This window comes from Macrobrachium nipponense, chromosome 23 (genome assembly GCF_015104395.2).
Source record: "Macrobrachium nipponense isolate FS-2020 chromosome 23, ASM1510439v2, whole genome shotgun sequence".
Lineage (NCBI taxonomy): Eukaryota > Metazoa > Arthropoda > Malacostraca > Decapoda > Palaemonidae > Macrobrachium > Macrobrachium nipponense.
The window spans coordinates 37,762,379-37,834,467 of NC_061090.1; the positions used below are offsets into that span (position 1 = coordinate 37,762,379).

At 37.0% G+C, this 72,089-nt stretch overlaps 1 long non-coding RNA gene across 1 annotated transcript; it reads right to left on the reverse strand.

The window, feature by feature from the left end:
* Window positions 1–17,872: 17,872 nt before the first annotated feature.
* LOC135196419 (uncharacterized) lies at window positions 17,873–23,658 on the reverse strand. Its single transcript, XR_010310408.1, has 3 exons — window positions 23,528–23,658; window positions 18,680–18,800; window positions 17,873–18,352 (listed from the first exon to the last, which is right to left on the reverse strand). It is a non-coding gene; the product is annotated as an uncharacterized LOC135196419 (long non-coding RNA).
* Window positions 23,659–72,089: the final 48,431 nt, after the last annotated feature.

The window sequence follows — 72,089 nt, forward strand, 5'->3', positions numbered from 1 at the left end:
TATAGGAAGTTGCTGCAGGGTGGAAATAACAAGAAAAAGAAAGAATGTAGACTTAGTTAATGATTAAAAAAACTCGAAGACGACGTGAGATGATGATGATGAGATTTTTATAGAACTTATAAAAAACAAGAGCCTTTTCAAATTCCTAGTGGAAATTATCTAGAAATATCAGTAACCAGGAGAAATCTATTTAAAGATGAGTGACTGGAAATAGTGCTAAATAATGAAGAAAACCTAAAGCAGAATATCTCCTTTGGGCAGTGGGAATGCCACAACATAAACGCATCGGAGGACCCAGACCTATACTTGGACGAGAACTGTGATAAGTGGAGATTTGTGGAAGTGAAAGGATAGTGAACACACACACAACAGATTTTCACAAAAGCCACCTGGCGTTGGAGGCTGTCATGATGTTGATGTTTGGGGCATCCATGGGGTCCTCCATGCTAGGGGTAGGGGTAGCTTAGAATAAAGCCAGTCGCCACTAGATGGAGTGTGAAGAAACCAGAGTGTTCAGCAGCCTTCAACAGCTTTTAACCTTCAGCAACAACAGACCTGATTAATGTGAGTGTGGAAAGTATTCAGTGTGAAATATTATCATGGTTTCTCTGGAGATTGTATTCTTGTAGGATATAGTATTTTTTATTATTATCTTATTCCTTGATCAATGCATTTGATAGTAGTGGCCAGAGACTCAGGAACATTGAGCAAACTCTCTGAGAGGTAGCGCTAAAGGAAGGGAGAATTTCTTGTAAAGCGCAAGTTTTAAGTAGCTTGGGAGGTTGGTATAATAATAATAATAATAATAATAATAATAATAATAATAATAAAATGTGGCGCCGTGGAGGAGTGGGTTAGGTCGTCAATGGACTTAAGTCAAGTTAAGCAACATTGGGGCTGGTCAGTCGTTGGTTGGGTGACCGCTCTCCTCGGCGTTGATTCCTTGGGAAAGGATCTTTACCATAATTTCCTCAGTCTACTCAGCTGTAAATGAGTACCTATCCCTGATGGGGTAGGGTCCAGCTATGGGTTAAATAGCAAAACTCAGCAATGATGGAAAGAAATCAAGGAATAAACGACAACGACGTAAATGGAACCTCTGGCAACAGAGGAGCTTCGTCCGGCAACCAGGTATTCAACCCAATTTAAGGGGAAGACGGTCAGGTACTTGGAGGTCGTCATCCAGCAACTGATCACCACAACGACAATAATCAACAGCCTGAGATTGGAGCTACAGAAGCAAAAAGGATGAAAAGACAAGAGAAGAAAATAAAGAAATATGGAGATGCTACATCAGAAGCAACCCGATGGAGAGAGGATATAGAAGAAGATTGGTCAACATCTGGAATGAGAGGAATAACACCCCCCAAACGGAGCAAAGGCTGGCAGACCAAGTAAGGAACATAAAGAAAAAGAACTGGCTCTCCCCGACAGAAAGAGATGAACTGGAAAAGGAAATGAAACACGACAACGAATTACAAGAAGACCAACTGAGAGACGATGCCACAGAAGACGACAGGGATGATGAGGTATCAAACAACGACACACGAAGAAAAACCGACGAAGTAACAGAGAGGACGGAATGGGTAGAAAAGATTAGACAATGGATGGAGCCAGATACAGAGAGAACAAAAATCCCCTCCATGAAAGCCTACAACACCAAGAAATTAAGGGAGAAAACAAGTGAGGTCAATGAAATAATGAGACTAATACACACCACCAGTATCACAGAAACAAATAACTTGGCATATGCAGGAGTAAGATTAGTAGCAGAACTGATGGGGATTCGAACACCAACACCACCAGCACAACCAACCCAACAGAAACCAAAACAGCAACCTCCTTGGAAAAGGCGCCTGAAAAAGCAAATCATGGTGATGAGATCTGACTTGAGTAAACTGAAACAGATGACAGAAAAAAATGCTAAGAAGCAAGAAAACAAGGGAGGAACTCAACGAGAAATACAAAGTACAAGAGAGGGGACTAAACAACACAATAGAAGATGTAAAACAGAGGCTTAAGGCCAAAGCACATAAGATCCAACGGTACATGAACAGGAATAAGGGATACCAACAGAACAAACTATTCGGAACCAACGAAAAGACTATACAGCCAACTAAGAGGGAAGACAACCACCCGAAATTCCTGAAGCCGAACCAAGTAAGAGACTCTGGGAAAACATATGGAGCAATAAGGTATCACACAACAAACATGCAACATGGCTCCAGGAAGTCAAGGAAGAAGAAACAGGGAGAATGGAACAAAGATTCACAGAGATCACGACAGACACAGTCAGACACCAACTAAAGAAAATGCCAAACTGGAAAGCCCAAGGTCCCGATGAAGTCCATGGATACTGGCTCAAAAACTTCAAGGCACTACACCTACGAATAACAGAACAACTCCAGCATTGTATCTCAAATCACCATGCACCCAAATGGATGACCACAGGAAGAACATCCTTAGTACAAAAAGACAAGAGTAAGGGAAATATAGCCAGTAACTACAGGCCTATCACCTGCCTACCAATAATGTGGAAGTTACTAACAGGTATCATCAGTGAAAGGCTATACAACTACCTAGAGAGACAAAACACCATCCCCCACCAACAGAAAGGCTGCAGAGGAAATAATGTAGGGCACAAAATGACCAGCTCCTGATGACACAAAATGGAAATGAAGAACAGTAGGAGAAGGAAAACCAACCTAAGCATGGCATGGATAGACTATAAGAAAGCCTTCGACATGATACCACACACATGGCTAATAGAATGCCTGAAAATATATGGGGCAGAGGAAAACACCACCAGCTTCCTCAAAAATATAATGCGCAACTAGAATACAATACTTACAAGCTCTGGAATAAGACTAGCAGAGGTTAATATCAGGAGAGGGATCTTCCAGGGGGACTCACTGTCCCCACTACTCTTCGTAGTAGCCATGATCCCCATGACAAAAGTACTACAGAAGATGGATGCCGGGTACCAACTCAAGAAAAGAGGCAACAGAATCAACCATCTGATGTTCATGGACGACATCAATCTGTATGGTAAGAGCATCAAGGAAATATATACCCTAATCCAGACTGTAAGGATTGTATCTGGGGACATCAGGATGGAGTTTGGAATAGAAAAATGCGCCTTAGTCAACATACAAAAGGCAAAGTAACGAGAACTGAAAGAATAAAGCTACCAGATGGGAGCAACATCAAACACATAGATGAGACAGGATACAAATACCTGGGAATAATTGAAGGAGGGGATATAAAACACCAAGAGATGAAGGACACGATCAGGAAAGAATATATGCAGAGACTCAAGGCGATACTCAAGTCAAAACTCAACGCCGGAAATATGATAAAAGCCATAAACACATAGGCAGTGCCGGTAATCAGATACAGCGCAGCAATAGCGGAATGGACGAAGGCAGAACTCCGCAGCATAGATCAGAAAACCAGGAAACATATGACAATACACAAAGCACTACACCCAAGAGCAAATACGCTCAGACTATACATAACACGAAAGGAAGGAGGGAGAGGACTACTAAGCATAGAGGACTGCGTCAACATCGAGAACAGAGCACTGGGGCAATATCTGAAAACCAGTGAAGACACGAGTGCTACCAAAAGAGTGCATGGAAGAAGGACTAATAAAAGTAGACGAAGACCCAGAAATATAACAGAGACAGGAGAAGGACAGACAGAACAGAGGACTGGACACAACAAACCAATGCACGGACAATACATGAGAACAGACTAAAGAACTAGTCAGCGATGACACATGGCAATGGCTACAGAGGGGAGAGCTAAAGAAGGAAACTGAAGGAATGATAGCAGCGGCACAAGATCAGGCCCTAAGAACCAGATATGTTCAAAGAACGATAGACGGAAATAACATCTCTCCCATATGTAGGAAGTGCAATACGAAAAATGAAACCATAAACCACTTGCAAAGAACCAGTACAAAAAGAGGCATGATTCAGTGGCAAAAGCCCTCCACTGGAGCCTGTGCAAGAAACATCAGCTACCTTGCAGTAATAAGTGGTACGAGCACCAACCTGAGGGAGTGATAGAACACGATCAGGCAAAGATCCTCTGGGACTATGGTATCAGAACGGATAGGGTGATACGTGCAAATAGACCAGACGTGACGTTGATTGACAAAGTCAAGAAGAAAGTATCACTCATTGATGTTGCAATACCATGGGACACCAGAGTTGAAGAGAAAGAGAGGGAAAAAATGGATAAGTATCAAGATCTGAAAATGGAAATAAGAAGGATATGGGATATGCCAGTGGAAATCGTACCCATAATCATAGGAGCACTAGGCACGATCCCAAGATCCCTGAAAAGGAATCTAGAAAAACTAGAGGCTGAAGTAGCTCCAGGACTCATGCAGAAGAGTTTGATCCTAGAAACGGCACCCATAGTAAGAAAAGTGATGGACTCCTAAGGAGGCAGGATGCAACCCGGAACCCCACACTATAAATACCACCCAGTCGAATTGGAGGACTGTGATAGAGCAAAAAAAGAAAGAAAGAAAAAAAAATAATAATAATATTAGCAGAGTACGTAGACCCTCTCTGAACCAAGTCTTGTTAAATAGCATGGCTGCATCCTTTGAGTTAATTTTGAATAGTGTCTTTTCAGTCTTCCTTATAATTCTTTTCTCCCCCATGGCAATTGGCAATAACTGGAATGTGGTCATATTTTGGTAAAAATGAATATATCAGCAGCCTATTTACAGCAGCCTTTATTCTTTGCACGAGATGAGGTAGTGAAATTCAGTGTTATAATCATGATTATATTTATTTTGCAATGAAGAAGTTTCTGCAAGGTTTTAGTGAAGTGTGCATTGTAGACAGATTTTTTTTTATATTTCATTAACACTTATTATTGTTGGAGCTGAAATGAATTGCAGAAAGATATTCTTGATAAATTATGAAGATTTCAACAGCAGCAAAGGTTTCATTTCTGTACCTCTTGGTAATAAAGGCTCAGGTATAAGATCCTGGAGGCCTGACAACAGCTAATTAGTGTCATTGTTTTGATGCCTTGTGAGCAAAAAAAAAAAAAAAAAAAAAAAAAAAAAACTAACGTTTTCCTTGACTTAACTGTTACTCGCCCTTATCTACAACTCTCTTCTGTGACTTGTCACTAACTTTTTTCACGTCTTTTCAGGTGACTGTGCCCAGCTGAACAGACACCACATATGTTGCCTGCCCTGGAATTCCAGGAGAACCTGCTGTGCATCAAGAAGAGCTTATGCATCAAGAAAGGGTATACATCAAGAAGAGCGTATACGTCAAGAAGAGCTTATACATCAAGAAAATGCATCGTTCAGATTAAATCTGTGTACTAATTTGTTAAATATCATGGTTATTTGCTGATGTTGACTGTTGATAATGAAAGAGATGGATCAGGGAAAATGACTGAATATTCATTAATGTCTTAAATTATCATATTTTCGTATACAGAGAACATACATTTTCCTCTTATTTCATGACAAAACCTCGCACAGGTCAATGTTTTCAGTATTGTGAGTCTTGATTGGTTTCGCAACAGTTCCTGCTGACGCAAAATTGAGTCAGAGTAAAGTGTTGCTGGTTGCAACTTCATAATATTGTAAAAACTCGTGAATTCATACCATACGAGGTAGTTACGGTAAGTTAATATAAATTACGTATCAGTATCAGGAATTTGGTAGTTCAGTATGTTTCCAAATACATATTTTCACAATTTCTTGTCGGTTTAGTATCAGCTATTAGGTAGCTCATTATGAGTGGGCACGTAAATATATTTTTTTCATATTTTGCTTAAGTTTCTTGACAGTTTGTCAGTTATCACTCTGCTCAGTACAGTATATTCAAAGATGAATGGGCTTCACCTTGATTCTTTTAACCGTTTAGTATCATCTGTTTGTTAGCTTTTAGATATACTATTTGCCAGGTAGTTCAATGTGCTCCTTGGTGCATCGTTTTTAACTTACATTTCGTCCTTTGCAAGTAAAATATCTCGTCAGTTTAATTTCAACCGTCAGGTAGCTCAGTATGTTGGAGAACACACAACACTGTGCAGAGTTTTTTTTTATTTTTTTTTTATTTAGCAAAATTCTCATCAGTATGATTTCAACTGCCAGGTAGCTCAGAATGTTTGAGAGTACTGTTCTCAGAGTTTTTCTTTTTTAATTCTCATCAGTTTGAGTTTTTTAGTAAAATTCTCATTAGTTTATTTTCAAGTCAGGTAGCTCAGTATGTTTGAGAATACTGTGCAGAGTTTTTTTTTTATCAAAAATTCTCATCAGTTTTATTTCAACTGTCAGGAGTTCAGTAAGTTTCAGAATACTGTGCATAATTTTATCAAAACTCTCATCAGTTTAATTTCAACTGTCAGGTAGCTAAGTATGTTTGAGAATATTTTACATAGCATTTTCCTTTGAATAGATTTGTGTTTCAAAATATTTTGCATGGTTTTATACTGCAATTTCTTATCAGTTTGATATCAACCAACATTAGCTCAGTATGTCTCAGAATATTGTATATAGTTTTTTACTTGAATTTCTTGTCAATTTGATTTCAGCTGTCGTGTAGAAAATTTGCCGTGAAAATAATACTTTGTTTAAATAATTAATTACATGTAATCCTCAAAGGAGAGTAAATATACTGAAAATACTGCTGCTAATTTTGTCGGTAATTATCTTCATGACATATTTGCACATTTCAAGACACTGGTGGTGTTGCTGGATGGTCCAGAATTCCAGAATTTCAAGTAGCTGCAGTAAGGGGAGTATGATGTAGTTAACAGATAAGGTCGAAGTAAATGAACAAAGCAAAATCACTTACGAGAATGGTTCATTCTGTTTCATACTACTTTGATGCGTGTATAAGTTATTGAAGGATTGAACTAAAATTGTGAACAATTCGACAATTTTCCAGTAGCGCTAAATATCAAATTATTTTCCAGGATTTTGTTATGGAGAAGAAATTAACAGAATTTAAGTTGCTGCTCATTCATGAACTGTTATAAACATGTTGTATGAAACATTTTATCACGTTTACATTCTACTGTACGATTCCCAGGAGGGCTGTCCAAAAAAGTTGGACAGCTAAGTGGTAAGGACTCCAGGGAAATGATAGAAAGTCAAGGGGGGGAAGAGATTAAATGGTCAAACACTTCATTGTCGCATGTATCTCTCATGAGAATGACTCATTTGGAAGTTATATAAAGTACAATTTAAGATAGTTATCAGAAGGAAATCTTGAAACATGTAACAATAGCGAATCTTAGATTAGTCAAGTCACTTAAATAGTTCTCAGATATGTCATCTTTACTTGAAGAATTAGTTTGGTCAAACATTTCATTGCAGGTGTGTGTCGCATGAGGATGACTCATTACGAAGTAATATAAAGTAGCCATATAGAGTATAGAGAATAGAGATTTCAATGCCCCAGTAAAATTTGAGATAGATAGTTATCAGAAGGGACATCTAACGAGAGCATCTAAGATCAGTCAGTCACTCAAATATATAGTTCTCAGATATGACATCTTGACTTGAAAAGTTAATTTTAGCTCAGAAAGGGAAAAGTAAGTTCAGTCAAGGTTTGTTACTTAGTTAAAAAATAAATAGATAAATAATCGGATGCCTAAATTTCATCTCTGAATTATAGATATCTTAACCGTATAGCCACATAGAGTATAAAGAGACTTCAATGCCCTAGTAAAGTTTAAGATCGTTATCAGAAGGATGTAGCGAATCTTAGATCAGTCAAGTCACTTAAATAGTTCTCAGATGTGACTTCTTGACTTGAAGAGTTTGCTTCAGCTCAGAAAAAGTCAGTTCAGTCAAGGTTTAGGTTTGTTGCTTTGTTAAAAAAGGTAAATAAACGGGTGCCTAAATTTCATTTCTGAATTATAGATAACTTAACCATATAGCCATATAGAATATAGAGAAAGAGATTTCAATGCCCTAGTAAAATTTAAGATAGTGATCAGAAGGAAATCTAGAAACATCTAACAATAGAGAATCTTCGATGAGTCAAGTCACTTGACTTGAAGATTTAGTTTCAGCTTAGTTCAGTGAAGGCTTGTTGCATAGTTTAAAAAATATACGTCAGGTGTTTGTTGCTTCTTAGTGGCTTTTCTTTTAACGTAAATGGACTGAACAACTAAAATTTATCTGTCTTATTATTTCGTAACTGTTTATAGAATTCCCAGCACACCAACAGTGATTGTATGTTTTTTTTTTTTTTTTTTTTTTTTTTTTTTTTAAGTAAGACTTTATATGAAATTATTGTGAAAGTCCATACAATTTACATTGATTTTTTGTGATATGATCTAAGTGATATACAAATATTGTTATTGTAAGCACTGAACTGTTACATTTGTACAGTGGAAAAATTATGTAATGCAAAACTGAACATTGATATTTTTGTACAATGCAAAACTGAACATTTGACATCTTTTTGTACAAGGACTCTCTGGCATTTTCAAAAAGCTTTTGATGTCAAGTTGTTCATGAAAAGTTTCTCAAGGAACTCATTTGGCAAATATGGAATTTTTTATCTAAGGACCTTTTTTACTACTTAGCACAACAAAGAAGCCTTTAAAAACCTTTTGAATAAATGTTATAATAGGTTTTTTTTATTGCTTGAACTCATCTTTCTGTATTTCCCATTACATTCTTACACTTTTTTCAACTGAGAAACATATTCTTGGGAAGCTTGAATTTCTAGTCAATGGACCTTTGAATTTGCTCTGTATGAATAGGACTCATTGAATAATAATAATAATAATAAAATAATAATAATAATAATAAGGAAAATAATAATAAATAATAATAAACCAATAATATTTTTTTAAACAAGAATTAATATAATAACAATATAATAATAATAATAATAATTAATGCATCGTGACAAATTGTAAAGTATCCGGTTGAGAATAATAATAATAAAAAACTAATTTTTAATAATAAGTATTATTATTATTATTATTTATTATTTTTTTTTTTTTTTTTTTTTTTTTTTTTGGCTTTTTTTTTTTCTATTCACAGTCCTCCAATTCGACTTCTGGTATTTATAGTGTGGGGTTCGGGTTGCCCATCCTGCCTCCTTAGGAGTCCATCACTCTTCTTACTATGTGTGCCGTTTCTCGGATTTTTTCACAACTCTTCTGCATGAGACCGGAGCTAAACTTCAGCCTCTAGTTTTTCTTAGGGATTCCTTTTCAAGGGATCTTGGGAATCGTTTGCCTAGTGCTTCCTATGATTATGGTACGATTCCAATGGCATATCCCATCCTTCTTAACCATTTCAGAATGTTTGATACTTATCCATTTTTCCCTCTCTTTCTCTTCAACTCTGGTGTCCATGGTAATTGAGGACATCAATTGAAAGTGAATGACTTTCTTCTTGAACTTTGTCAATCAAACGTCCACGTCGGGGTCTGTTTGCAACGTAATCACCTATCCGTTCTGATCCATTAGTCCCAGAGGATATTTGGCCTTGATCGTTTTCTATCACTAACCTAAAAAGGTTGGTGTCCCGAATACCAATCATTAGTGCAAGGTAAGCTGATGTTTCTTGCACAAGGCTCAAGTGGAAGGGCTTTGGCCCAATTGAATTCATGCCTTCTTTTTGTTACTGGTTCTGCTTGCAAGTTGCGAGGCATTCACCTTGCTATGTGGTTTATGGTTCATTTTCGTTATTGCACCTTCCTTACATTTATTGGAGAGTGTTAATTTCCGTCTATTTTTTTTTTTTTTTTTTTTTTTTTTTTTCGTTCTTTGAACATATCTGGTCTTAGGGCCTGATCTTGTGCCGCGTTATCAGTCCTTCAAGTTTCCTTCTTTAGCTCTCCCCACTGGTAGGCCATTTGCAATTGTTTCAATCGCTGGCTAGGGGTTCTTTAGTCTGTCTCATTGTTACGGGTTCCGGCATGGTTTGTTGTGCCAGTTCCTCGTTAAGGTATTATTATTATTATTATTATTAATATTTTTATTTATTTATTTTTTTTTTTTTTGCTCCTATCACGACCTTTTTCCAATTCGACTGGTTGATATTTATAGTGTGGGGTTTCGGGTGCATCCTGCCTTCTTAGGAGGTCCATTCACCCTTTCTTACTTGTGCGCCGTTTATAGGATTACACTCTTCCTGGAATGCTACTTCCTATAGCCTACTTAAGCCTCTTTTTAGTTTTTCTAAATTCCTTTTCAGGGGATCTTGGGGGTCGTGCCTAGTCGCCTATGATTATGGGTAACCGATTTCCACTGACATAATCCCATCACCCTCTTATTTATATTTTCAGATTTTGAACACTTATCCATTTTTTCCTCTCTTTCTCTTCAACTATGGTGTCCCATAGTATTGCGCGGACATCAATGAGTGATACTTTCTTATTGACTTTGTCAATCAACGTCCATGTATGGTCTATTTGCACCGTAATCTACCCTATCCGTTCTGATACCTTTATAAGTTCCCCCCAGAGGAATCTTTGCCTGATTCGTTTTCTATCACTCCCTCAGGTTGGGTGCTCGTAACCACTTATTACCGCAAGGTAACTGATGTTTCTTGCACAAGGCTCCAGTGGAGGGCTTTTGCCACTGAATCATGCCTCTTTTTTGTACTGGTTTTGTGCAAGTGACGGCATTCGCTTGCTATGTGGTTTATGGTTTTTCATTTTTCGTATTGCAACTTCCTACATATGCGGGAGAGATGTTTGATTTCCGTCAATCGTTACTTTGAACATATCTGGTTCTTAGGTGGGCCTGATCTTGTGCCGCTGTTAATCATTTGCCTTCAGTTTCCTTCTTTAGCTCTCCCCCTGCTGGTCAGCCATTGCCATGTCGTCATCGCTGGCTAGTTTCTTTAGTCTGTCTCCATGTATTGTCCGTGGGCAATTGGTTTGTTTGTGCCACTCCTCTATTCTGTCTGTCCATTCTCCTGTCTGTATATTTCTGTGGTCTTTTCGTCTACTTTATTAGTCCTTCTTCCCATGCGACCCTCTTTAGCCACTCGTTCTTCACTGGTTCCAAGATATTCTTGCCCCAGTGCTCTGGTTTCTCGATGTTGGACGCAGATCCTCTACGGCTTAGTAGTCCTCCTTCCCTCCTTCCTTTGCGTGTTATGTTATGAAGTCTGTCAGATTTGCCTCTTGGGTGTTAATGCTTTGTGTATTGTCATATGTTTCCTCGTTCTCATTGATCTATGCTGCGGAGTTCTGCCTTTCGTCCATTACCACTATTCCTGCGCTGTATACTGGATTACTGGCACTTGTCCCCATGTTGGTATTTATGATTTTTTATCATATTTCCGGCGTTGAGATTTTTGACTTGAGTATCGCCTTGGTTCTCTGCACCATATTCTTTTCCTGAGCGTGTCCTTCCATCTCTTGGTGTTTTATTTTAATCCCCACGTTCCATTATTCCCAGTTATTTCTTTATCCCTGTCTCATCTATGTCTTTTGAATGTGCTCCCATCCTGGTAGCTTTATCCCTTCAGTTCTCGTTACTTTGCCTTTTTGTATTGTTGACGAAGGGCGCATTATTATTATTATTATAATTATTATTATTATTATTATTTTATCTTATTATTATTATTATTATTTTTATTATTCTGTCTTCGCACTTAAAGTCTAGAATAAGGAAATTGTAAAATCGGAGGACTTCCACCCAACCGTGCAAATTTTCCCCTATTAACAAAAGTCTGCAAAGCTCTTCATTCCTTTTATTTATACCTCTGTTTCATGTTCTTCTTCTTCTTTCCATCTCATTTACTCCCGACAACCAACCACCACCCCCCCCCCCCCCCCCCCCCCCCCCCCCCCCCCTCCCCCCCCCCCCCCCCGCCCCAAAAAAACCCTCCCTCCAACCCTAACCACCATCGGTTTCACATGTGCAACCTGCTTTGAGGTTTACTCCTGTTACACCTTTCAAACCTTTTCACCTTCAATTTCCCTTTCAGCGCTGAATGACTTCATAGGTCCCAGTGCTTGGCTGTTGTAGTATATGCTGTATCCTAATTCCTATTCCTTCTTTTTATTCCTACTTTTTATTCGAACTTTTCCATTCTTATTGTTCTTCCTTCTCTTTTGAATTTGGAAGCACTCGCGCACTACATATTCAAGGGCAGTTCTTCAGTCTTCTGTAAACGCTAACTCAAAAATACCTTGTGAAACTCCCTAAGATTTCTTGGAGGTCTTCAAAATTGCGCGCATTTTCTTGCACTGTACAAGAAGCTTGGTTCTCTTTCTAACAATTGGCAGCAGAAATCCTGCATGGTTGGCAACCATGTAATATAGTCCGCATGGTTTGTTTATTAATGTCTCACTCTCTCTCTCTCACTCTCTCTCTCTCTCTCTCTCTCTCTCTCTCTCTCCTCTCGGTCTGTGGGTTTGTGTGTGTGGGGTGTGTGTGGTAATGGAGTGGAAACATTCTCTGCAGTAAAATTTCTCTCTTCTCCTCTCTCTCTTCATCTCTCTTCTCTTCTCTCTGAACCACAGATATTCTCTTAGACCACAAGATTGAAATTATTGGAAAATCTTTAGTGGTAAAGATATTTTAGTTCGTTGCCAATAGTTTTTTTTATGATAATTTTTAACAATTTGTCACAAAATTCGGTCAATTAAGGTTTCGTAACGTTTCCGGGAGTAGAGACTTCGTGATTTTAGGTGTTGAGAACTAGGTGAGAACTGGAGCAGTTGCTTTTAAAAGTTTTATCATATAAACCCAGACAGTTTAAAGGAAATTTAGTTTTCATTATTATTAAACTGGAGTTGAAGTACAGAGGTCCCGGTCTTTATATATGTGTGTGTATATGCATAAATGTACCGAGTAGATAGAAAAAATCGGGAAATAAACACAATAAAAAAACGCCCTGAGGTCAGCACTGCAATGGCCCGGGGTGAGGGAGTGCCTCCAGCGGAAGGTATTCAGTCAGTGACTAGCTTCGGGACTTGTTCAGAGCCGTTTTTTTGAGCTGACAGCTGATTGACGAGATAGGAAAAAGGCCCTACTTGCCTTCCATGAGCTCTTTCTGACGCGTTCCCATTTTTTGTAAGAGACGATTTTGCACTGGGAGACCAAGGAACTTTTGGGGGAAGGTTACTGCCTAGACTAAACTAAATTTACGTTCTCTCTTATGAGTGTGATTTCGTCCTTGTTTAAAAGTTAGTTTGACATGGTGTATCTTGTATGATGTTAAGTGCACAAACTGTAGAATTTAACACTCCAAACTACGTTCATATTAATCTTGATGGACACAAAATCATGCTCAATATATCTATGAACAGCACGCGTGAAACCCTAAGTATGTTAGCACGCATTTCTACATTATATCATCATTCTTTGAGTTTCCCACGGGACTCTGTAGATGGCCATGACTATTCTTTCCTTGTTTTTGGAGTTCTTATAGAAAAGACTGGCATATTTTTGCTATGGGAACCGATTAAGATTACTTGGTACAATTAAATATAGTTGCAATCAATATCCATGACTTCAGATTTTATTATTGTCTTTTAGAATGAATATTATCTTTTTTGGGAAATCCACTTTATATTTGAAGTTGCTAGTTTGACTTTCAAGTTCGTTGTAAGATTTTCTTTTTGTAAATTTTTTTAACCTTATAATAAATTCATGTACATTTGGTTACGTTAATATGAAAAAATATTCCAACTTGCAGAGAACAACATTTACTAAGATAAAGAAAATACTCTTTGCTTTCCTTGAAGAAGAAATTTTGATATTTTTATGCTAACGTTAAATTAGATCGACTTATCACATACTGATTTGCACTGTAATTTACATGACATTTTTTTGCGAAATTTCTTTTAGTATGAAATGTAGCAGTAAACCATAAAAATCCTAGTAGCGCTATGTCTTCAGGAGTGGTTGGAAATCTTAGAGCCGAAAGTTAATCTCCTATGGTTTCCGATATAACAACACTTTTAATTACATATATGACACGACAGTCGTGTTTCAAAAGGTGGTCGGTAACCAGCTCGGGCTCTACGCCTTCCTTTCGTATTAAAACCTGACATTTCATTCGGTTGGGTACCTGAAATAAAGATATGAGGTAAATCACTACGATGGCCATGTGTTGAAAAAACTCTTACAAAATCATAAACATCGTAAACTAATTAGACTTAAGCGAGTGTGTCCTTTTCAATCGTGGAGGAAATCTATGATTTTCTGGTTTAGGCCTCACGAGAATGAATTTTGGCTGTTTTAGGGTCCAAAGATGAGTGAAGTTTCAACTTTTGACTGTTTTTAAAGGGCTTAGATTGGACAGGAACGCCAAATTATTGGTTTCTCTCTGGCTTTATGTTATTAATTTTCAATTTATATCGGGTGGCAATGGGGGCCCTAGTCCCCTTGGGGTCTATTAGTGGGTTGCACCTTTATTTTATTCCACGAGCCTTTATTATCCAAGGGGGGGGGGGGGCTAATTTTCAAGTCGTTTACATTACCTTTGAGACCCCGGGCAGCAATACAGCCACCTCATTTATGCTTGAGCAACTTGGTATTGCCTGATGATATTTTACATTTTTCAAGGTTTGTCTTTATTTAAATCCTATTGCCCCTACAACCAACCAAGTTGTTATTTCAATACTTCCCTTCAGTTCCTATTGTTCTTTTCAAAGGGTCATTCGTTTAGGTCTTGGTATTTTTTTTAGATGCCTTTCAGCTCTAATTGAGAGATTGAGAACCGAAATTCTCTGGGTATTTGTCACATCTAATAATCTTTTGCTGTTTTTTTCCTCCTGGGTTCCAGATCACAATTATCAGGTTTATATCACCTTTATTATTCTTCCCAGTAGGAACTTTCCTTGGTCATAAAAGAATGTAACGCACTAATGGAGGATGACTGGATCTGCGGTTCATGCTCCCGCCAACAGCTTTTTAACTTTTCACTTTAATTGTGTATTCTTTTCAGTAGTGAATTAGGGTAATGTGACTGCAAAGTAGCTGTCAGATATTCTGGAAAAGTTTTTTTTTTTTTTTTTTTTTTGTTTTTTTTTTTGTTTTTTTGTGCCTATTAAGAAGAGATAAACCTTTAACCACAGAACTTCACCTTGAAGAATTGAACAGAGGGTTGATTGAAAAACCGTTCCTCTGGTTACCTTTCTCACTGAAGGCTAAAATAATACAAAATAACTCCTTCGAAAATGTTGGTCAAATCTGGATGGATGAAACCAGGAGCTATAGAGGAGTGAGTTGTCCTCTCCCTCCTTAAAAAAAAGAAAGGTGACACAAATTCCTAATTTCCAAGATGGCTGCTTCTGCTGAAAATGGTTACTTGATTCTAGATATTTGGAGCTTCATCTGAGACTGTGAAAATTGTTCTTTGAACTTTGTATCGGCCCTTAAAAGTGGAAATATTTGGTAACCATGATGGTGGTACCTATTAGTTTTTTGTCCATTTAGAGTAGCCTACAGAGTGTGATTGAAGATTTCATTTGTGTTGCTTTGAATTTTGTATTTGGATGCAAAACTTTTAAAGTTGTTTCATTAGTAAAGGTGATCTAGGAGTCATCTCCACTGTAGGGTAGCATTCGAATTCACTGGAATGGCAAACATATGTTTCAGTTGATAAACTGATCTCCGATAACTTTATTTAAGGAAGGGGTCTTGGCACAGATTACGAACTTCATTAGGGGCCAGAGGAACTCTCCAAGCACCCTTTGATATTGCTTACAGCGCACCATGTGAACTGATAGCACTACCCCACCACGAAGTAAGTGAGTTTATGATGATATCAACGATTTGAGTTCCTTTGGAGCACGTGGCTTTTTTATATGTAAACTGATATTCAGCTTTGTCGCACTGCTGTTCGATAGTTAATTTGAACTACTGGACTGGCGTGTCAATGCCACAATATCAGAATTTGGGAGTCCATTGTTGCTCTTGAATAATGATTTTAGCAGCATGACTTGAAGTTAACAGTGCGCGATGTGTCAGTTGGTGTTTGAAATTAGTCTGGGACTTTATAAACGTTTGTGATCAGTTTAGATTCGGTTATTCTTTTTCTTGCTAGATTTTGGTTTCAAAAGTCTGACCACAAGTGACATTTTTCTAATTTGCAAAGTGGAACTCCTGTGATACTTTCACATTTCAGATTTGAGGACAATTCGTTCAATATTATGCATTCAGGGAGTTTAACACTTTTGCAATCAAGTTTATGTTGTGACACTTTTGAAGTTTGTAGTGAAACTTTTCCCTTCAGGGGCTTTTGGATTCAAGGAGTAAGTTGTGACTTTTTTCATACCAGGGATTATTTGTGACACTTGAATTCCAAGGGTTTGTGTTGCATGTTATAAAACTAAAATTTGTGAGGTTTATGATACCTGTTGTGACACTATGATTTGTGGGGTTTATGTTGTCTGTTGCGACAATGAATTCGTGGGGTTAGTATTGTATGTTGGGACACTTTTGAATTAGTGGGGTTATTCTTCTATGTTGAGCACTTTTGAATTCTTGGAGTTTGTGTTGCATGTTGCGGCTTTTATAAATACATGGGGTTTGTGTTGTATGTTGTGACACTTTTGAATTCTCGAAGTTTGTGACTTATGTAATTTTAATTACAGTTACAGATACATATATCATATTTGTTGCAGTCTCATTTCCTACGCCTGTTCCCATGGTAAAGACAAACAAAATGCAGATCGTTGAAAAACGAAAAACGAAAGACGACGGAATTTTGGTTTCCTTTTAAAATAAATTTGTGCAACAACTGTCATTATTCATTTCATAAAAAGGTGACTCATTACAATTAAAGATTGTTACTTTATTTTAAAAGAATAATTGCAGTTACAATTACCAATCCAAATAAAATGAGATAATTACAAACAATTACCTAATGTGTTAATTAATTACATTTCGATTAAGAGGTTACAATTACGATAAGCCTGTTGTTTTTAATTAACAGGGTTTGTGTTGGTAAGTTTATGACTCTCATCTTGCAATCCAAGGTTTGAAGGTTTTGTTTAAAGTTATCTCTTGAATTCGTAGAGTTTGCGTTGGAAGTTATCTCTTGAATTCGTAGGGTTTGTGTTGTAAGTTATGACACTTTTGAAATCTTGGGGTTTGTGTTGTATGTTTATGACTTTGAATTTCTTTTAGGGTTTGGTGGTTGTATGTTTTATGACACTCGTTGAATTGTTTTAAGTTTGGTTTGTTGTTAAGTTATGACTTGAATTCATAGGATTATACGTTGTGACAATTGAATTCACAGGGTTTGTGTAGTAAGTTATCCCTTGAATTCGTAGGGTTTGTGTTGTATGTTATGACTCTCTGTAAGTTATCTCTTAATTCTTAAGATTTGTAATTGGGGGGGGGGGGGAGAGGGGGGGGGGGAAAAGGGGGGGGGGGGGGGGGGAGGGGGGGGGGGGGGGGGGGGGGGGGGGGGGGGGGGGGGGGGGGGGGGGGGGGGGGGGGGGGGGGGGGGGGGGGGGGGAAAAAAAGGAGGGGGGGGGGGGGGGGGGGGGGGGGAGAGGGAAGGGGGGGGGGGGGGGTATTAGTTAGATCTCTTGAATTCGTAGGGTTTGTTTTGTGTGTTATGACACTTTTGGAATGGACTGGAATAGAGTATAGAGTTTAGGACAAAAGCCAAGCACTGGAACCTATAAGATCATTCAGCACTGGAACTGAAATTGACAGTAAGAAGGTAAGAAGACTTGCAAGGTGTAATAGGATGAAAACTTTGCAGTTGCACTATGAAATAATAGCTAGGAGAAGGTGGATAGCAAGATGGAAGAAAGAGAATATGAATGAGGTACAGTAAAATGAATGGATTTAGTTGAGCTAGGGAGAAGGACGGCTGCAAGGAATTTTACTTTTTTAATTCCTACAGTGAAGACCCGGTGCAGGTGCACTGAGGGTGCCACCCCCCTACGTAGGTGACACTTTTGAATGCATATGGTTTATGTTGCATGTTGTGACACTTTTGAATTCATAGAGTTTGTGTTGTAGGTTGTGATACTTTTAGATTCATTGTTTGGGCTGGATGTTGTGACACACGTGAATTCGTAGGTTTTGTGTTGCGTGTTATGACACTTTTGAATACGTAAATTTAGTGGTGTATCTTTTTGACACTGAAATGACATCCATTTTCGTAGTCTCGTCAAATTTGGAAGGTAAAAAAATTAGATTAAAAAAAAAAATTAGAAATCAGCACTTGAAAACATCCAAAGTACTGTTGAAATCTGATGCTGGGCACTTCTCTCTAATTACATATCCACTAGTCCTGGGGCATATCCACTAGTCCTGGGGCATATCTACTAGTCTAAAGGAGCATATCAACTAGCCCAAGGGAGACTATCGCTAAAAACGTGAACACTCCCATAGTCAGAAATCACACCTGCAACAAAGCAGCGGATACAGAACACTGGGGAGACATTCAAGGAAAAAATTCAAAATAACCTACTTTGTAGGTTAGCAAAGATATAGCAGACACTGATCACAGGTAAAATAGACAAAATGAAGGATCTCGCATCAGGACAACAAAGATTTGCCATGTCCTAATCACTAAGTGGCAAAACAGTAGTTAAATAAAGACCTATTCACTGCTACTAAATAATGTTATACATCTACTAAAACCATGCACTTTCCTTGGATTAACTTCTGTATCTTTTCCAAGAGACCTTATTTACTGCAAAAGCTTACTTAGCTAATGCAGAATACTTACTCAGTTCTGGGAAGGGGGCAGATCCACTATTCCAGGGGATACTTTGAATGAAGGCATAACTGTTCCCTTCCACGACACCATCACAGTCTTCAATCCAAATATCAGCATCAAGATATAAGACCTGAAGAAACAAAGTAGTGGATACTGATCACTGGGAAGGCTACAGCAAATAAAATAAATAAAACCAGAATCAATCTGATATTTTAGCAAAGACATAGCTGAGAAGGATATTGAGATGAAAAAAAAATAATAAAAAAAGTTTCCAAGTTGTAACAGCAGGAAAACCTTGTAGCTGCATTATTAAATTCTTAAAGTTTAGAAGCAAAGCTCATTACACTGAAATTGGAACTAGACTATCAGAATTAGGCCAAAGGCCATTCAGCGCTGATAGAGAAATTGAGAGAAAAAAGGTTTGAAAGATGTAACTGAAGAAAAACCAATGGAAGTTGTACTACGAAACAATTGTTAGGAGAGGGAGGAAAGAAAGATGGAGGTAGAATATGAGAGGAGGAACAGTAAAAGGAGTGAAAGGGGTTGTAGCTATGGGTCAAAGGGATGCTGCAAAGAACCTCAAGTAATAGGTACAGCGCTGTGTGAGGTGCATTGATGGCACTAACCCCCATGCAGGGCAGTGCACTGAAATGTCCATCAGTATTTTAAAATAAGAGCAGAACCATGAATAAGTATACAGTTTAGAACACAAGGATGAAAACAAATGTTAAAAAGAGGTAAAATATAAAAGCAACTCTAGGAAAGGAGTACCTAAAACCCTTGGATCCCTACTGTTCTCCCTCAACAACTGTAGGACATATGGAGGGTTTGGCTTCCTCTAAACTACTCATTCAAAAACAAATCAACACATAAGAAAATTTATATTATTTTGTTTTTAACCATTACCGCAACTTAAAACATTTCTGAAATTCGTTTGATTTGCAAAAAGAGTACTTGTACAGCTACCAGTGGAACCCACTTTTATATCCTAAAGTTTGGTGGACCACAGTGGGAAATTTAAAGTTTTTGGATATCCAACATTTCAGGGGACCACAATGGGAAAGGGGGATCATGGGGGTTGGGGGGGAACACAAAACCTAAATGAACCTTAATTTCAAGTTATAGCTCTCATTCAGTATAAGGTCAGTTTTTGGAATGTTTTCATACTAAAATCATGCACTAGGGTAAGGTACTGGTACCCTAGTAGGTTAGGTTAGGTTAGGTTTGGTGAGATTGGTTAGGTTTTATTTTAAAGATGGAATGAGCAAGTTGCAGCAGTCAATGACACCAGAGAGAGAGAGAGAGAGAGAGGAGAGAGAGAGAGAGAGAGAGAGAGAGAGAAGAGAAATTACTATTTGGAGGCAACTTTCAAGAGTATGTTGATAGAACAGTTATACACTTACCAATTTACAGGTTCTAGAGCCACCATTGGGTTATTGAATGAACAACCTTTCGATGTTATCAGTGTCATAGCCAAGCAGCGACTAATATCATCCGAGTATGTGGTACAATGATGTCATGTATTATCTATGGTCCCAGGGGAAGGGGGAATGAGTGTTATATTTTTAAAATATGTCAGCTATAGAACTTCTTACTCAGGCCATTTCCTTTGTTCTCAAGCAATTATTACTTTTGTTATTTGGCTAGCATAAAGGTAGACCATTCTCTAAAACAACACTGCAGCCATTCATAAGGTCAGTCAGTATGAATAGGCTTACTTGCGCGCTTAGCCTGGCATAGCCTAGGGTAGGTCAGGTAGGACTTGCTGATTATAATGGGTTAGGTTAGGATATGATAGGCTTCTGTCCAGTTAAAGTCAGAGAAAGGTTATTTTTAGGAAGATTTCCAGCCACCTGCCACATAATTTATATATTTCTGGGTAAAACTCATAAAAATTACAAATTCCTTCTCAAATCATGGCCTGCACAAATGCTTAATATCAGAGAGAATTATAATCAAATTAAAACTCATAAGGCAAGACAATACTGCCTCCCTCTAGTTAATACGGCAAAATTATAGCCAGTAAACTGGTCTTTTTTCACAAATATACCACCTGCTTCTGTTTGCAGATGCCCCAAAATGAAATTGAAAATTAATAAAATTTAAAATAAACACACAAGGGTATAGCCCACCGCATCCTAGACATATTGACGGGCCTGAAATAGCTTTTGTCTCGTAAGCCTAATCTGTATAGGATACCTAGGCCTACGTTTTGAAAAATTAACTACCCTATGAAAACTTGACCTATAAAAAAAAAATAAAACCGTTGCTTTCTTTACCCAAAAATGCATCTTTTTCCAGCAAGGATACTATTAACGAACTTTCGATACTTACCGAAGTTTTATCAAAGCCAAAACCAGAGTAGACATCCATCGACTTAGGAAACATACATAGACCTACACCTTCGAATCAGTGTTGCCACTGGATCCGCATATGAATTCCGTCTGGTTCCGACTGGTGGTAACGAAAACGGCCTTTAAAACGGGTAGTTGTGTAAACTTGACTTTCATTTCATGGATACTAAAGAAAATTAGAGCAGCTATTAAATTGCATCCCATTCATATTAAATGGAGCTGACAAATGTCACCCATGAAAATAAATGTAATTTTTCATCATTAACATTCATCCATCTAACGAAGATGATTTTATATTTTATATATATTTTTTTTAACAAAATACATTAGAGAAATAAACCATATGGTATATATATATATATATATATCTATAGTATATATATATATTTATATATATATATACATATATATATAATATATATATATATATATATATATATATTATATATATATATATATATATATATATATGGTGTGTGTGTGTGTATACAACAGTATATGAACGAGATAAAAAAAATTGACATAACAAAATAGATACAGCCACCCCCCCTCTCTCTACGGTTTCTGACACAATTGCTAAAGCTGCTTGTTTGAGGTTGGAAAGCCTGTTTCCTAGTTTTGGTTTTTATCAAATCTCTTCGAAAATATTTTTCTTTCGGCAATCTGCATTTTGACGTGGTTGGGGACAAACAATATTCAGAGTAAATGTAGGCAAAAGGTTTTGAATTCTGGTTGACCATTTTCATTCTTCAATTGCAAGATAAAGGAAAATGCCTCCGCCCATTATTTGATGCTTTTGTATCCTCTGGGATGTCTACATTAGGTATATGTCTCCCATTCATAAAACAATTTCTGAACATCACCAAATGAATAGATTTAGTGGGACCTCCATGACAAACTTGGAACCATGTTTAGCATACTTAGTAGGGCGTCATTTCTTATACAATTTGGGGGAAAGACAGATAGTGTACTGCATACGCACCTTTCGAGTTTAAAGAAAATCTCTCCTTTATTTGAACAAAAGCTGTTTTCCTGAAACTGTCGACACCTGCTTTCATATCAGCAATCATTGTCTCATTTGCAGCTATATTTCGGTTCTTGGAATATTTGTGAATATTAAACACCTAAGAACACTTGATTCAAGGGAATAATAAAGTTTGTTTCATCACTAGGGTCAATAACATTGAGCTGGGACTATCAGTAACTTTACTAGATATAATAAAACCTTAAAATATCGAGTACAAAATCCTAGCTTTATTTGAAATTGTTAAAAATATGGCAATATAAAATCTAAAAATTGAAAATATATAAGAAAATATGAGTCTTGCAAGGGCATTATATATGATTGTGAAGATGTCAATCTGTCTTCTAAATGCTTATTTGAGAAATACAAGGTGATGGGGTCGCCATTGCCTCCCAGTACACATTTTCTTTGGAAGTGTCTTCGCTGCGTTTGAGGCACAAAGGTGAATTGAGTGACAGGCGCATTTAAAAAATTGTGATACCTGGTGCTCTTTTCTTCAATCTACTAATTAATTAATTAATGTTGGCCCATAATGTTACTGGCGCCAAGTGTCGCAAATCCAATCAAATTTTCTATTGGGATTTCATGGCCTGAAAGCAAGTTCATAATCAAATAAAAGAGATGTCGTCCTGTCGATCCTCATCTTATGGCTAGATTGTATGAATGGGGCATTAGAGCCTTAAAACAAAGTTAGCTAATTCTATCATATAATATCTATATTTATTGTTAAAATTTTTTTAAGGAAAATTATGTCGGACAATTCATTACAGAAATACATGATCCCTATGATATTCAAATTAATCGATATTTTTTAACAGAGGCAGGTTATGGAAGACCCTGCTAATTCATATTGGGTTTAACTTGATACAGAAATGCAAGTTTTAAGGGCTATGCACTTCAAGCATCAAAGATTAGATAACATTAAGATTCATAGTACTCACAAAATAGCTGCAGCAAATACAATTGTAACAATGGTAATGGTGCGTTATTAGGTACCAACCACACATAATGTGGGATAAGTCAAGGCAAATACGGTATAGACTGCGTGTAAACAAGAGAGGTATAACGGATAATTTTTTTCCGACAAAGTCTGGTTCCGACAACAACACAAGTATTCAGCCAAAACTTTCTAAATTAGTTACCAATTTTCATACTTTATTTTGTTATTTTAGTTGTAAATACAATTCAGTTCAACAGATATTGAAACATACATTTTATATCATAAAATAAAAAGATATAAAACAAAAACAAAAAAAATATTTGTTTAGCCTTATGAAAATAACCCCCCCCTATGCGAAATTTTTTTCCGTTCCAGACAGAGTAAGACGGAATCGGAAAATGAAATGATGGTGCTCGCACCGTGGATTTATTTTTCCGTCATAACTTCAAGAATTCCGCATTTTGGCAACGCTGCTTCGAATACTCCCCGAGACTTGGCTGTCAACGAACTTAAATATAGTACCTATTTGCAATATTTACCAGGTCAGAAATGAAGCCGAAATGATGCTGAACTAGAAATCAATAGCAGAAGCCGAAGAATTTATTGGTTTCACGTCTTAGTTACGAGTCAACCGTTTAAAATCATCATGGCCGACTTCCCTTCCTCCTCCCCGTCCCCATTCGCAAACATGGACGGTGAAAGAATATTACCGGATAGTTTTTTATTCTCAATATATTTTCCTCCAAGGGTCTCCGTATATCTATTTGAGCGCGACGTTAATTAGACATATATAAAAGCTATGTTGAATATATCTATTGTGTACCCTTTCGCAAGTATCATTATGATTTGATTTTAAGTTCTAGCGAATTATTAAATGCCTGTTGGCAACTGCCGGCAGGAGTACACGAATGACTTGTCAGTCAAGAGTAAACGTAATTAAAACTTTATATAATTCGAGACGTTTTATTTTACGGTGAATAAAAGCTATAGTCGGTTAAAAAAGTAAGCAAATAAGCAACTTGCATAAGTAAAATGAAGATTCCTTTACCAAGCCATCCCGATGACGTGATTTAACCGCTAAGATCACCATACGACCTCCAACCCGAGTCTGTCTTGCCTCTCACCTTGGCCAAGTAACTCAGATGTCCTTAATAGTCCCGAGATACGATTATTTCATTTGCTCTGAATATATTCACCCTCAAGTTATACATAGCACAAACATCGGAATAAAATACGAAGAATATTGCACAAAATTGGACGAATTTAACGTTGACTGCCAATCTAAGAGGAGGCGTAGGCCATCAGTGGATTGACTCCACCCAAGGATCGCTTCAACCTATAGATTGGTTTAATTATCGTGATTTTCTGTGTCTATCGGCCGCCATCTTTGTTGGTAATACACCTTACTAAGACTTTCAGACTTCGTTATTATTGTATTAATCTTTACACTTTGGTCTGACATTATGATGGCGAATAGAGCAAAATGGCATGTACCCATATCAATTGAAAATACCCCAGTTTACGTGATATTCGACACTTTTAGACTGTTACAATTCTATATTCACAATACCAACAAAAACAAAACATCACATTTCATCCCTAGTAATAATACCATTAATAAAAAATCTGTTCTGCTCTCCACAATTAATCCCTGTGCCAGCCATTTGGTTAATATCTTAATAGATAAAATACTTTAGGTTTTTCCTAATCACCTTAATATCCTGGAGACCTGGGAATTCTGTCCACTAATGGTGTTAGTGGCTACGACCAATAATTTAGTCCTCTTTAGTGTTGGGCTGTAATTTTACGAATTTGGCCTTTATTTGTATATGTATTAGAGATAGTGTTTGCGTGTGTTTGTGTAGGTTTGGGATGATAATAATGATAATAATAGGTTGAATTATTTCAGCTTCCGAACCTTTGAAGATTTTGTGGAAATAATAATAATAATAACAATAATAATAAAATAATAATAATAATAATAATAATATAATAATAATAATATAATAATAATAATAATAATTTCAGTTTCAAAACAGAACAGTAATTTTTTTTTTTTTTTTTAATTTTGTACTGACTTTACAATCAAAAACAGCCAAACAAAAATTAAAAATAAAAAAATATTTATGTGAAAATAATAAAATTCGGAAAACCGAAAAAACGAAAAAAAATAATTTCTTTATCTCTGCACCATCGTCTTCAAGTGAAGAAACTTAAAAAAAGCTTCATCAGTGAGAGACTTTCTAGGAAATATCTATTTCCATATAATCTAGAGGCGGATAATAGGGGGATTCCAGATCCCTTAAAAAACTGGGAATTCGTTGAATTTAGAGAAAGACACGTTCCCAGGATTGATGGGAGATTAGTTTTTCTGATTCAGGGCGGTTTGTTGGAAACATCTAGGAATGGACACATAACATATAGCTACATTGAACAGAAGGGTTTATATATAGGAGAGAACAAAAATATCAATAATAGAATTATATAAATCTATAAAAAATTATCACTAAGCAAAATCGCTCATAAGAAGTTCAGATGAAAAATTGGAAAAAAAAATCAGCTACAATATTTTATAAAACATCTACAGAATGCCATCATACAATTTCGTCAAAATGTTCACTAGGGAAATGTAATGGTGGATTAATTTGTCCAATAAAATGACGTCAGCATAGAAAGATTCTAAAATTGGTAAAAATAGACTTCCAATGCATTACAGAGATATGACAGTATATATATGTATATATATATATATATAAATATATATATATATATATATATATATATATATATATATATATATATATATATATATATATATATATATATATGCATATATATATATATATATATATGCCATATATATATATATATATATATATATATATATATATATATATATATATATATATATATATATATCCGTTAATGGTAGTAATACTAAATTATGCATAAACTTCGAGAGAGAGAGAGAGAGAGAGAGCGAGAGAGAGAGAGAGAAGCCACTGGGGCCCGGCCCACTCGACATTTCTAGTCGTCTTCCTGTTCATTTTCACACAACATATATATATATATATATATATATATATATATCTATATATATATATATATATATATATATATATATATATATATATATATATATATATATATATATATATATCCGTTAATGGTAGTAATACTAAATTATGCATAAACTGAGAGAGAGAGAGAGAGAGAGAGAGAGAGAGAGAGAGAGAGAAGCCACTAGGGTCCACTCGACATTTCAGTCGTCTTCCTGTTCATTTTCATAATCGGCGCACGTGAGATCATTTACATATATACCAAAACTACCAGCATACTACCCTCCACCACTCATCTCCCTCCCCTCTCTCTCTCTCTCTCTCTCCTTCCTCCTCCCCCACACACCCTCCTCCTCCTTCAAAAGAAAGAAAAAAGTTGAGAAAAGGCAAAAAAATATAAAGAACGTGATGACATGGCTGTAATACGTTTTCTGCTCTTCGCCTTCAGGAACGAAGCTGCTGGTTATGGCTGGGGATATTTCACAGACATTAGAGTTTTCTTCAGTTTTTGTTTTTTCCTTTTATTTTTATATAATTTGTAGTTCGTGCTTCCTCTTCCTTTATGCTTTGACTCTCTTCTGCGAATTGTTCTTTTTCAGCAGAGATTCGTTCTTCAAGCTTTCTTTATTTTTTTTTTTTTATTTTATATTCTTTATTTTCGATTTTTTTCCCCTTGAACTCTGGAATCAAGTTCCCAAATTTGCTAAATTAAAAAAAAAAATTATTTTCAAAGTAGAGGAAAAGACCCCCTATAGACTCCACTTTTCTAGCCCCAGCCCCCCGCCCCCTACCCCCCAAGGGGCAAGGGGCTGGCTACCCCCCTCCCCCCTCCTGATTGGCTCATGTAACTTACGTGAGCCTAAAAATGGGGCGGGGAAAACCCCCAAAACCCCCAAAAGGGGCGTGGCCACCCAGACCCCATATAGGCTCCACTTATCTAGGGGGCGTGGCCACCCTGACCCACCCCATATAGACTTCACTATTCTGGGGGGCGTGGCCACCCCTGACCCCCAATTGACTCCATTTGTATTATAAGCTCATGTACGTACATGAGCTCATAATTGACTCCATATGTATGATAAGTTCATGTACGTACATGAGCTCATAATTGACTCCATTTGTCTTACAAGCTCATGTACGTACATGAGCTCATATTAGGGGGGCGTGCCTCCCCTACCCCAAATCGACTCCACTTTTCTACACCCCTGTGACGTCACATAACTATAAGGAATAAAACCATCCTTTCAACCCTCCACTATTCTGGGGGGGCGTGGCCACCCCTGACCCCAAATTGACTCCATTTGTATTATAAGCTCATGTACGTACATGAGCTCATAATTGACTCCATTGTAGGAAACGTTCATGTACATACATGAGCTCATAATTGACTCCATTTGTCTAACAAGCTCATGTACATACATGAGCTCATATTAGGAGGGCGTGGCATCCCCTAACCCCAAATCGACTCCACCTTTCCTACCCCTGTGACGTCACGTAACTCTAAGGGAATAAAACCATTCTTTCACCCCTGACCCCAAATTGACTCCACCTTTCCTACCCCTGTGACGTCACGTAACTCTCCGGGAATAAAAACCAACATTTCAAGTCCCTCACCCAAATTGACTCCACCTTTCCTACCCCCTACCCCCTGACGTCACATAACTCTCTGGGAATAAAACCATTCTTTCAACCCCTGACCCCAAATTGACTCCACCTTTCCTACCCCTGTGACGTCACGTAACTCTCCGGGAATGAAAACTAATATTTCAACCCCTCACCCCAAATTGACTCACTATTCTACCCTGTGACGTCACATAACTCTCTGGGAATAAAACCATTCTTTCAACCCTTGACCCCAAATTGACTCCATCATCTTTCCTACCCCCTGTGACGTCACGTAACTCTCCGGGAATAAAAACCAAAACATTTCACCCCCACCCCAAATTGACTCCACTTTTCTACCCCTGTGATGTCACGTAACTCTAACGGGAATAAAACTTTGCGACTCATGTCCCTTTAATTGTTTTTCAAAGTAAACGGGAGCTTTACCTCATCCTCCTCCTATAAAATCTCTAAATTTATATATGAACATTGCTTGCGAATATACTCTCTCTCTCTCTCTCTCCCTCCCCCTCCCTCCCTCTCCCTCTCTCTCAGCCGTTACATTTTGTTTTATATATATATATATATATATATATATATATATATATATATATATATATATATATATATATATACACAGTTTGCTTAGATATTCAGAGTATAATGATAAAAGGATATTTGGCGACTGACTTCATCCACATGTATATCTCCCCCAATAACCATATCAGAGTCAATGTTATCTGATGATGAATCACGCACACACACACACACACACACACCGAATCCGAATCAGGACAAAGGTACACATTTCAATTTTGTTTATTTATTATAACCGAGTTGAAAGAGGTTGAAAAATCAAATTACAGACGGAATTGTTATTTTATATTTATAACCAATCCTAAATACAGGGGAATGAATTAATATTCCATACAAATACATATAATAGAAAAAAACTGTACAAACACGAACGCAATAATATACGCATTCGCTTTTTCAAAAACAATACTTCAATGAAACATACGGCTACTATATATTTTCTAACCTGTTCCTTCACATCACAGCCCTTAGTATATACCACAAACATCTTCTCCAGCAATTTCGCAACCGTGTATCAAAGACGACAACGTTTCATCTAACACCTCAAAGCTTTTAAATTTAGCTAACAGTTTTTCACTACTTGCACGAGGAGGTTGATGAAGCCATGGCGAGAGTTCACGTCTTGATGTGACAATCCTTCAAGAGATAATGAGCTACGAAAGACCCGCTACCCGAGAACTCTCTATCACAATCACTGATTACAAACCAGTTGTGACGAAGCATCAAGTCTTATCATTCCCTCACGCCAAAGGTCATCCACACATGACTCATTTTATCAAAATCAGTATCACGTGACTAAACAGCTCCGATATCATTGTTCCTAAAATGTTAATAAGCCACCAACACACTCACCATCTTGTTTTTCGCATGTCCCGCCCTCACCACCCTTCCCCCTCCTCCTCCTCCTCCTCTCCTCACCTCCTCCCTTTTTCCCCATATTTCGCCACGTTTCAATTTGTTTTTTTAATGGCTTATATTCCTTAACATCCAATCTTAACACACCGCCATTTCAATGAAGTAGCAATAATTCGAAATATTATCAACGTGGGTTTTTCTATTCCCTTGTTGAAATTCTCGAGCTATATCTAAAATATTATAACCTGCGAGCGGATGAGTTAAATCTCCTTCTTCATTCCATTCAACCGTGTAGAATCTTGTAAGTGCTTAACAAAAGCCGTAACGTATGACTTTTGAGGTTCTTTTAAAATATATTGGAATAATATGTGTTAAATCGGATTGCTCTTTTTGCGAGTCATGTCCCCTTTAATTGTTTTCAATGTAATGTGGGCGTTTTACCACCTCCCCTCCCCAGTCCATCTGCACCTACATTTTCTATAGGATGGGAGGAGGAGGTCCCGTGAGTGATATAGCCAGCATAGGTGGTTTTTGGATATTAAGGGAGACTGTCCGCTACTACTAACAGCTGCCGTATCCAACTTGCCAGTACCCTTCAGGCTATTAGTATCACCATCACAAACCTCTTTTCTATTCATTAACCTCTCGTAGTAATAGCAGGGATAACGTAAAACTCCTTCATTTTCAATTAAAAAGACTCCCTACCAAACTCGCAGCAATAGGCAATAAAAAACCGATAGAATAGTCCACCCCCCTTTACGACTTTTCAGTATATTTTTCTTCTTAGATATGGACGTTGTTTTCAAGGACACAAGATGAATTTCTCGTCTACAATTTCTTAAGTGTTTAATAAACTTCTTATCTTGAGTTAGATTACCACAAAGAAAATTTCTAAAAATTTCCGAGAGAGTAGACACCAAACCACTTCTTTCACTGGGTGATAAACCAGAGATGAATAAAATAAAGTTTTTATTTTTACGTATTAAAAGGTTGCTTACGGTTCATATCCGTACAATTTGAGATTCATCAACCCAGGAATTGAATTGACTCGGATAACCTTTCAATGAATGTAATATTGAGTTTTTATTATCTTTCCTCCTCCTTCCCAGAATAGTGATATCATACGTTTCTGGTAGATTTGTGCGAATTAATTCTTCACGATAAAATACGCCCTTTATTTCTTCACCCGCTAAATCTTCCAAGAAGTATACGACCGGATTTTGCCTTGTATCCACTTTTCGGATTTTAAAAATTTCAAGAGTATTTTGAATTGTATATACCCTCATAAAAATTGCGTTGCGACGCTCATCGGCAATACGTACAACGTCTCCAACATTCAAGAGCGAAGTCGCGGGAGGATTAACGAGAACGGCCTTTTTATACATACTCGAGAATTGACGCTCAATGTCATCTCTATCCGTTAATGCGTGAACCTCTTGCGGGGTGCGACCCAAACTTCTATGGGGGGTATGATTATAACTCTGAACAATGTCGCGCAAGACGTTAATGTACAAGGTATTCTTATGTGTGAGATATCTATATATCCGACCCTAATAGTCCTTATGACTCTTTCAGCTATAGAGGATTTGGTTTCTCTCGAATAAACACTATATAATTTTATATTTTTACTATCTAGATATTCTCTGACATGTTTGTTATAATATTCCCTACCCTCATCGCTATTCAAACGTGAAATTCCCAAAAATTCGGTAGATTCGATAACCTTCTTCAAAGCGCGACGCATAGTAACACCATCCTTCTTTTTCAAGGGAACAATTTGTAGATATCTGGAAAACACGTCAATAGAGACTAGCAAATATTTAAACCCATTATTATACCGAGCTAATTTGAACATATCAGCTAAATCGGTGCTCGCTATTACTCTCGGTTTAGGTGACATGATTTTTCTTCTGGGGAATTTTTTTCGAGTGACTTTATGCAGTGTGTAAGACTTTTGCCCACGTAAGAATTCTTTAACATTTTCATGAGTAATTTGGCTATTCAGATTTTTCGCTACTCTGAATAAAGAGTCCACCCCGCTGAAACTACCCACACCCCGTGCATCTCCGTACAAAGTTTTTAGCAGTTTTATCCGTTCTTTATCCATATTGGTAAGCTATTTGATATTCCGTTTCACCCAGAATATTAGTTTGGAGCTGTAACAGTTCAGGTGTTGACTGAGCGAAGTCTACTAACAAATAACCGTAGCGGTTACGTGATAGGGCCTTTTTATATATGTCCAAAAAGGCTGAAGCTTTTTGACGGCCAAATAACTGCTGACCTAAAGTTTCAATTTGACTAAAATCACGATTTTTCACTAGAATATAATGTGAGCAATTCAAGCTTATACTTCTACTAAACTTTCCCGAATGAAACATATTCTGCGTTATGAATATAACTGAAATAGATGAATGACATCCCGCTGTGAAGGCGTTAGTCACAAATTTATTATCACTAGCCTCGAGGAAGCAATCATCGAGTATGAATAATAGACCTTTATTAACCTCCGTCTCCCCCTTTTCAGCGTAATCAAAGGGATTTAAAATTTCTTTGGATACTTTAAATTTGGGACCTATTGAGGGATGCGTTTCGAGGGGGTGTTCAGATACCCCGCAATATAAAATGTATTGGAAACGCGTTTCATAGAGTTCAATGATTTTTTGACATAGGACGGACTTGCCACTGTTACTAAACCCCGCGATGATAATACAAGAGGGATTAGCGAACGGGTCTAACAACTGCCCAGGGAAGGGACCTGTCGCGGCCATGATGTTAGCGCGTTTAAGACTATAGTTGTGTACTTTACGCGCTCCTTTTTATATACAAGCCTTAATAATAATTAGGATGAATGGAAGTTGACGGCAATAATATTTGTTTAATTTCCATAATGAAATACATACAGGTTTTTCCTACAATATAAAAATAGAACGTACAGTAAAAATGCAAAGTATAATAAAAAATACATTATAATAATTAAAAAATATAAAAAAACTAACTGTGTATATGATTATATAGTAAAAATACATTATATACAATATAATATATTAAAATATATGAATATAAGATAAAATATATAGTAAAATATATAAACTATGACAACCCGATCAAGGTGTGATACGACCCCGTTTAACTGGAGGAGAGGGTGGAACCATTTCCCGTTTGAGAAGTCAAAGACGTCGAAGAGAGAGAGGAATTAACATTGTATATTTACTATTCTCTCTTCGACGTTTTGAACACCTCCTTTCACCCGTGTAAATGATGTGATGGATGTAGGGTCGGAGGAATAGCAGGAGTAGGAATTCTCGAGGTGCTAGGAACGGGAATATTTAAAATTGGAGAGATTGGTGCTACTACCGGCGCCACCACTACCCTCTCTAGCTCCTCCTCCTCCCCATCCCCCTCCCCCTCCTCCTCCTCCGCTATACCCTCCTCCACCCCATTGTCTGGATGTCCATACGCCAACGATTTATAAGGTGTCACATAATATCTCTTGTCCTCTAAAGGACAGAGAGATACCTTTCGCTGGCTCGTATGACACATCGTGCCTCCTACTCATTGCAAATTGTGCACACGAGTATAAGTAATCTCATTCTTTTCGATTACAGCTCGATACTGGCCATGTGGAATGTTCTTTTGCCGGCACCTTTGTACACCTTTCAAGTGTTACTACGACTAGTTTCCGTCAGATACGAATAAACTTTAGGTTTAACGCCGATGAATTCCCTCATGAGTTCAGCCCCCGTAACCTTCACTAACCCGAGTTCCCCCTTACGTGACTCATCATACAATTCGTGAGTTTTGGGGAAATTACTTAAATCCATGTAGGGTTTGAGCGCACCCTTCAGTTCCCGATTGAGGTTATCAGTCACCAGGGAAAAGATCAAGCTGTCAGTGCCGGTATAAAGGAGTTGAACTCGGTGTCCATACTGCTTTCAAAGAACGTCGTAATAGAACCGATACATCATATCCTTCGCCATGTCTAGTATACTGAAACCGATATAAATCGGGGATTCAGCCATAACAGACTCTTTGCAATGGTTTACAATGTACCTGTCGTTACCAGTTTTTCCAAAGACTTGTACGCGTGTTTGGACACATTCCTGAGGAGAGAGGCTTCACCGGTGGTGACGACAGTTCGGGTAGAATAATTCAATGAATTTTTAATAGTGACACCGAAAAGACCATTCATTATGATTTTGATGGTGTTCCTCTTGTCCGGATCGGTCTCTTTAGCACGCCTTTCGGCATTCTCCAGAATATATTCCCTCAAATAAAAATCCTGTTTGAATTTTGTACATTTTCCTTATTACATCACTTCGAGACCGAGCCTTATCAACGTTTGTAATAAGGGAAGACAGATAAAGTGATTACACATGGGTAAATGCGTACCCGTCAACTTAACATTTTTCTTGGGTAGCTTCACCTTGAACTTATTCATTAGGTGTTTACTATAGGGCGATAGATCCTGGTGAGTCACATTCATGTGATGAATGGCGAGAGGGAGATCATCTGTCTGTAAAGCAACATCCCGTCTAACTGGTTTGGTATCGAGCAGTATGAAATAACCGTACTCACACTGTGAATCAATGGCGGTAATATTGCTAGCGACAAAACTTTCTAATTTGACAGGGGAAAGTTCAGTTATTTCACCCAAGGGCATTTTGTATTTACTCATAACTGTGGGATACAAACTGGTGAAATCAACGTATATATATACGATTGAGGATCACCCACCCTAAAACTGGGATTTAACTCTGGATTATTAGCTACGCATTGCCTTCGAACTAGACTACAAAAAACCGACCGCGGATGTTTTTACAAATTAATTGATAGAGTTCACTCCATTCGAATGAGGGGAGACGAATTTTAGAGGAATATAGGAAAGCATCGAGTGAGAGAGAGGTAGAAGTCAGGTAACGGCGGTCTAGTCCGAATTGGGCCATGGCAGCCTTCCTCCAAGCTAAATAAACGTCGGCTAGATAATCCCACATCCATGAACAACAAATACAAAATGGTTGTAATCTAGAAGATTGTGCAATTACGGCGTTCCAAACCTTGACCACGTGTGCATAGCCCCCGCTGGAAATGGGGTTTTCTCCCGTAAGTTCCGATCGAAACACTCTCGAGAAGTGGGATGCCGGGCTTTCGCAGGATATTGAAACCCGTCACATAATCATAAGGGTAGTACTGTTTTACCCGTACCCAAAACTAAATCGAGACAATCCACCCCGAGAATACTGGGTTAACAACTGACGTGCGATTTCGAGGGAACCTTTCTGTTTGATATGACTCGAGGCGAGACTAGAAAGGGTCCCCCTAATCACGTTTGTTGCTATCCACGAATCTCAGATTGCCCGATCTGTCCAAGTAAAATTTACTACCCTCTGCGTTTCAGAATTTCAAATCATGCTGAGCCCCGCCTCTTTCAAGACCAGGGCGATGTCATATCACAAATTGTGTACAAACACTGTTAAAGTTGGCTCCTTAAGTTGCATATTCAAATTACACTGTTGACACAGTGCACACACAAAGTTGTCCCGTGGCACAAAATGAGCGTGATGTCACATTTTCGTGACTCCAGCCTTGAATTCGACGTTACATCCTTCGCAATGAGTGCTCTCTTCAAACTTATGGGTGGATTCAGGAGTCATATGTAAAGGATACGCACGCATTCGTTCACGCAATAACGCCCAGTCCCGGTTCATGTTCTGCAAACAATCATCAACGCATTTCTCTCCGTGACTTAGTCTATGGGTACAATATTCCCCCGTTCTACCGTCAACGATCACATAGCAGTAAGCGAAAGCTTTCTGCCGAGATACTATTCTCGGATCGTCTTCTCCGGTCTTCGGTTGAATATTATACGCCTCGAAATCCAGGAAAGCCATGTGCGAGATTGGCAGCAGAGCTTTAACTTTAGTAAACTGTTTAAATTGGCCGGGTTCTGGGTATTCGACAGTGGTTCGAGCAGTACAGGCCTGTGTGTGTGCCTCACGGATGGTGGAACTATTAAACAAAGTCAAACAATTGTAACACATACCACCCGCGTGCTCAATCCCCCGCCCCCTGCTTGAATCCGTGTCGGAACTTCTTCACGAATGCCAACATATCCTTAATCAACGCAACGTGGTCGTCAGTGATTAATAACAACGTGACCAAATGAGGGCTTTGGGGGTTACCACCTTTCCTCGCCAGATGTACCGTCCAATGTTTTTTCCGCTGTTTCCCCATGACTAATTCACATAATTTATACAGATATATGTTTGAGGTTATTCCCCTTTTCTAATGTTTTGAAAGAGTCATGGTCCAACGGCATATCTGGCGAATGTTTGATATTAATTGTCCCCCTCCCATCCTCCTCATTAAGACAACGAGGGAGGTTGTTGATACATGTGGGAGGGTTTATCCCGGAGTACAACGTACACTTCTAACGCTGTAACGACACAGTTGTACCCGGACTGAATATTGATAACCTGATCACTACCGCGGACTTCCCTTGGGATACACCTTTGAAGTTATTAATATTCCCTAACTCACGCCACGTGATATGAAGTTCAACCCTATCCAGCGAGGTCATACACCAACCCGAACCTTCAGTACGGTTGAGTCTCTCTTCCAAGTTATTAGCTATAAACTCAATAGCCTCCTCCAGGGAGTCGCACAAGTATTTCATAGCCAAGCGAATACCTCTTTCAAGGAAGTTACTGTGCACATCTTCGCGTAATCAGGCTATGCTACTACTTAACTTCATTGTCACGTCAATGTGTGACCCTACTGCAGCCGCATATGAATGGTACTCACTACCTTATTACCCTCCGTTCTTTCCCCTCGTGAGTGAAGATCCCCTTCTGGTTCCTACACCTCCACCAACGTGCGATGCTTCATTATTATTATTACTCCCCATCAAATCTTCATCTAATGGAAGTCTTCAGCGAAGGGATCTGTAAAGATCATTTTTAAATAAGCACCGGAGTGAACGTGTATAATAATAATAATAATAATAATAATAATAATAATAATAATAATAATAATAATAATAATAATAATAATAATAATAAATGCAAAAACCGCAATGATAATAATAATCATAACAATAATAATAATAATAATAATAATAATAATAATAATAATAATAATAATAATAATAATAATAATAATAATATTTTACCTGGATCGGAGGGTGGTGAGGATGATTCATCATGGCGGTTAGAGGCTTGGACATTTTCTTTAATGACGTGACAATCTGTGTGATAACAAATTCATGAATATGGTGTACATAACATGAACATGGAGGTTTTTATGTATATATATTATAAACCCGATGCCCATTGTTAGTCATACAGTCTACATTCAACATGTGTAGCGATCACATCTTATACGTGAATACCAATGCCTGTATAGGTACATTTCCAGAAAATCGGGCGTGTAATTTACCAAATTTACCAATAGGTTAGCCGTCTCTATATCATTACGAAAGGAGTGGAATATGAAGTGGGGCTAGTGGGAGTCATTCTCCCGAAATTATATTACGCTATTAAACCAGGAGACTTTGATTTTACTATTCATTTAACGCGATCTATAACGAGTCAGATGGGAAACGCGTTTATACGTATATTTATAAGTCCATTTCGGGTTTGTTGGGTGGTGATATGAATGTCATGACTAAAGCGTTTAATATGGAAATTATTGAACAATTATCTGAATTTTACGGAGAACATATTCGCGGAGCTATCCGCAGGATGGTTTTATTCTCATGGAATGATGACACGAAGAGAATGAGCATTCCACATATCGATGCAGGAGCGGCCAAAGTTGATATGATTGATTCAATTACGATTAACTCAGTGCTAGAGCAGCTAATATGTTTGGTTTCAATGAAAAAGTCAGGTATTTATATACAGTTCGTTTCGGGTGCGTTGAACCTCATCACGGTAGAAATATATTCCATCAAGGTGTTGAATACGTTTACCTGTATTCGGGTATCGTTCAACCTACCATCTTGGGTGATAAAATGGTTAATCTCTTAGACTGCTTCACGTTAGGATGTGCATGTGGTAAAGGTCCGCATAATGCCATTTATAAACCTTTAAATACCATTGACGTATTGGATTACATTACTATCGATGTCTCGGATCAGAACGGTGAAGAAATAATGTTTACTGAAAATGGGGTTCTATCATGCAGTCTGCATATAAGACCTAGATAAAACGCTATCGAACTTTTCTTATAAATACATACGTGACATATACCCGTCATAGTATTTAACCGACATGGCTGGTGAACACACCATATATTTGAGCAGTCTCGGCTGTTTTAGACACGTATACCAAAATACACCTTCGAAATTTGCCAATAGATTACCTACACCTATATTATTACCTAATGGGGTGAATATGAAGTAGGTTTAGCTTCGATCATGTTCCTGGGGAGTTATTACGCTATATTATCCAAAGATGATTTATTCACTCTCGAATTTATTACAGAGCGTCATAAACGTGATAGGATACATATTTGTATAGACCGAGAATAGCAATGTTAGCGGGGGATATGAAGAGACTCGTGAGAGCTCTTAATAAGGACGTGTATGATTATTTGAAAGTTTATTACGGTGATAATTTCATAAATTATTTTAATAGTAACGTATATTTCATTGGGATGAAGATTTAAGGAGAATTACTATACCACGTATCAAGAGAAGGAAATTGAGAACGGGGGACGTTAAAAGTATATACGTCAATTTAGCGGAAAAGCCGCAAAATTATTAGGTTTTCATATTAATACCGATTATGAAATATATGGCGGGCGTGAACTGAACTGAAAACACATTTCCCTTGATTTCGCTACCTGATAATGCTTGTGGGGTAGAAGTTATATATATGTTTGTATACGGATATATAGTTCAACCGACCGATTTTTGGTGGGAGACCTAGTTAAATAATATTTTGGACTGTTTTATTTTTACTTTAGGCAAGTGGTAGAGGGGAAAAGGAATACATAATACAGTCTAAACAAATTGTTGAACACGAACATCTTGGATCAGATTTCTATTCTTATCACGGATCAAAATGGTCACCTTTTTTACATTTCACTAAAGACTCGAGTGTTACTTGCCTGCTCCGTATAAAACCTAGAGGAAAATTAAGATTGAATAGGTGCGTATATAATTCAATGTTCACCCTTGGCATTCCTTATTCGTGATCGTAACACCCTCGAGCGAACTAGAACTTGCGAATCAAGTCCACCTCTTCAAATTGTTTGGGAATAGTATAAACAGTAAAATGAGTGTTATTCGCGCCTCCTTCAGAGGCAGAATTTAAAAAACTATTTTTATCAGACCTTTATTAAGGAGAGGAGCGGGATTTGAGGATATTTCCGTTCTATCCCGGCCGCAGAAGGGAAAGCGGTTTTTTTCGGCCATAGTGGCATTGCACGTAAAGTGCTTCCTTTTCTATTTAATGCCGCGAAACCTTCAGTTAATGAATTTGGTAGATCGTGGTTATCTGATATGGTAAACAGCGGTTTACCTTTAAAGAATCCATAAATCGAAATGGTATAAGGGCCTCAAAACTACTGGACAACGAATTTTAAGCGGTACTGGAAGGAGAAGGAGAACGAGACGGAAGAAAACAGTGAACGATTAGTTAGACGGTCGAGTGTGGGAGGAAAGAAAAAACGGAGGAAGAGGAAGGGCACACGAGTTAAATCTAGGAAGTAAATATATTAATAAGGACGTTTACGATCTTTTGTAACTCATTCATAAATGACATTCGGCGGGTACGCACTCGTTCTACTCTTCATCTAAAATTATATAAACACAAAACATGGCTAGCGTAGTTCCTAACATACCCGAACTGGTAATCAAGTTCCTGTTTCATCGTATATTGCGGGTATATCAGAATTGTTCCCGAATGTTAATAGACGGAGAATTATTGAAACTTCAATTAATTAAAAGGAAAGACTGGATTTTACACCTTGTAATATTTCCATAAATCAAGTTCTATCTGATAAATATATAGAATTTCGCGTTAATGGGTGGCAGGTTCTTTCTTAGATTTGTCAAGTATAGCTTTAGAATTATATACACAATAGATAGGGACAACACGCAATTAGCGGATGATGTCCATGCGTCTGTCGTTAATGGTATTAGTAATACATTATTTAAATCCGCTTCCGTTTTCTTGAATGAAAAGTTGGTGGAATCCTGTCGGTATTTAACTAAAATCATATATCAAAATGTTGAAAATGATAAAACCCTCGGCATTACCTACCACAGGCTGGGCGGGATTTTTATACGATGACTATCATGTAACCCCAACACGGGGTAACTCGGCAATATACTCGCAATACCTTCGGTCAAACCAGTAGGTGGGAGACGAAAGTTCGGGGTGACATTTAAAACGAGGGGCGTGCATACATATTTTCCACTTCTTTTGGATATAGCGACTATAGACATGTATTTACTGGATTCGGTTGATTGAGACTTAGACTCGAATTAGCGAATAATAATTGGGTTATGCGCCCACACAGACGGACATTTAAATGTGCTGAATGTAGAAAAGGCTAAATTATGGATCGATAGAGTTACCCCACATTATAACGCAATGCCGGCTTTAAATGAAGCGATAGCAGTTAATCCTGTACAATATATATTTGATAAGACTTTATACAAGACATACGTTATGGGCAAATGAAAATTCGATTTTAATTGATCAGCCTTTTAACAGTTGTATACCTGAAAAAATCACATTGGCCATGATTGATATGGAAACATTTTCAGGTGATTATGCGACCAATAGTCTATATTTTCAATCTTTCGATTTAAATAATATACATATTACCGTTAATGGGAATACTGTATATAATATTCAATGTAGTTTCCCTAATACCATCATGCAATTATATCAAGAGACGCAGAAAAGTATAGGGGGTGGCGGTGATAATCTGATAAACTTATGATAGTTTAAAACAATGCGGTAGAGCTATTACTTTTGCTTTAATTTTGTTGGCTGGAAGATGTTGAAGATTGCCAATGCCAGTGGAAATTTCGGCAAACCTGCGAATATCGATCAGGCTGGGTACGACTACGCCTAACCCTTGCAATATTTTACTTTTCGGGGATACCAAGGGTATTTTAACGGTGGATGTGGATAGGGTTATTCAGTGTGATGTTAGGGGTTAAATGGAATGGATACAAAAGAAATTGAAATAAGTTTAAAAGGTTCACTCGGTGACCGGGTTAATTAGGTGTGTTCGCTTCGGATGAAGTAGGATTATTGACATTGCCAGAAAGTAGAATTAAACCTTTAGTTTTTATATCTAATACATTATCTTCGTCTACTGATATTAATATTGTTGGTCATTGGGTGGGTATGTTTTTACGTGGAAAAATCACCTAGAAATATAATTTTCTTTTTTGATATTTACGGTATAAATCCAAAAGTTTATGCGAATGACTTCTCTAAATTTATATATGCGCATCCCGAATATAACCTCTATCGACTAATAAAACAAATACAACCTGATAAATCGTACAAGTGCGGTCTTTACGTTAGTTTTTTTGTTCATTGCGTGAGTCACCCAGGTGTGAAAGCGGTATTATCCTTAATACAAAATGTATTCTCATTCACTCGTTTGGGAGGTAATGATAATGGATAACGGGATATTATTTTAAATATTTGAAAAAGTTTAAATGTTCACATTGGAGGTCGGGGGCTCAACGTGCTATTACGTACAAGGAATGTCTCCGCATCTTGAACAACTAAGGTAAATGCATATTTTTCTTTGATTTTTATATTACTCCATTTACATTTATTAAGGATATATTTTATATATGTATCATACACCTTCAATCACATTACTTTTTACTTATTTCAGGATGAGCTGTGAGAATCATTCACCCATGAAACGTCGGTGATAAACTGCTAAGACGTCTAGTCGTTTCCTCTTAAACGTTTTTTGGCATATTCAGGTTAAAATAAGGATACACATGGAAGTTATATTGGGATGCGTGCTGAGACGGTCCGACAGTGATTAGTGTATTGAATTTGTAAACTGTCTTTATGTGGTCAATAAATCCTTATGAATAATTATATAGGTGTTTTTACTATGCCCACAATGCATTTGAACGGTAAAACAGGGAAACGGAGAAAAAGAGTGTGTGTTTCTATGGAATCAGAAACTATTATTAAATAAATATATAACACATCGGTTTTACATACCTTCACCGGGTTGCTCGTTTCCTTCAGTAGTGGGTTGGTGGCGAAGTTGGTCGGGGGGTGCACTGTTGTGGGCTGCCAGTGGTAGTTGTTGCATCTCCTGCTACTTCTTCTTCTCTCCTGCTTCATGGTCATGAACCCGTTTTCACCTTCCTAATAAATGAGTTTGGGGCTCCAACACCATAATAGTAATGGTGTCTGACTTGAGTGGCTACTTCGTCGGCTGACAGTTCAACTACTAGAGTTTTTTCCCATATCTGAAAGGGAGGAATAATGACTGTTTTATATATTCCGCTTCTTTCAACGGGTACATTATTTTATAAGAATATCTATTCCATATACAGATGAATCTTATTGCTGTTTTTAATATTTACTATACTATATGTTCAAGTAAATGGAAAGTGTTTTATATGCTACTTACTGAATAGTGACGGAGGGAAATGACGTTTCGGTCAAGAGAAATACTTGTAGGGACGGAGGGTCAGTGTGTTGCACTTACTCTTATACACTTTGGGTAAGGAATAACATCAATTTTCCCTTGTCGGTTGTATTTATGGTGTTCAGTTGGGCGGAAGTAAATAATACAGGTGTGACATATGGTGTTTCGATGAAGTATTGTGTTCCCAAAGATGAAGTTCACGCCTTGTAGCGATAGAATTTATCCCCATTGGAGGAAAGATGTGTGGAAGTTTTATATATGAGTCATATGTGTGTGTGTGTGTGTGTGTGTGTGTGTGTGGACGGCCTTTGTCGTGAGGAAATGATAAGACTTGTTTATTCGTGTCTGCGAATCATGGCTGGAGTGATACTGATTTTGATAAAATGAGTCATGTGTGGATGAACCTTTGGCGTGAGGGAATGTTATTAGACTTGTTTATTCAATGTTAGTCTGAATCATTGCTGGGAGAGGCTTGATGCTTCGTCACAACAGGTTTGTAATCAGTGATTGTGATAAAGGGGTCTTGGGTAGGGCATGGGGGCTTTCGTAGTTCATTATCTCTTGAAGGATTGTCACATCAAGACATGAACTCTCGCCATGGCTTCATCAACCTCCTCGTGCAAGTTAGTTTTCGGGAACTTGTCCGAAAATAAGTTCCGGAAGAGAAATACGTGTTTAGTAGTGGCCACTAATTGTGTGACATGCAGGAATTACGGTGTGGTGGCGGACGTCATTCGAGCTTATCCGTATGCCGAATTGGCAGGTTTTCGATATTCTCGCACTGGTGCATCATATGCCTGTCTTCGTGATAGGGGTATTGAAGGGTCCGCCATTGTGAAAAGACCTGAAAATATCACATCTTTGGGAAGGCGACGAAGAAGTTGATCTACCCACCATAGCTACCTTATTAACCCAATACGGTATCGGCACTCCAATTGAAGATAATGAATACGCGCAAAAGAGCGTGGCTTATTCCAAAGATGAAGATCACGCAGATCGTTTGGGCAGAGATACCAAACAGATGAGGTTCAATCACTTTTTTTCTTCGGTCAAGAAATTGAAGGAAAAATTATTTAAATCATCGTATGACTATGTCAAATATGTTATCTTTCCCGCTGGCATTGGTCAAAGCGGACTAGTTAATACGACTTGGTTGAATCAGTATTTACCTGTGTTAGCTACATTCAGTGATGAAATGAGCAAAATTGGGAAAATACGTTGCGTGGCTATACAGAAAAAGAATTTATCCCTGTTGGAGGAAAGGTGTGTGGAAGATTTATATATGAAAAACTTGTTAGCTAAATTTAAAAGCTTTGAGGTGTTAGATGAAACGTCGTCGTCTTTGATACACGGTCGGGAAAGTGCTGGAGAAGAAGTTTGTGGTATATACTAAGGGTTGTGATGTGAAGGAACAGGTTAGAAAATATATAGTAGCCATATGTTTCGTTGAAGTATTGTTTTTGAAAAAGGGAATGCGTATATTATCGCGTTCGTGTTTGTACAGTTTTTTTCTAATGTATGTATTTGTATGGAATATTAATTCATTCCCCTGTATTTAGGATTGGTTATAAATATAAAATAACAATTCCGTCTGTAATTTGATTTTTCAACCTCTTTCAAACTCGGTATAATAAATAAACAAAATTGAAATGTGTACCTTTGTCCTCGTATTCGGATGTGTGTGTGTGTGTGTGTGCGTGATTCATCATCAGATAACATTGACTCTGATATGGTTTATTTGGTGGGGGAGATACACATGTGGAATGAAGTCAGTCGCCAAATATCCTTTTATCATTATACTCTGAATATCTAAGCAACTGTGTATATATATATATATATATATATATATATATATATATATATATATATAATATATATATATTATTATATATATATAATATATATAAACAAAATGTAACGGCTGAGAGAGAGGGAGAGGGAGAGAGGGAGGGAGAGAGAGAGAGAGAGGATATTCGCAATGTGTATATATAAATTTAGAGATTTTATAGGGGGGAGGATGAGGTAAAGGTCCCGGTTACTTTGAAAACAATTAAAGGGGACATGAGTCGCAAAAAACAGTGAACTGAGTCTATTTGGGGTCGGGGTGGGTAAGTTTTATTCCCGATAGAGTTACGTGACATCACAGGGTAGACAAAAGGTGGTAGTCTTAATTTGGGGTGGGGGTTGAAATGTTGGTTTTTATTCCCGGAGAGTTACGTGACGTCATCAGGGGTATGGAGGTGGAGTCAATTTGGGGTCAGGGGTTGAAAGAATGGTTTTATTTCCCAGAGAGTTATGTGACGTCTCAGGGGTAGAATAGTGGAGTCAATTGGGTAGGGGTGATTTGTTGTTTTTTATTCCGGAGAGTTACGTGACGTCACAGGGGGTAGGAAAGGTGGAGTCAATTTGGGGTCAGGGGTTGAAAGAATCTTTTATTCCCAGAGAGTTATGTGACATCACAGGGGTAGAACAGTGGGAGTCAATTTGGGGGTGAGGGGAAATTGAAATTTTGGTTTTTTTTCCGGAGAGTTACGTGACGTCACAGTGGGGTAGGAAAGGTGTAGTCAATTTGGGGTCAGGGGTTGAAAGAATGGTTTTATTCCCAAGAGAGTTACGTGACGTCACAGGAGTAGGAAATGGTGAGTCAATTTGGGGTGAGGGGCTTGAAATGTTGGTTTTTTATTCCGTAGAGTTACATGACGTCACAGGGGGTTGGGGGTAGGAAAGGTGGAGTCAATTTGGGGTCAGGGGTTGAAAGAATGGTTTTTATTCCCTTAGAGTTACGTGACGTCACAGGGGGTAGGAAAGGTGGAGTCGATTTGGGGATAGGGGAGGCCACGCCCCCTAATATGAGCTCATGTACGTACATGAGCTTGGTTAGACAAATGGAGTCAGTTATGAGCTCATGTATGTACATGAACGTTTTTCTACAAATGGAGTCAATTATGAGCTCAGATGTAAGTACATGAGCATATAATACAAATGGAGTCAATTTGGGGTCAGGGGGTGGCCACGCCCCCCAGAATAGCGAGGGTTGAAAGGATGGTTTTATTCCCTTATAGTTATGTGACGTCACAGGGGTAGAAAAGTGGAGTCGATTGGGGTTAGGGGAGGCCACGCCCCCCTAATATGAGCTCATGTACGTACATGAGATTGTAAGACAAATGGAGTCAATTATGAGCTCATGTACGTACATGAACTTATCATACATATGGAGTCAATATGAGCTCATGTACGTGCATGAGCTTATTAATACAAATGGAGTCAATTTGGGGTCAGGGGTGGCCACGCCCCCAGAATAGTGGAGGGTTGAAAGGATGGAGGTTATTCGTATAGTTATGTGGGACGATCGTATCTATAAGTAGGGGTACGTCACAGTAGGAGTGGAGTCGATTTGTTGGAGGGGAGGCAAGCCCCCCCCCCCTAATATGAGCTCATGTGGGGACGTACAGGGGTAAAAGTGAGCTTGTAAGAGCAAATGGAGTCAATTATGAGCTCATGTACGTACATGAAATTATCATACATATGGAGCCAATTATGAGCTCATGTACGTATATTGAGCTTATAATACAAATGGAGTCAATTTGGGGTCAGGGGTGGCCACGCCCCCAGAATAGTGGAGTCTATATGGGGTCAGGGTGGCCACGCCCCTTTTGGGGGGTTTTGGGGGTTGCCCCGCCCCTTTTTAGTCCTCACGTACGTAAATGAGCCAATCAGGAGGGGGAGGGGGGGTAGCCACGCCCCCTTGGGGGGTGGGGGGCGGGGGGCGGGGGGCGGGGCTAGAAAAGTGGAGTCTATATGGGGTCTTTTCCTCTACTTTTAAATTCTTTATTTATTCTCTAGTTTTTTTCCTTGAACTCTGGAATCACAAGTTCCCAACTTTCTTAAATAAAAAAAAAAAAATTCTCATTTTAAATTCTCTGTCTTTTCGTTTTTTTTCTTTAAACTCTGGAATCAAGTTCCCAACTTTCTATTTCATTTCGAAAGTTGTATTTCCGGATTTCTTCGCCATTGTTGTTTCTTTTTCTGTTGCCGAGACTTGATTTTTCTTTCGTTCCTTTTTTTTTTTCACAAAACTGTTATGGTGTAAGACCAGAGCGAAATCTCTGTTTTTGTCACTGTTGTTCAGGATATAAATGCTTCGCTCGATCTGGTTTTGCACCTTTGCAAATATTCCAACATTTGCAGTTTTCATTCTTTTGTTATTTATTTTTTCCAGATGTTGGTTGTTGAGTAAACAGAAAGTTGTTTTTCTATAGATAAATGGATTTCTTCACTGTGGAAGTTGGCAGCACAATTGTCCATAAACATAGGTTATTATCTTCATTTTCAGTTTGCATTTCTTTGCTTCATTACTGCAGAGAATATATATATATATATATATATAATATATATATATATATATATATATATATATATATATATATATATATATATATATATATATATATATATATATATATATATATATATATACTATATATATATATATATGTGCGTGTGTGTGTGTGGGTGTGTGTGTCGGTCTGTCCTCGTCTGTCTGTCTGTCTGTCTATTACTTTCATTTATTCTAATTATTGGCAATCTTTAAAAATCTCCAATTGTTTCTTTCCCCTTTAGGGTCACTTTTTAATGTCGTCTTTTTTCTTTTTTTTTTTCTTTTATCGCGGCACTGGCAGAGTTCGCGAAATTCTGTTGGTGACTTTTTCCTATTTTTTTTCTTTTTTTAGCTTCTTTTTTGTCATGCTTTCACTTTTGTTTCTTCCTTTTTTTTTTTTTTTTTTTTTTTTTTTTTTTTTTTTTTTTTTTTTTTTTTGTCAATTTAATCTCGGATCGTGAGGTTCTAACACCCAACTATTTTTTTTTCTTTGTTACTGTTGGGTCACCTGGACGTCTGTTGACAATAAATAAATAAAAGTGAATAAATAAAAGGAATGAGCGATTTAATAAGTTAATAAAGAGGTAAACAATAATTAAATTAAATTATTAATATAATAATAGATCAATATACAAGATAAATAAATAAATCAGTCAATGAAGATAAAAATAAATGAATCAAGGAATGTATAAAAAATATATATAAGGGATGTATGTTAAAGAAGGAATAAATCAACAAATAAATAGATAAATGAAATAAAATTTATTAATGAAACAATAGAAGGAATAAATAAGTAAAAAATGTAATAATTAATGAATCAATAAATAAATGATAGTGAAGGAATAAATCAACAAATAAATAGGTAAATGAAATAAATTTTTTTAATGAAATGAACGAATGAATAAATAAATAAAAAATGTATTTATTAGATGAATCAATAAATAAATGAGATAAAAGATTTTGGTAAAAGGAGAAGAATAGCCTCCTTTAAATAACTTCGCAAAAAGAAATAAAATATTCCGGAGGACAAAAATAAAGAAATATATAAAAAAAAACACTAAAAGATCCGATTGATAAAATGCTTAGACCATGCAAAATACAAACTCTAAAGGAAATCAAAGCATTTGGTCTTAAAATAAACAGAAAATGTAAAGATACTCATAAAAAAACCTAAATAAAATATATTTTATTCCTGTCCGTCCGACCAGCCACCAGCAGCCTGGTGCACAAAAGAATTTTTTTATTTCTTATTTTTTTTCTAGCATTAAAATTGGCGAACGAAATATTTTTGATTCAGAAAACTGGCGCGAAAAATCTTCACGGGGAAAAATTGAACGAATGGGAAATGGGAGTAATATATTTGGAGATTTTGTTATTCTCACTATCTTTAATGTAAAAATTTGAGTAAAAAGGGAAGTAGGAATAAAAGAGATTTATTTTTTTTTTTTTATTCATTTTTCCTTTGGTGTTTTATATAAACATTGATTCGAAAATTTTGAATAAAACGATGCTCATGTTTTTGGCCCATGAATGAACCGGGGTTATTATTATTATTATTATTATTATTATTATTATTATTATTATTTTATTATTATTATTATTATTATTATTATTATTATTATTGTCATAAAAATGAAGACATAAAGCAAAAAATTAAGAATAAAGTAGTCCATAAAACTATATATTTTCACGCCAATAAATAAATGCCAGTTTATGCCTGGAGTAATGAAAGCAATAAGAAATTTATTGTACATAAGTGTTAAAAATATAACTGATTAATATATATTTGCCTGAACAGAAATAAGATGCAGAGCAAAAACAGTTGTCATCTACGTTTTATTTTTTCTCCTAAACTTCACATTATGTGAGTCACCCAGCAACCAGTACCTGGTTTTCCCAGGTCCTGACGTGGGTGGAGAGGAGATTTGGGTAGTGCTCATATTATGCATACATCTCTTGCCTCTGCTGTTTATGAATGACTTATAAATGGTATATGCTATTTTAAAATATGATATTAAAAACAGAGAATATTAAATTAGTGATAGTAGAACTAATTCTACAAAAAACTAAGTGGAAACATAACATTTGAAACTACCCCAAAAAATTCCTTGAAAACACACCTTTTATATATATATATATATATATATATATATATATATATATATATATATATATATATATAATATATATATATCATCAGAAATGTATCAGAAATGTATCACATTCGAAGCTTTGAATAAGCAGATGATATTTCGGGATATTGCCGAGAGAGAGAGAGAGAGAGAGAGAGAGAGAGAGAGAGTGAGAGAGAGAGAGCATGGAAGGCCCACCGTCGTCAACCTTCAGGCAATATCGAATTTAATTAAATTCTCAGGAGAGGCGAAAAATTAAAGATGGCTTCGTTGTCCTTGTAGTTTTAATTGTATTTGTTACGTTCTATTGTGCATTATATTCATTTTATTCTGCTCTTTCTATTATTTGTAGCCTAATTCATTGTTGACTGATTTTCCATAAAATAATAATAATAATAATAATAATAATAATAATAATAATAATAATAATAATAATAATAATAATAATAATAATAATAATAATAATAATAATAATAATAATAATAATAGTTTAGTTTTTATTTGTCATATTAATACAATTCTCCACACAGTTCTAGTAAAGCCGCCGAAGCTGTAGTAGCTTATATGGCAGGCTACATAAAAACGTTAATACAATAAAATCAGCATAAAGCACAGACATTAATACATACGAACTTGAACAACATTTAGAACAGCGAGATCAAGACAAAAATACACACACCAATACATAAAGTTAGGCAATGTTTAAAAACAATGGAATCCGTGTAATAGCACAAATTCGACAAAATTACAGCATATACAACGACGAAATGAGAATTCAATCAACTATTGGAGAGCCTAACTAAAACACCAGACCAGAGACACTAAAACAACCAAAGTTAAAAAGGTATTATTCTACCATTCTATAAAAGACGATTATTGTTCGCTCATCAATGATGACTTATATGAACGTAGGGAACACCGCAGAGAGCCCTCAAATAAGGTCGGTGGTAGACTATCGTACAGCAATATCATTTGATGTGGTAAAAATCTTCTCTTCACCTCACAAACTAAATGAGGATGGCGAAACATATTTCCTCTTGTTTCATATGAGTGTATTTGGAGATATGGACGAAGTAGAATATTGCACATCTCAGTATACTTCCCACTCAGTAAAAGTCTTAAAAACTTAAAGAGATTGTATTTATAAAGACTCTTCAGCCTCAACAGCTTCAAATTATCGTACATTTCCACAGTGCCCAACAGGGGGACATTATCAACCCATTTAACTCCTAAGATAGTTCTCAGCAAATTATTGACACAGGAATTGAGTCTGGTGAGATGGCTGGCAGGCGCTGAACCCCAAACTATCAAATGGTTGTTCAAGTATGGAAGGGCAAGAGCATAGTACAGATTTACAAGCACACATCACGTATGCAAACTAGTGTTCCTGTTACTCGGCTGATGTTTAAGGTTACATTGTTAATATGTTTAGCAAAGGACAAAGTTCTTGTTATTGTTAGTCCTGAGTATTTAAATTCATTCAACCACTCTATGACTTCTCCTGCGAAGAGTATGTCAGGTAAATTCTGTGCCGGGCGCGAGGAAAAAAACATTAACTTACTCTTTTTGGAGTTTGGCAAGAGCATATTGGCTTTTAGATATTTCTCCAAGTCTGAGAAGAGCTTTTTGATGTTATTAAATAATCCGTCTAAAGAGCATGACGTGACAACAAAGGCTGCGTCATCAGCAAATAACACAGTCTTAATCCAACTGCCAATGGTAAATCATTGATAAATAAATTTAAACAATGGGCCAAGAATAGAACCCTGCAGAGCTCCGCAAGTAACCGGTTTAGAATCAGAGCACAGGCCATTTAAAAATACATAATGCTCCCTGTTCTGAAAATAAGATTTCAAATATTCATGACACTGGCCTCTAAATCCGTAATGAGCCAGTTTCTGTAGTAGGATACTATGTGATACAGTGTCAAAAGCTTTTCTTAAATCTAAAAAGAAACAAACACTAAACATTTTCTTACGGTAAGCCGTGAGTAGAGAAGAAAACAACTTTTTGATAGCATGAGTTGTACTTTTCCCACGGCGGAAGCCAAATTAACATGGGCTAAGCAATGAACGTACATCGATGAAACTTTCCATTCTTATGAGTGCAAGTTTTTCAAATATCTTAGACACTGTGGGTAGGACAGATATAGGTCGATAATTGTCCAAGTTTGAGCTAGATCCAGACTTGTGAACCGGAGTAACCCTGGCCTTTTTGAAAGCATTTGGGTATTGTGGCACAGAAATCGATAGGTTATATAACTCAGCAAAATGTTGTGAAAATAAAAGTCCATTTTCCTTTAAAATTAGAGGTGATATATCCATAACCTTAATTCCCTTATTTTTAACCTCTTTATTGCACCCAAAACGTCAAAAGAATCGGTGGGATAAAGAAAACAGGTGGACATTATCGGTGCCGATAAAAATGTATAAGCCACAAAGGCAGCGGTTGTGACAAACTACCAACCAGGGAAGCAGCAGCAGTAACAAAATACTCATTTGCATAATTGGCTAATTCACGTCCAGTTAATACCCAGTCAGACACCTCAGTACGCTCTAATGTAACCGTCTTCCTCTTATCCAAAACAGAATTCAGACAAGACCAGATCATATGAGAATTTTTGCCTGCCTCATAAAACTTCTTCATATAGTACAGACGTTTTCACCTACGCAAAACGTTGGATAATCTGTTTCTGTATATAATGCAACTTAACGATTCCATATATAATGCAACTTAACGATTTTTCCTGTTAGGTATAGCTTGTACAGTTTTGCTTTCTTTGCGATACACTGCTTGAGCTTAGGGGTCATCCAAGGAGCAGATTCTTTTATCTTTACTGTGTATTTTATCAGAGGAAATGCTACTTTATAAAGCTAAAATATTTTTGAGAAATAAAGATCAAATGTTCCATTTATATTAGCATTAGTAAAAGTGAAAACAAAATGAGACAGCAACATCGCAAAGGTGACCTTCCCTCTCTCGCTTAAAGGTCTCTTATCATGCCAGTGAGCATATGGTTGGGAAATGAGTCAACAGATATCCCACCAAGGAAATGGCCAGTTATATCAATGGGAATAACAAAAGAATGTCTCACACCGTCGCCCTGTGAGATCCAAATCTGATCCAACAGGCTAAGCCTAGTGATTTGGTTTTGCGGATTAATTTTAGTTGGAATAGTTACAAGAGACCCAGTTCAAACATGCAACTCACAAAATAGTCAACATAACCGTAGTTATTCATATTAAAAAGGTTCATATTAAAATCACAAACAATAGCCGGTATATGAAGGCTGAGAACATTCCTTAAGAAGGACGCAGAAGAAAGAACAAAGTCATTATTTTTGACAGGCGAGGTGGGTGGATGATAAGTGACAGAACATATCAGTTTTTTACAATTAATAATAAACTCAATAGTCAGCACTTCAAACAAGTGGTTTAAGAAGGAATAGTTCTGGTTTGGATACCATTCCTGACAAAAATCTTTATACCTCCACCAAGGTGATCACGGTACGAGTCATAACTGTAAAAACCAGGAATTGTATAAACATCGTTATCTTTAGTAAGCCAGGTTTCAACTAGGACAATGCAAGAGAAATATGTGAGTAAATGACAGAAATATGATAAAAACACACTAAAATTCTTCTTAAAAGTACGAATGTTGAGCACAAGCAAATTAAAATTGGTTCTGGCACAGAAACTGGCACAGTACGCAAATCATAATATTTACAATCTACAGGTAAATAATTGTCAATGTCAGGTAAAAATGTATGGTATTCACCATTAGCTAAATCAGCCTCAAGCGACATAACGAGGACGAACAGGGCCAGCAGCCGCTGCTGATTCCTGACATAATATTTTCCAAATCAGCAAGAGTCTTTGCCCTGCACACGATCGGAGTCACTGAGTCTGTAGAAGATATTCCCTTCTCTGGTAAAAACGGACTTAATCTTATTTGGATGTTGTTTTCTAAGCTGGCGAAGGTTATAGAAGAACGAGTGGTTAGCTGGCGTCAAGTACTCCGACACGAAAAAACCAGCAGGCCGCCGATGCTTAGCCTGCCTCAGCAAATACAGCCTCGTCGATACGTTTGAACAATCGATCCTTAAGGATTTCTTTTCTCGTCCGAAGAGACCAACATGCACACTTGCAATATCAACATTGGTCACCTTATCGCCACAGATTGTCTTACAGACTTCACCTTTCAGACTCTGGAAATTTGTTAATGTTCCAGCAGTTGCCGCTGTTATCAGATCATTCACAATAATAATAATAATATAATAATAATAATAATAATAATAATAAAATAAGTACATATATAAAATCATATTAATAAATCTTCGCAAAATTGGTTTACTACGACTACTAATATATATATATATATATATATATATATATATATATATATATATATATATATATTATATATATATATATATATATATATGTTGCATAGTAATTACCCAAGAGACTTTCTATTTTAGAGAGCATCAATTCAACTCAGTCAGAAACCATCTGAGTCAACCCAAGTACATATCACCATTAATACATCGAGGAAATGATTTCAAACCCACCATCTACTCGAAATTTGTAGTCCTCTTTATTGACTCCCAATATATATATATATATATATATATATATATATATATATATATATATATATATATATATATGTATGTAGATATAATATATATATATATATATATATATATATATATATATATATATATATATATATATATATACATTGCTCCCCAGAAACGTTTATTTTTCCCATTAAGCGAAACCCTCGGATCTAACAGCCAATTAACCAGTTTTTGGTAAGTGGGAAGATGAAAGCTGTAAATGGAAACTGGAAATGAAAATTGGACATGAAAATTGCATATGAAAAATTGGAAACTGGAAATGAAAACTGAACATGGAAACTGGAGATTAAAATTGGAAATGAAAATTAAAACTGTACAGGAAAACTGGACATGGAAATTGGAAATGAAAACTGGAAATGAAAACTGGAGAATGAAATTGGAAACGAAAACAAATGAAAAAATGAACAAATGAAAACGGGAAATGAATAGCCTGCCTTGGTGGCGGAGATCAATCGTAGGTTGAAGAGAGTGCAAAGGATAGAGAGAGAGAGAGAGAGAGAGAGAGAGAGAGAGAGAGAGAGAGAGAGAGGCATGAAGTCCGGAACCTCATTTCCACATGCCATTTAGTGGATGAGGAAAATGACCCCACCAAAAAATCTTTGTAATCGAACATTTCGGATAAATTCTCCACTGAAAGTATTGAAATTCGAGAGGAAATAATAGAAAAAATCATTCATATGTGGGATTCTATCCTATGCAGCTCAAACGTCTGAGGTTAGTGCTTGGCTATTACACCATTCGTTTAGGGATTACAGAGGGATGAAAGGAATTCCACAGCCTGGAACAGGCTGGTATGGTAAATTTATGAAACTGGTTCACAATTGAGTTGGTGATTTCCAGTAAGCATCAGAGAGTACTATAGAATAAAAGCTGCATCAAATGAAGAAGCTTCTGAGAAAAATATAGATTATTTTATTGTTTTAGATTTTCCTTTCCTAAAAATATGAATTTCAAGATTGTCATTAAAATTCAGCCGCGCAACCTACTAAAAATATTCTTTGCCCGGATGGATAATGACCTCATAAATCTAAGGAGAATTTAATAAAGGTATTAATGCGTCCTTCCCAGCCTTAATGTTATGTATATTTTATCATTTTTCCCTGAGTGCAGAGTGCTGATAAAAGCCAGGGACTCTATCCTACAATGTGTAATTACATTTTCGAAGAAATTTTATATTCCAAGGTGAACAATTCGAAATATTATTACAAAACGTATTTTGACAGCGTAGGAAGTAAAATATAAAAAAAATGACTGATGGTGGAAAACTTTAAAATTTGATAAAGTGAAACATTATGAAATCATCTATTGAAATGAATTTACAATTCCTACCAAATGAATCATTATGGAATAATCTGCTACAAGTATTACCAAGCGAATCATTAATGAAATGATCTATTGAATTATTGAAAGTTTTTTTTTTTTCTTTTGCCAAGTTGAATAGACAGAAAGGAAAGGAAAAATATACTGAAAGGTATTTTCAATTGGAAAATATTTAGAGGGTTATTACAGAGCTATAAAAAAAAAATCTATTAAAGCATATTTCTAGGTCTTACCGAAAAGAATATTAAGGAATAATCTAGTAAATAAATATAGACATTTCTGTTGCTGAGGAAAATAAATAAATAAAACAAGAGCCAATTTTGTAATGAAAAGACAGTCACTTTCTTTCTCAGGTAACGAATGTCATGTTCGTTGTGGCTGCGCTGCCTCAAATAGATTCTTTAATTTCTCTTTCTCTCTCTTCTTCTCTCTCTCTCTCTCTCTCTCTCTCTCTCTCTCTCTCTCTCCTTCAGACACCGGATACAAGTCCCGTGTTGAAAAGGTGTCTGCTTTTTGACGTGGAATGTTCTCGAGGGTAAATTCTACTTTTTTTTTTTTATGATTTTAAGCTTTAACCTTATCTCGCTTTCTATTTGCGCATTTTCCTTCGCTTTCTCCTCTTATTCTTCGTTTCCTTTCTCTCTTCTTTCTTTTCTTCTTCTATCTCTCTCTCTCTCTCTCTCTCTCTCTCTCTCTCTCTCTCTGGAAAAGGACGTCTTTCGTGACTCGAGGATTTGACATTCAGAGATGCTCGGATTATATCGTCAGTTTCTCCAAGTTGAGAAATTTAGGGATACTAATATTGAAACCGAACTTCTCTCTCTCTCTCTCTCTCTCTCTCTCTCTCTCTCTCTCTCTCTCTCTCTCTCTCTCTCTCTACATGAGATGTGCCTCACTGAGGGACCTGGGCAACCTGAACGAGCTGTAAGGTAAGGTAAGGTAAGGCCTCTCTCACTCTATATCTCTCTCTCTACTTATATATATATATATATATATATATATATATATATATATATATATAGATATATATATATATATAATATAAATATATATATATATATATATATATATATATATATATATATATATATATATATATATATATATATATAGATATATATATATATATATATATATATTTACATATACACCAATGGAACGCCCACATACATATTCCTCAAGGAAACACCATCAACTATGAAAACAGGTTACGTAATCATTAGCCTTTCAGCCATGCTTTTCTTCATTTTAATTTCTCTTCACATTCATTCCAGCTTCAGCATCTCTCATTCTAAACGAACCTCTACGAAGAAAATGTAGTACCAGGCCTTTGAATGTATTTCCCTCCGGCTGTGTGAGTAAACTTAGGCGCAGTAACTCGTCTGAATCTTATTTGAGATGCTAATTATTATCCTGTTTTTTTTTTCGGATCAGATGGCTTTGAGGTCACTGCCCCGTTGGATGTATGTTCGAAACTGACGCTGATGACAATATTGGTACCGAAAGATTATTTTGCGTAAAGGGTAGAGTTAGGTTTCGTCTTACTGGAGGTGGGATGTATATCCATATAATTATATATATATATAGATAGATATATTATTATATATAATATATTTAGATATATTATATATAATATATACTATATTATATATATATATATTATATTTATATTTTTATATTTATTTATAAAGACAAATAGTATGTACATATGTATTTATATATAAAACTGCTGTAATTAACTTTCAGTCTTATGGACATCTCCCAGCTACAAACTTTTTTTTCTAGAGTTGCTGTCTCTCTCATAAGCCGGGCATCAAAGGATATTACACAAGAAACGGGTGGTTATTAAGCTGACAGTTCTTTGAAGTCCTTTGTGGGACTGGTGGCTAATTGGGATTATGATGGTAGATGTCAGGCATAATAGTGAGAAGAGACAACAAAAGACGTATTATGTATGCTCTCTCTCTCTCTCTCTCTCTCTCTCTCTCTCTCTCTCTCTGTGTGTCTGCCTCTCTACCCCCACAGTTTTTTGACGAAAGTACATATCATATTGCCACTAAACCTACTCTTACATGTGACAATATATTGGTATTATTAGAACAAAGCTTCTGGAAATGTTTTGATCTTATTTGTAAACTTAAGTCCACCTCAGTAAAACTTAACCCAGGGAAATTTACTATTGCTTATCTACAGGATCAATCCGTTCACCATTCCAAACCTGTTCATTAAGGGTTAATATGTCTTAAGTTAGGAAGCTGAATTTGTATTCACAGCTAACTAGAGCCACTATCACATATCCTAATATAAAGTAAAAAAAAAAAAAAAAAAAAAAAAAAAAAAAAAATCCCTTTTATATTGGGAAGGTCCCACACTCATTCTGATAAGTATGTAAGCTTCAAGGAAAGAGCAGAGAGAGAGAGAGAGAGAGAGAGAGAGAGAGAGAGAGAGAGAGAGAGAGAGAGAGAGAGAGAGAGAGAGAGAGAGAGAGTTTTTACTTAGATGTTTTTCTAAGATGTTCTGCAAGGTTTTTTTTACCGGCAATAGATACAGATATGGCGAGAGAGAGAGAGAGAGAGAGAGGAGAGAGAGAGAGAGAGAGAGAGAGAGCCTTTCTTTAGATACTTCCTTAAGATGTCCTTCTAAGTTCGTTTTTTTTACGGGTCGTAAATACAGATATGGCGCGCGTGAGAGAGAGAGAGAGAGAGAGAGAGAGAGAGAGAGAGAGAGAAAATTCTGAATATGCCCTTAATAATGAGCGATATTTTAATGATATACGAAAATGAATGGCTTAATTGATTTTTATAATATTTAAAAACAATATGGTTTTTAATTGTTAACAATCCAGAGTTAAAACAAGAAAATCTTTCGAAATATAACTAGGAATGAAACACGAGTTACACGAAGATATTATCCTTCAAAAAAAAAAAAAAATACTAAATGATATATATTAATGGAAGACAGCCACCCGGAATAACCCTGACTCTTAACAGTGTACCTGATAGATCGCTGTTTTCCAAGAACGTCAAAATAAACCCCCTTTAGCCTTGAGAGTGGAGCTTTGCATAAACGACTCGAGAATACTTTCGCAAATCACGTTAAGAGTTGATCTCGGAAGTTCAACTTTCGGTTGCAGACAAATCTCTTTTGCCCTTTTGTGCTCAGAGCGAACAAACTGCGTGAGACTTGCGGTGGGGTGAAGGTGAGAGAGTCTAACAGTAGGAGGAGGATGGAGAGGTGCAGGAAGAGGAGGATGAGGAGGAGGAACTGAGCTTAAAGTTACATGACGAGGCATAAAGCCTGAGATACTAATGGAGCGTTTCGCCTGAGAACACCTGGACGGATTTGTTGAATCGTCAGGGGGCGCTAGTCCGTAATAGCTCGTGTGATATGAAAGGTCTCCTAGGCAGGTGTCATGAGGGCGGCGAATAAACACCTTCGCCCAAAAGGTTATATATATAATTTTGTTATTCTTTGCGTTTATTGTGTTTTTAAGCATCACGCAAAAAATTACGTTTGGAATTTTACGAAAATTTGACGGAACGTGGCCCTTATGACTGGAAGCTATTGATTAGATTTTTTGGGGGAGAAATAGCATCTAAATGAGGGATATAATATTTATTCATAAACATAAAAAAGTATAATGCTACCCAATATTACCAAATTTAATTTCTCTGTTTTTCACTCGATTGACAATAACGACATGATGAAGTTTGCAGCCATTTTAACCACTGAGAAAACTTTAGTGATATTATGGATACCTGTTAAATGTTTACTTTATGTTATGAGATTTATAGGTGACAATAAATGCCAAATCCAGAACCAGGAAAACTGTGGATTTCAGTCAAAGGAATTATGTATATTCTTCTATTTCAAGTTGACAATGATTACCATATTTAGGAATGAAAAGTCATTTGCCTAAATAGAATTAAATTCTGAAACTTTAAATTAAAGATTTCACTACAATAAGTATTTCCATGCATATTATTCCTATTAATGCCTGACAGAAGGCAAAACCAATTATTCTGTCCTTTTTACTTCCAATTTTGCATATACTATATGCGATATTCGAACTAGAAAGGAATTTTAGAGTTCTGACAATGTCAGTCCTGTCTTCTTTTGTAATTTCATTCAAGACATAATGACTCTTATATCAAGTGTAAATTTATGAAGAAAATGTCCTTAAGAATTCTCTATTTTGACATTCAGCTGAATATCATTTCGCGCCCTAAAAACTCAGAGATTATCGTTCGATTTACACGCGAATATATAATCCCCGCTTCGGTTTATTTAGCGTAACTTTGGATCGTTACTCCAGGAGAGAGAGAGAGAGAGAGAGAGAGAGAGAGAGAGAGAGAGAGAGAGAGAGAGAGAGAGAGAGAGAGAGAGAAAAGTTAAGTACATCTTAGTTTTACCAGACCACTGAGCTGTTTAACAGCTCTCCTAAGGCTGGCCCGAATGATTAGATATTTTTACGTGACTAGGAACCGACTGGTTACCTAGCAATGGGACCTACAGCTTATAGTGGAATCCGAACCACATTGTATAGAGAAATGAATTTCTATCACCAGAAATAAATTCCTCTGGTTTCACGTTGGCCGAGCCGAGAATCGAACTTTGGACCACCGGGTTGGTAGCCGAGTGCGAAATGCACTAGCCAACGTGGAACTGAGAGAGAGAGAGAGAGAGAGAGAGAGTGAGTCTCAAAATGCATCCTTGTGTTTCCAGGGTCTGGATTCTAGCTGCTTCAGCTGTGTACCCGAAAGGAAAATATTTTCGCCTGACCGAATGTTTGTTTACGAGGACCCACAAAGGGAGAATGATAATAAGATTTGAATATTTACGGTGGAAACAGATGTATGTTGTTGTTGTTTTGGTTTGATTTACAGTTTTGTCTTTCCCACGCTATCCCTAACCACCCCCCGCCCCACTCTCTCTCTCCCTCTCTCTCTTTAACGCGTCTCCATTTCTCTCACGACTTTTGGCCGCTATTTAGACTACATCTATATCTCTTGTCTAGCCTATGTTGTGTTCTTTGCTGATTAGATGTACAGTTTCCCCCCCCCCCCCTCTCTCTCTCTCTCTCTCTCTCTCTCTCTCTCTCTCTCTCTCTCTCTCGGGATATGTGTGGGTGACATCCATATGGTTATGTGAAAAAACTTGTAACACTCAAAACTGCAATACTTTCATGGAAACCCTCCTTTCTCTCTCTCTCTCTCTCTCTCTCTCTCTCTCTCTCTTATTGACTTCTTTTGTCCCCTACTTAAAGGAACATCTCCATCTCTGTTGTCTGTTGTCCTCTGTCTTGATTAGATGTACAGTTTCATCTCTCTCTCTCTCTCTCTCTCTCTCTCTCTCTCTCTCTCTCTCTGAAATCTTTGAAGGATCAAAGAAACCTGTCCTTTGCATCTGTCCCGGTCGGTATTTCTTCACCCGTATTTCGCCGTCCTTCCTGTCTGTCTGTCAGTCTGTCTGTCTGTCAGTCCCCTCGCTAATGATATGCACCTCCATTACCGTCCTCCCGACATCAGGGAAGGTATGGGACGGGAATTACGAAACGACCGACAGACGAGGAAATTGATCCCACGGAATGAGGCTTATTTGAGGTATCAAGTGTCAGAATGGAGGTCGCGGCTTAAAGGGAGTGATTGCGGGTAGGGGATGATGGGATGCCCTGTAGGAAGGTGTGGGAGATGTTGGGGGGAAGGGGGTGAAGAAATGAAGATATGGGACATTACTACCCTGTGGTGGGGGGGAGGTGGTATGGAGAGAGAGAGAGAGAGAGAGAGAGAGAGAGAGTGGAAGAGAATGAGGAAGGGATTGCAAATGGAGAGGAACACTGCCAAGGTTTATTAGCCACTACGTCGAGGTCATCACTTGTATACTCTGCTCTTTATTGCATGGCGACTTTCCGGGCGGGAATGAGTTTCCTTCTTCCTTTCTCTTTGCCGTCGATGAATTTGTGAGGCTGTGTTTATTGTGCTCTTTCCCATAATCACTCAATCAATCAAGCAATCAACGTAGCCGCTTTCAGTGGGACGCCTCTTCCGTCGCTCGGAATGGCCGAGATTGAGAAAACGGACTTTTATTTATTTATTTAATTATTTATTTATTTATTCATTTTTGGTGGGTTACATAAGAGTGGAAATAGAAAGGGGGGTCTCAGGCCCCACGGTAATAAAACGGTACATAGAAAAAAGGGTCATGATACTTATTTATAACCTAAAAAATATTTTTAATCTATCTTAAAAAAAAATACTTAGAAGAATCTAAGATCTTTAAAAAGAAAAAAATTAAGATCAGAGCATAAAAAGAAAGAAAGAGAAAACGGTACAAAGAAAGAAAGGTCATGATAATAATGTATAACCTAGAAAATATTTCTAATCTATCTTGAAAAGTCTATGAAAAATCTTATATCTCTAAAATAAAAGAAAATATCAAGCTCTCAGCATAAAAAGAAAGAAAGCGAGAGGAAGAGAATAAGCGAGTCTTAATTAATGAACTCTCCCTCATAGATGCAAAGGCGCCGAGAGAGAGAGAGAGAGAGAGAGAGAGAGAGAGAGAGAGAGATGAGGAGGAGAGAGAGAGAGAGAGAGGGGGGGGAGGGCGGGGTTTGGGGGTGGGGGGGTATCCGGAAATGTTTTTGTAATTTACTGACAGCCAATTTTTTTTTTACATAACCATATGGATATCATATACACTTACTTATAGAGAGAGAGAGAGAGAGAGAGAAAGAGAGAGAGAGAAAGAGAAAGAAAGATGCTTATCCGGGAATGCTTTGTAATTTTCAGTTTGTGAATGTTTTTGACATAACCAGATGGATATCAATCACACTCACATGCGGAGAGAGAGAGAGAGAGAGAGAGAGAGAGAGAGAGAGAGAGAGAGAGAGAGAGAGAGAGGGACCTTACCTTACAGACCTTACATATTGTTCGGGTTGCCCCAGGTCCCTCAGTGTGAGGCACCTCTAATGTCTACCAGAGAGTTGCCAGTACATCTTCCGGTATATTTTGCATCTTCCAATCTTGGATGGTTTGGGATGGAGCTTAGATATTTATCGAGCTTATTCTTAAACACATCTACGCTCACTCCTGATATATTCCTCAGATGAGCTGGCAACGCATTGAATAGACGCTGCATTATCGATGCTGGTGCGTAGTGGATTAATGTCCTGTGTGCTTTCCTTATTTTTCCTGGTATAGTTTTGGGCACTATTAATCTACTTCTGCCTGCTCTTTCTGATATTTTTAGCTCCATGATGTTTTCGGCTATTCCTTCTATCTGTTTCCATGCCTGAATTATCTTGTCACGTTCTCTTCTCCTTTCTAGACTATATAATTTTAAGGTTTGTAGTCTTTCCCAGTAGTCAAGGTCCTTAACTTCTTCTATTCTAGCTGTAAAGGACCTTTGTACACTCTCTATTTGTGCAATATCCTTTTGATAGTGTGGGTACCATATCATATTGCAATATTCAAGTGGACTACGAAAATATGTTTTATAAAGCATAAGCATGTGATCAGCTTTTCTTGTTTTGAAGTGCTGTAACAACATTCCCATTTTTTATTTACATTTTGCCAATAGAATTGCTATTTGATCATTGCATAACATGTTCCTATTCATCATCACACCAAGGTCTTTAACTGCTTCCTTAATTGTGATTGTCTCATTATTAGGTCCCCTATATGCATATAGCTTTCCTTCTCTGTCTCCATAATTTATTGATTCAAATTTATCAGAGTTAAATACCATCCTATTTACCTCTACCCAATCATATACTTTGTTAAGGCCTCTTTGTAGCGCGTTCCTATCTTCATCACAAGTAATTTCTCTACTTATTCTTATGTCATCGGCGAAACGACTCGCTACTGAGTCCTTAACATTACTGTCTATGTCTGCAATCATAATAACAAATAGTAATGCAGCTAACACCGTACCTTGTGGCACACCGGATATTACCTTAACTTCATCCGATTTCTCATCGTTTGCAATAACTGTTTTCTGTTGTGTGAAAATTCTTTTAACCATCTTCCTACTTTATCCACTATATTATGTTTTCTAATTTTCTTCGCTAATATATTATGGTTTACCTTGTCAAAAGCTTTTGCAAAGACTAGATAAACCACATCTGTTTCATTTTCGCTTTTCATATTTTTATATATGTTCTCACGGTGGACTAACAGTTGGGGTTGTGTACTTTTTCCGGGTACGAAACCATGTTGTCCCATATTGAACAAATTATTTTTTATTAAATGTTTCATAATATTTTTCTTCATTACCCTTTCATACACTTTCATAATATGTGATGTTAGACTGACAGGCCTATAATTACTTGCCTATAGTCTTGATCCACTTTTGAAAGTAGGGGTAATATATGCTAATTTGTGCTCATCATAAATCTTGCCTGTATCTACACTTTGTCTTAATAATATTGCAAGTGGCTTTGCGATAGAATGAACTACTTTCTTTAACAAAATAGCAGGGACACCGTCAGGCCCTGCATTAGCTCCATTTTTAATTTCATTAATAGCCTGCACAATATCAGCTTCATTAATATCTATGTCAGCTAAATATTCACTATTTTCTTCCCTTACTTCTATATCATTATCGTCATTATCAATTCTAAGGGTGAATTCTCTCTTATATCGTTCTGCCAATATGTTGCATATTTCCTTTTTTTCATTCGTTAATCTCCCTTCAATTCTTAGAGGGCCTATTTCTATTCTTCTTTTATTCATCTTTTCGCGTACGAGAATAATAGTTTGGGGTTTTGCTAGATATTTACTAGGGATTTTTCTTCCAAGTCCCGTTTTTCATTTTCTTTTGATTGTATAATCTTTTGTCTGCATTTTCTATCTTACTTTTTAGTTCTATAACTTTCCATGCATTTTTTTCTTTTGCAAGACCTTTTTTCCACTTTCTGATTTTCTGGAACAAGATCCTTCTGTCTCTTGGTATGCATAACTGATGTTTACTTTTCTTCTTCGGTATATATTTATCCATTATTTTATCTAATATTTTATATAATATCTCCTTATTTACCCTTATGTCATCACTTACGAAAATGTTATCCCAATCTTTGTTTAATTCTTCATTTATTTCTGACCATTTTATATTTTCACTGTAGAAGTTGTATTTTCCATATCCTTCCCACTTTTTCATTTCTTGATTATCTCTGTTTTCACTTGCTTTGGAATGGACTGTTAATTCTATGACATTATGGTCTGAAATACTCGCATTATAAACTATTATTTTTTTAACATAATTCACCTCGTTCACAAATACTAGGTCTAAAGTATTTTCCTTTCTTGTTGGCAGGTGATTTATTTGTTGAATGTTGTATTCTAGTAGCATATCCAATAGCTTTTCGAATTGCCTCTCATCTTCTAAACTACAATTACTTTCTTTTTTATATGTATAAATACAACCACAATCTCCTATTCGTTCTTTCTAGTCTACGAATGGAAAGTTAAAGTCTCCAGATAGGAGAATAGTCCAGTTCTTGTGATTTCTACATATATCATCCAATTTTTCTATTAATGTGTCAAATTCTTTAGTATTAGGGGGTCTATATATTACTATGTTCATTAATTTTTCAGATTCAAATTCTACTGCTATTAGTTCACATTCTGAGTTACTATATTTGTCATGTATTTTTCCTTGTTTTTTGTCTTTTCCATATATTGCGGTTCCCCCTTGATTCCTATTTTTTCTATCTGATCTATAAGTTTGGAACCCTTTTATTTGATCGTCATTCCCAGTCTCTTGGGAATACCAGGTTTCACTTATATACATTATATCTATTTTCTTTTCAATTTGGGTTAGTTCTTCTAAGTATTCTATTTTTCTTTTTGAGTTACTCATAACTAAACCCTGCGCATTCATCACTATGATGGTTTACATGTTTTCTCCTTCATTTAAGATGGGTAATAATAAGGATTTTCCCATGTCTCTTTCCTGTTCTGGTATGTTGTTATTTTCTTCATTTCCAGAAATTCTGACATAAAAAAATGCAACTTTTCCATAATATTTGATCTTCCTTCATCATAATTATTCATTTTGTGTCTGAATCTGCAATTTTCTCCGTATCTGCAATATCCTCTTGCATTATAAATACAGTTCTTATATCTTGAGTTGTATCTTGGAGCTGATGCTTGGAAATATTTTGTTGACACCGCATATCTCGGTGATGGCTTGGTTTTTTCTTTCACCTGATATTCTTTGTTCCTCTCTTTATTTGTTTCTTTCTTATTTTTAATTCTGTTATTTGATTGATTTTATATTTGATTTTGATTCATGGCTACAGGGTGCATATATTTACATTTTTTGTCGAATTTACATCCTTTTTTCTTCTTTTAGGTTTTTGCATATTTTTGGGTGTAGATCTCTGCAATCATCCTCATATCCGTCTAGGTATGCACATTTACCATATATTTCATAGTTGTGACATACCTTAAGATTTTTGTAGTAACATCTTTCTCCGAATCAGCAATTCCCTCTTTTCAAAAGGTTGCAGATTTTGTCTTTCTTGTCTAATTTTTCCTCTTTCCCATCATTGTGTAGATCTGGGTAGAGCCTCTTCGGGATTTTCTTTTGTGTTGTCATATCATAATTTATTTCTTCGTATGTATGCTGCTTGATTGCTCCATATGTAGTATCAATGAGTATCTCTGCATCCATACTTTTATCTTGTTTTTTGTTTTCATTATTTTTTTCTGTCATTTCAGTTTTGTTTACTTATCTTCCATTTTCCTCTTCTTCTTCTTCCTCTTCCTCTTCTTCATCCTCAACTATTTGTACATTTAGTCTTGATTTAATAACATTGTCTATCCATGATAGACATGTTGAGCAAAATATTCTGGTATCTTTTCTCATATCTTGCATTTCTTCGGCATATTGCGGATGCGTCGGAACATTGCATGCAGAGCATTTTTTGATAAGGATTTGTGGATTAACTATGCTATACCACACCTTACACAGTTTGCATGTTTTTGGCATTCTTTTTCCTATTGCATCAATTAGGATATTCACAATGTTAACCTTATTAATTTTCTTTGTCGGAATATGTTGATTTATGTATTTTTCTTTATGAGTCTCTTGTCCACTTGGATTTTATTTGGAACTTCTTCAATTATTTTCAAGATGTTTTCTGTTGATTTGTTCCAGTTAGAAGGATCATATCCTTCTAATATATCTATGAATGCTTTTGTATCTTTTTGGTTAGGGCTATTGTTGATCTTATAGATGAGAAATGCCAGCTCCCTTCCTGCTACCTCATCATATTGCGAATCTGCTAAACACGCTAAATTTCGCCATTTCTTACCACAGTTGGAACTTACTGCCATCTTGATCTGATTTACAGTATTTCACTTGATAAACTAACTTAGTAGACGCTTTATCCTACTTTTTTCCCACTAATCTTATCACCGATAGTTCACGAACACTTCTAGATACTTCTCAAATTCTAGACGTATGTTCAACGCGGGATATCTGTTGATTAATCAGACTGTGCGCGGAAGCGTCTCACCAAGCAAAATGGCCACTGAGAGAGAGAGAGAGAGAGAGAGTGTTTTGTGACGTCAGCATCAGGATCTTCCTTAAGACTGACTTAATTAGTAATTCAGAGAGTAACATAGCCACCAAAAAGCTAAATCAATGAAGCCTCTGACGACAAATTTTACGGCCGAGGTTAATTGTGTGTTTATTTTCCTTGAAATTATGTAACGGGTATATTACAGATTTCATATAAAAACGCCTGAACCTCTCTCTCTCTCTCTCTCTCTCCTCTCGTCTCTCTCTCTCTCTCTCTCTCTCTCTCTCGGGGTATGTGTGGTTGACATCCATATGGTTATGTGAAAGAACTTGTAATACTCAAAACTGCAATATTTTTATGGAAACCCTCCTCTCTCTCTCTCTCTCTCTCTCTCTCTCTCTCTCTCTCTCTCTCTCTCTCTCTCTCTCCTCGTTGGAGACCGCCAATTAACTATGCAAATTCCCAAAATGTCATAACATCGAGCGACGAACGGCGACGTCGTCCATCTGTGTCATCGTCTGATGTCCCAGCGACCAGTGCGTCGTCTCCGCCCCCTTGCAGGAAACGAGTCGAAAATTCAGTCGGTCGTTTGCAATTGCAATGTTGCGAATCCGTTGCTAGCGGGACGTGCGAAATTAGGTTATCTAATTCGATCTCTTATTGAAAGTGGAAGAGCCGCTTTCGAAGCGGGGAGCTTTCCACGCGTCGCCAAAAAAACCGAATGAAGAAGATAAAACAAGTTCAGACCTTTGAGGGGAATTCATGGGTATTTGTACTGTCCTGTAAATGAAAATCATCTACAGATTTTCCTGTTTCTTGTCCGCACGTTTCCCTCTCCTCACTTTTTTCTGTCCTCACTTTTCCTGTCCGCACTTTTTCCTGTCCGCACTTTTTCCTATCCGCACTTTTTCCTGTCCGCACTTTTTCTTGTCCGCAGTTTTCTTGTTCGCATTTTTTTCTGTCCGCACTTTTTGTGTCCGCACTTTTTTTACCTGTCTGCAGCTTTTCTGTCCTCACTTTTCTCGTGTCCGCCCTTTTTTTTCTGTCCGCACTTTTTTTTCAGTCCGCACTTTCTTTGTCCACACTTTTTTTTATGTCCACACTTTTTTTTCTGTCCACACTTTTTTTTCTGTCCACTTATTTTTTTCCGGTCCCGCTTTTTTTTTATGTCCATTTTTTTTTCTGTTACTTTTTGTTTTTCTGTCCAACACTTTTTTTTTTTTTTCGTCCACAATCTTTTTTTTCTTTTTTTTTTCTGTCCACACTTTTTTTTCTGTCCACACTTTTTTTTCTGTCCGCAGTTTATACACCCCGCGCTTTTTTTTTTCTTTTTTTTTGTCTGCATTTTTTCTGTTAGTACTTTTTTATTTTTCTGTCTGCACTTTTTCTGTCCGTACTTTTTTTTTGTCTGCACTTTTTTTTCTTGTTCGCAGCTTTTTCTGTCCTCACTTTTTTCCTCTCCGCACTTTTTTCTATTCGCACTTTTTTTTCTGTCCACACCTTTTCTGTTCGCATTTTATTCTTTCCGCACCTTTCGTGACCGCACTATTTTTCTGTCCAAAGTTTTTTTTCTATCCGCACTTTTTTTCTGCACGCACTTTTTTTTCTGTCCGCACTTTTTTTCTGCACGCACTTTTTCTGTCCGCACTTCTTTTCTATCCGCACTTTTCCTGTCCGCACTTTTATCTTTCCATACTTTTTCCTGTTGGCATTTTTTTTCTGTCCTCCCTCAGATCTTAAAAAAAAAAACTACTGAGACTAGAGGGCTGCACATTGGTACGTTGATCATCCATCCTCCGATCATCAGACATACCAAATTGCAGCCTCCTAGACTCTGTAGTTTTTATGTTATACAAGGTTAAAGCTAGCCATAAATAAGAGAATATAAAAGAAAGTAAGAGAAAATATCTACCATCTGTCAAAAGGAGAAAGTTGAGACGCGCCTCAGAGGCCCCCACGAAGTTCAATCACCGCCGCCTTCCTGGCCCCCACAAAAAAAAAAAAAAAAAAAAAAAAAAAAAAAAAAAAAAAAATCCCATTGGTTTTAATTAAACAGGCTGTGAAAAAATGGCAGTTGGATTCGGGAGTTATCAACAATTCCGTCTCAACTTTCCGTCCAATTACGAATCGGCTGAAAGATTCATCGGTCGCTGCAGATCGAAGGCGTCGTCTGGACGCTGAGTCGTCTCTTCGGAGGATATGGAAGTCGTCCTATTTAAAAGGATAAATTCGTCCAAAAAAACAAAATTGTTCTATTTCTCTTAGCAAAGTTCGCTCCATTCCTGAGAATGAAACGCGTCCTGTTAAAGAAAATCGTCCTAATTTTTTTTTAATCATCCTGATTATATGGGCAAAAACTCTCCCTTTTTTACTGTGGAAAATTTTTGTTTTCTTTTTTTAAGTCGCCCATTTTTAAAAGAAAAAGTTGTTCCATTTCCCCCCCAAAAAATCATCTCATTTATGAGAGAAAAATTCGTCACATTTCATGGGCCTTCCTAAGATAATAATAATAATAATAATAATAAAAGAGAGAGAGAATGGGATGTTTTAGTGTCAGCTTCAAATCACTCGGTATTATTATCATTATTATTAGTATTTTATTATTATTATTATTATTATTATTATTATTATTATTATTATTATTATTATCATTATTATTATTCCAGTTTATTTTACGTCAAGTTCTCTCAATTCTCTTATAATTCTTTTTCCTTTTACGTAATATTTGTATGATAGTTGACCGCTGTTTATGTTTTGATAGAGAAATATAGGTACATCAAAAGTGTTTGCTACACCTATGTCTGTATACAGCAGTGGAGGTAGTAAAATATGGGATGCTAGTGCTGTAGAGTTTAACAGACTGTTTACGACATTGAATTGTACTGTTAAATTTTACTGGTTTATCATACCGTATTTCGCCAACTTCTAGGATGTATGAACAAATGAAAACTTCCACGCACACGCTGCTGATTTATTTCTCTCTACCAAGGTATGAACGTTGGCCAGTTATTGCCCAATATTAGCGTAGAAGAGGAGAGGACCATGAGAAATACTGAGGAGACTCAATATCAAATTAAATCGAATGAAGTAGCCATCCTATTCGAAAATAATAATGATATAATAATTGAAGGAAGTCCTTCACTGAAATGTTGCATCAAAGGAACAAAGCCCAACGCTGTACTCGGCAATCAAACCATCCTCATCTCTCCGGCCTAATGGCTGGTAGGAACCGAATGAGCCGCTCATATATCTCACCCATAAAATCTATTCTGTTTGTACAAATCGGCGTTTGCATATTCAGGCCCGCTATACGATTAGTCTGGGGCGACATCTGGCGTTCCATTAAACGCTGTTCTAAGATCTGCTGGGATCGCGGTACCAATGCAGAGAAAGGGATTGTCATTTGGTCTATTCGCGTAAAAAATGTCATATATATTTAAGTATTGGGACTATGGTGTTGTTTATGTTAAAGGTGTGGAACTATGACGTTGTGTTACGAGAAAGTGTGGTATTGTCATGTGTTACAAGAAAGCAGCGGTATTGTGTGTCGTGTTAAGAAAAAGTACAGTATTGAGATGTCGTGTTACGAGAAAGTATGGTATTGTGATATGGTGTTACGAGAAAGTATGGGACTGTGATGTCGTTTTAGGAGAAAGCATGGTATTATGATGTCGTTTTACGAGAAAGTATGGTACTGTGATGTCGTTTTACGAGAAAGTATGGTATTATGATGCCGTGGTATGTGGAAAGTGTGGAACTGTGATTCACGTAAAGTGAAAGATGCAGAACTGTGATTTCGTGCTACGTGAAAAGTTCGTTTGCAACTGTGATGAATTGAGTTAAAGGTCTTTTGGGGAGAAATTTCTTTGATTTTGAAATGGAACTGACATTCTTGGAATATGGCTCGGCCCCCCTTAAAACTTCCCTTAAAATCATGGATAAATTTGGAGCGATAGTTAATGAACAAACAGACAAGCGGAAAAACGTACCACTGGCTCGAAAGTCTTGCCAGGTATTTAATAGTTGATGAACTATTTTTTATTAAAATCTGACTCATCTTTCTGTATTTCCCACTACCTTCTGTTACTTCTTTCAAATGGACACCATAATATTCTTTGGACGCTTGAATTTCTAGTTAGTAGCCCTCTATGGTGGGCTTGTTCCATATGCATAGGGATTTGCCTTCTGAATAATAATAATAATAATAATAATAATAATAATAATAATAATAATAATAATAATAATAATAATAATTCCTGAAGATGAACCAAGTAGGAGACTGGGAAAACATCTGGAGCAATCCGGTATCCCACAACAAACATGCAACATGGCTCCAGGAAGTCAAGGAAGAAGAAACAGGGAGAATAAAACAAAGATTCGTTGACTTCACGACAGACACAGTCAGACACCAACTAAAGAAAATGCCCAACTGGAAAGCCCCAGGTCCCGATGAAGTCCATGGATACTGGCTCAAAAACTTCAAGGCCCTACACCCAAGAATAGCAGAGCAACTCCAGCATTGTATCACAAATCACCATGCGCCCAAATGGATGACCACAGGAAGAACATCCTTAGTCCAGGAAGACAAGAGTAAGGGAAATATAGCCAGTAACTATAGGCCTATCATCTGCCTACCAATAATGTGGAAGTTAATTACAGGTATCATCAGTGAAAGGCTATATAACTACCTAGAGGAGACAAACACCATCCACCACCAACAGAAAGGCTGCAGAAGGAAGTGCAGGGGCACAAAAGACCAGCTCCTGATAGACAAAATGGTAATGAAGAACAGTAGGAAAACCAACCTAAGCATGGCATGGATTGACTATAAGAAAGCCTTTGACATGATACCACACACATGGCTAATAGAATGCCCGAAAATATATGGGGCAGAGGAAAACACCATCAGCTTCCTCAAAAATACAATGCGCAACTGGAATGCAATACTTCCAATCTCTGGAATAAGATTAGCAGAGGTTAATATCAGGAGAGGGTTTTTCCAGGGCGACTCACTGTCTCCAATACTCTTCGTAGTAGCCATGATTCCCATGACAAAAGTACTGCAGAAGATGGATGCTGGGTACCAACTCAAGAAAAGAGGCAACAGAATTAACCATCTTATGTTCATGGACGACATCAAGCTATATGGTAAGAGCATCAAGGAAATAGATACCCTAATCAAGACTGTAAGGAGTGTATCTGGGGACATCAGAATGGAGTTTGGAATAGAAAAATGTGCCTTAGTCAACATACAAAAGGGCAAAGTAACAAGGACTGAAGGGATAAAGCTACCACATGGGAACAACTTCAAACACATAGATGAGTCGGGATACAAATACCTGGGAATAATGGAAGCAGGGGATATAAAACACTTAGAGATGAAGGACACGATCAGGAAAGAATATATGCAGGACTCAAGGCGATACTCAAGTCAAAACTCAACGCCGGATATATGATAAAAGCCATAAACACATGGGCAGTGCCAGTAATCAGATACAGCGCAGGGATAGTGGAATGGACGAAGGTAAAACTTCGCAGCATAGACCAGAAAACTAGGAAACATATGACAATACACAACGCACTACACCCAAGAGCAAATACGGACAGACTATACATAACACGAAAGGAAGGAGGAAGAGGACTACTAAGCATAGGGGACTGGGCCAACATCGAGAACAGAGCACTGGGGCAATATATGAAGACCAGTGAAGACGAGAGGCTAAAGAGTGCATGGGAAGAAGGACTAATAAAAGTAGACGAAGGCCCAGAAATATACAGAGACAGGAGAAAAACAAACAGAACAGAGGACTGGCATAACAAACCAATACACGGACAATACATGAGACAGACTAAAGTACTAGCCAGCGATGACACGTGGAATGGCTACTGAGGGGAGAGCTCAAGAAGGAAACTGAAGGAATGATAACAGCGGCACAAGATCAGGCCCTAAGAACCAGATATGTCCAAAGAACGATAGATGGAAATAATATCTTTCCCGTATGTAGGAAGTGCAATACGAAAAATAAAACCATAATCCACATAGCATGCGAATGTCCGGCAGCACTTGCACAGAACCAGTACAAAAAGAGGCATGATTCAGTAGCAAAATCCCTCCACTGGAGCCTGTGCAAGAAACACCAGCTACCTTGCAGTAATAAGTGGTACGAGCACCAACCTGGAGTGATAGAAAACGATCAGGCAAAGATCCACTGGGACAATGGTATCAGAACAGATAGGGTGATACGTGCAAATAGACCAGACGTGACGTTGATTGACAAAATCAAGAAGAAAGTATCACTCATTGATGTCACAATACCATGGGACACCAGAGTTGA